This window comes from Pelodiscus sinensis, chromosome 7 (genome assembly GCF_049634645.1).
Source record: "Pelodiscus sinensis isolate JC-2024 chromosome 7, ASM4963464v1, whole genome shotgun sequence".
NCBI classification, from domain to species: domain Eukaryota; kingdom Metazoa; phylum Chordata; order Testudines; family Trionychidae; genus Pelodiscus; species Pelodiscus sinensis.
Window position 1 is genome coordinate 31,476,016 of NC_134717.1, and position 72,089 is coordinate 31,548,104.

At 43.1% G+C, this 72,089-nt stretch overlaps 2 protein-coding genes across 2 annotated transcripts in view; one reads left to right on the top strand and one right to left on the bottom strand.

The window, feature by feature from the left end:
- Positions 1-13,414: 13,414 nt before the first annotated feature.
- On the top strand, positions 13,415-53,006 carry GALNT5 (polypeptide N-acetylgalactosaminyltransferase 5). The gene is made up of 10 exons (XM_006125659.4): positions 13,415-15,368; positions 25,920-26,086; positions 31,199-31,318; positions 32,915-33,050; positions 34,665-34,784; positions 36,820-36,937; positions 38,894-39,217; positions 43,404-43,484; positions 44,822-44,983; positions 49,639-53,006. The coding sequence occupies exons 1-10, from the start codon at positions 13,840-13,842 to the stop codon at positions 49,777-49,779; spliced, it is 2,898 nt and encodes a 965-aa protein (XP_006125721.1). The 5' UTR covers positions 13,415-13,839; the 3' UTR covers positions 49,780-53,006.
- An 8,871-nt stretch (positions 53,007-61,877) lies between these two features.
- ERMN (ermin) overlaps positions 61,878-72,089 on the bottom strand; it is a 15,424-nt gene continuing 5,212 nt past the window's right edge. The window contains exon 3 of the mRNA XM_006125660.4: positions 61,878-64,481. Within this exon, the coding sequence (XP_006125722.2) occupies positions 63,994-64,481 (488 nt within the window). The 3' untranslated portion in view covers positions 61,878-63,993. The remainder of the gene's footprint in view (positions 64,482-72,089) is intronic.

Below are 72,089 nucleotides of genomic sequence, written 5' to 3' on the forward strand. Positions count from 1 at the left end.
TTGCTCTTCAACCAGGTGACCAGATGTCCACCCAAAACTCATACTGAGCTGGAGGCACTCAGTCTGCTCTTGGCCTTGTATGCAGAAGAGAATGCCCTCAACAACCAGCCCACATGTAAGAAAACAACACCATCTGGTTTCCAAGTAAAGCCAACACTTGGATAGATGGCTGGACAGGATGTGATGCAGTAGCTGGCCCATTCTTGTCCTTTGTCACATTAGAACCGAACTGAAACATTAGCTTCATTTCATTATCACCTTTGTTATGTCAATAGTTTTAAATCATACATATATGTATAACGTTTGCTTTAATAACACCATCAAGTACAGTGTTACCTTTCAAATATATTCTTATTTCCTTCTGTAGATGAGGCCACTTTCCTTAAACACATTTGCCTTTTCAGCATAAATTGATTAAACACGTTGGTGAATGTCAACATCAATTCCTTGGCTCATGTCGTTGTACTACGGAATATTGTAATCCTCTGTGAGAGAGAATTCAAACCAACAGATGATCTTGTTTACCCTGGGGAATAATGGGATTAGCCAGTGTATGTCAGTCATTTCTGTGGGCCAGGATGTGACCTCCAGCAGTGGTTGAGAACTGGGGCTTCAGAGGAAAATATAATTCATCAAGCAGTTGTTTTATGTTAGGAAAATTTCCTCCTGACCTATGCAAGCAATCACTTCCCTTACTCTGAATCATGAGACATGATTTTGCCTTACATTACTGAAATGCAATATCTTCAAGACCATGGAAATTACTGTAAGGTCACCTCCTCTCCTAACTGAGAAATCACTGTGTCCTTCATTCCATATTTCCTTGCCTGCATGAGTTTAAATCTGATTCTTAACATTATTTTAATGTGTGAATGAGCTGATTTAATTAATTTGTCTGTACAATGGCATCCACCTGGTGTCAAGGAATGCGGTTCAGATACTTGGGACATTTATATTACTTAGCAGGAAAACCAAAGGATACAGTTCACAATGGGGAATGTTTGATTAAGCCAACACCAGCAATGCGTTTGTCATGACACATAATATGAAGGCAAAATTTTAAAAAATGCAGTGGGTATCCCAACCATTCACATTCATTCATTGCCCAACTGGAATATGCAGGTGAAATGCCTGATTATAGAAAAAACACATTTACTGTCCTAACTTGCAATGGTAAGCATTTTCTCTTGAAATACAGGTAATTAAGGAGCCTAATCTTGTGAGATCCTGAGCACCTCTAAGAGTGATTCTGGGAGCTGAAGGTCTCTAGTACTTTAGACATTTCTGTGCCAAAATAGTAACAAAATAATAACTACGCTCATAGGCGCCAACTGGGCAATCAGATCCACAAGCATGAACTCCTCCAGTTATAGTGGACTTGTCTTGGGTCTGCTGAAGTGGAGCCTATGGCAGAATCAGGGCCTAGATGTGCAGTATGCATTGGAATTCTCAGAAATAATATGTTTTTTATATCTTTACTAGAAGATTTACCCAGTGTTGCTTAGGTTTTCAGGGCAGGGGGGCTGGGAGTGTGGGGGTGTGTGTGGAGGAGTTGGGGTTGGGAGTGACAAAGGACTCTGGGTAGGAGGCTGGTGGTGTGGGGGAGCAGAGCAGTCAGGGCTGTGAGGTGAGGAGGGACTCTGGGCAGAGGGTGGGGGGCTGCTCTCCAGAGCCAGTCTGGAGCAAAAGGGACAATGTGGCCTGGCTGCCAGTTTCTCCCTGGGGCCAACCCATGGCAGTGGAGGCTGGGCTGCCTGGCCATCAGCTGCTTCACTACTCTCCAGGGCTGTCAGGGCAGCTGGGACCTCTTTCCTGGCCCAGCCAGAGTAGTGGGGGGTATGCTGCCTGCCAAGTGGCTACCCCTCAGGAAGGCCGGGGCTGTCGGGCACATTTGCTCGCTGCCTGCCTCCTGTGATCATTCTGGAATGTGTAACTGTCCCTGCTATCACAGCTTTCCCTTTTCATTTGATGAGAAGCAATCATATTCCATGCACATCCCATTGTTCTGGCAGAACCAAACCCTGACCTTGCTTCAAGTTGTATGGGGAAGCTGAGTACCAAATTTGGTGGTCCTAGCTCTTACCATTTAGGAGGAGTTCTTAAACAAACAGACTCACTGGCAGATGAACAGACACGCAGACGGATGCTCAAACTCAAATCAATAGTCGGTGATGTGTATCATTTTCAGAGTTCATGCATTGTCTGATTCAGTAAGGCACTGCCCACCTGCAACTCACATTAATTTGCGTGGGATCATTTAGCATGTCACAAAATAAGTTTCAAAAAGATGGACAGTCCTAAAAAATAAAATCATCTATATTATTTATCCACAAACAAGATTCAAATAGGCCAAAATCACATTTTCCCATCAGTGTTCCTCACATTCCAATGGCCCTCTCTTCACTTGCTGGATTTTTCCATTAATAAAACCACACTGTGAGCGGGGAGGAGGGAGTCCTTTTTGTTTTTATTTCCAAGTTCCTGAGAGAAGGGAAATAAACAGCATTGTACAGCACTGTAGCTGTTCATGCCAGTTTCACTGCTTAAATGTGATTTTTCTTGCCAGTATTTGCTCTCTGATTCACTTCCAAGGAATAACATGCTCGTGTGAGCCTTTTCCCTCTCCAAATTTTACCCTTTGTGAGTTCTAGTGCTGCTGATCACATGGATATGGCACAAAAACGTGACTCTGTAAATAGAATTTATCCCCAGGTTTTTGCAATATCTGCCTCCCCGCTCCCCAGCATTGGCCAACTTCTATAAGTAGGAAGACAGCTTAGTGGAAATGGCAAAATCATGAATTTTCGCAAATTTGATTGAGCGGGTTTTTTTGGGGAGGGGAAAAGAGGGGAAAAACAGGTTTGGAGTGAAATCAAATTTGCATGTGTGCACATGTGGGAAGAGTGGGATATGGAAGTTTATCCATGTGTGAAAAACCTATTTGTTCATCTGTGTCTGTGATACACATTTTTATATTCCAGCTGAGAGCTGTACAAGTATAATGGCTTCTCCAAATTGCACTATGGATTTCTAAAAACATTATTATGAAAAGAAATGTGGAGGAAAGAAAAATAGAAGTGGCAATGTAATCACTCAAAGAGAGCAGTGGATATTCCATATGTAAGATGTGCACAGCCATAATCTATGCACTTCTGAAAGCTCTTGTAGGCCTGTTCCAAAATAATACAAAGTGGGTGCGAAAGAAACAAAAAATGGCAGATGAGAACTAGTGCTACACTAAGGACTGAATTAAGGCTATTTGATTGCTCTTAACTGTGCATTCCACGTGGAAAATAATTGTATATTACTTCCTCTGTTTCTAAAGGTAGTGAAAGGGGTTTGCGAACTACAAGGATCTTTCATTTTTTTAACCATCTTTTAATTACTCTTAGCTTTGCTTCTATTTTAATTAAAGAGTCCAGACCTGAAAAACATTTAAGCATCTGCTTAGCTTTGCTCACATGAGGTCATTCCTATTGAAATCAAGACAGGCCAAGAAGATCTGAGAAGTCTTCCCTTAAAAAAAAAAAGGGTTGGAAAAAAAAAATCTCAGAACTGCAGCATCTTGAAAACTCATTCTAGTCTTCAAGAAGTAAACACAGACATTTGGGATTATTAAGCCTGAAAAACAGATTGATTTAATTCCATCTTTGTTTTTCTGGTTTCTGTTACTTCCCACATGAATTTTTACTGTTTGGCTGGGCCTCCTCTTGCCCTCCATTTTTTTTGAGGTGTTTCTTTTTCACTTCTATCTCTGTTGCTACTCCATCTTGTGTGGTTTCCAGAAATATATTACTTTAAATTATTTGTTAATATCTGTATTTGAGGGATCTACACATATTGGCCAATGCAAGGTTTTCACTTTGATGATTGTAATCTGATTTTCCTGAATTACGAGTAGCTTTTTAATGTTGGCTGGTAAACTTTCATGACAATATTGCAAGGCTGTATGACTAGCTTTCTGCAGAGGAAATTTAGAGGGGACTAGATAGTCATTCAGTTACTCCATTGCTTGTTGCCAACAGGCCACATTCTACATATCCCAGCAAAAGCCTGAGTAAACAAGCTTTATTTAGAATGTCTAATGAAGATTGCACACACCTCTAGTCTACACTAAGGGATGAGTTCAAATTATCCCTTCAACTTCACTTACTCCTTGTAGGAGCAGGGCTACCCAGAGTCGTAGCAAAGAGGGGACGGGGGGGGGGGGCATTTTCCCCGGGAGCCATGCCAAGGGAGTGCCGGGCTGGACTGGGAGCAAAGCTCACTCTGCTCTGGCCCACATAATGCTTTTAAACAGAGACCGGGAGTTGGCTAAATGCTCCCGGCTTTCTACATGCTGTGGCCACTGTAAAGGTTAGAATCCCTTTCCCAGCTGTTCCGTTTCTCCCGTGCCTGGCTCCGGGTTGATGGGGGGGCGCTCCTGGTGCTCGGAGGGAGAGGGGGACTCATTCAGGGGCAGAGGCTCGTTCATTTGGCTGGAGGTTCTGGGGGGTCTGGCTCAGGGGAAGGGGTAAGTGCTTTGGGCCGAGGCACTGGGGGGGCTGGCTCTGTGTGAGTGCATTGGGATGGGGGGATGCTGGTGAGGGGCTTGCTCTGGAGGGAGAGGTGGGTGCATTAGGTTACTTATAATTTTTTAAAATAAAAGATACTTTATACCAAAAGGAAAAACTTAAAAAAATAATAATCTGGTTACATTTTAAAGACTAACAAACATATAGATCAGGCATGTCAAACTTGAAGCCCACTGAGGGCCACAAATGAAAACTGATAGCTTGCAGAGACACCAAAGAAAATGTACTTCCATTGGAAAGTTGTAATTATTTATTATTATAGATTATGTTTTAGGTATATTTTATAATATTTTTATAATTATAATATAATTAATATATTTTATAATCTAATATTATAGATTATGTATTAGGTATATTTTATAATATTTTTCAGGTCTTGTTTTAATATAGTACAATAATTTGATGTGTAAAATTGTTATTTACTCATAAAATAATTTTTAATTTAAATATAAATTTAAGGTACTTTTAAATTTTGTATAGGATACATAACTTGTTTTGTTGAAATAAAAACAAGTATAGACCATGGTCAATCAAATAGAACAGGCTTCTGTAAAAATTTCAGATACTTTGTAAGTTTGAGATTTTGCATAAACATATAATTATTCATGCAATTGCAAAAAGTTAACATATATTTAATATAAAATGTATATACATTTTGTGATTTTATTTGGAAATAAATAAATAAAAACCAAAACATTAACAAAATATCCCTCTCCACTGCCCCAGAGCCAGGCACTCCCATATCCCCGTTCTAACCCAATTCCCCTCTGCTCCCCCAGAGAACCTCCCTCTAACCCAATGCCTCCTCCCTCCCCCAGACTCAGGCACTCCCAGCCCCTCCCCCCCATACCTAATGCCTGGGTCCCAGAGCCAGTGTCACTGTCGCCACACATTTCTTCCTCAGGTGCTGGGGAGGTGTGAGCACAGCAGCCAGCTGTGAGCAGGCACTTGATGCTTATGCAGAGCAGCCCAGCCAGCTGCGATCTGCACTAGGCAATGTGCTCCGAGTGGCCAGTGGGCCACACTTCATTCTTTTATAAAATGTTGTGGCAGGCGACGACACATTTCGATTGGGCCACATGCAGCCCGCCAGAAGCCTGTTTGACATGCCTGATGTAGATGGCATCATGAGCTTTTGTGGGCACAACCCACTTCCACTCACAAAAGCTCATGATACCATCTACATAAAGAGTGGGCAATAATTTTTGCCTGGAGGCCACTTCAAAAAATTTTGAAGTAGCCCTGGGTCACCACGTAAGGGGTGGGGACTAAACAGGAAGGGGTGGGGCTACCCAGACCATGGAGCCCCTTTACCTCCTCCTTCCCACTGGGGCACCCATGTCTCTGGTAGGGCAGGAGGAGGCTTCGTGCGCTCCCCTGCCCCCAGGCCAATTAAGGCTTGAGGGCGGGGGAGCGTGGGAAGCCTCCTCCTGCCTTACGAGGAGTACGTGGTGCTTGGAAGTGCCGTGTGCTGCTCGCTGTGTGGGGGCAGAGCAGAGAAAGCTTCACATGCTCTCCCATCCCAAGCCCTAATTTGCCTGAGGGCGGGGGAGCAACAGGGCCTTCACAGACCAGATCTGACCCATGGAGGCCCTTTTGCCTACCTCTGATCTACATGTTTTGTTAGTCTTTAAAGTACTACTAGACTGTTTTGTTGTTTTTTAAGTTTTTCCTGTTACAGACTAACTCAGCTACCCCTCTGCAGCTTATAAAAATGGTTCTGTACTATTCCATTCCTTTTTGCCTCCCTGTTTCCTTTCTCCTTTGGTAGTTGGGCAGGCAGGAGTTTTGGTAAAAATGTATCAGACAGGCACACAGTGCCCGCTCTACCTCAGCTGGAGCTGGATAATCAGAGCCGCAATTCTAAAGGAGTTGGCATTACTGAAGTGATAGATCATCCCACGTTTTGTTGCCGATTTTCCATCTCCCAGTCATAGCAGAGACTTGGGATTAATGTGGCTTTCTCAACTAAAAGTCTTATACATGTTTGGATGTTGTGATTGTGAACACCTGGAGAGGCAGTCTGCTCAAGGCAAAGTTGGCCTTGAATCTTGATATCTATGGCTTCAGTTGAATGGCTTGTGTGAAATTTGGAAGAGCGGCTTAGAGAGACCTTTCTCCTTTACTTAAGGATAGACTCTCATGGCAGCCTGAAGAAAAAAGTCCTCATGGCAGTCAGAAAGCCACGCTTTCAGGGTATCCTCAGCCTTAGGCTACTTATTGCTTCAAGTGCCTTCAAGAAAGCGAGGATGTGTGTTGTGTGTTAGTTTTATTTAAAAGTTTTTCAGAGTGTTATTTTAACAGGTAAATTAATCTCTTACATTGAAAAACAATTAGATTAACTAGATAAGTAAATGGGCAGTTAGGAAACATTACAGATTGCTTATAATAAATTTAGTAGGTATCTTGTTAGTCTTTAAAGTGCTACATAACTTTTTTTATTTTTATTTTACCAAGATTCGACTAACACGGCTACCTCTCTATTACAATACATTTGATATGCTCAAAATCTTTGTTACTTTTATTCATTAAAGCGATGTGTTACTCATTTGCTATAACAGTGGTTTTAAATGCTTGAATGAAATATAGTGATGAAATTCATATTTAGGTTGTATAACATTAACGTCTCATGTTTTATAAAACTTACATATTTAAGAATTTGACATTTTTTATGTAAAAGACATGAACCTGATGAGAACGGGATATGAACAAATTAAAGAGAAAAAAATGAAACAGAATGTAAACCACAAAACTATATAATTTATATGTCTGTAGTTAGTAAAATAAGTAATTCATTAAACCACAAATATCCTAAGAGGTGGATTATTTACAGAGCTACCTCCTCCCTGACTTTCTGCCCCCAGTCCTACTCCCTCCACCTCTGCCAAAGGATTAGTGCAAAACTGGAGGGGGTAGGGTAAAACTCGGTACAAGCTCCCCGCACTCCTCCCAGGGTCGAGCTCAGCTATGCGCCAGGTTTGGGACCCCACCATTTGGCAGGAGGGGGTACCAATTTTGCCTTCGCCCTGGGTACATAACACCCTCGCTATACCTTTGGGGCTACCAGTGCCAACGGAAGTGCCCTCTCAGTTCAAAATAGCATGCCTTTACTAGACCCGCTAAATCACACCCAAGAAGATTGACTGCGGCTGCTTTGATCTTATCTGTAGTGTGGACATGACCACAAGGATTATACCACTTCAAATCTAGAAGCTACACTACTGCTCTGCTGCCACCAGTATAACAAATGTACTGTAGTAGGTAGCAGCTGAGCCCCCTGTATGTCTTTATTGGGAGCATATGGTTGAGTCTGGACAACCAAGTAGCAGTGAAATAGACTCACTGTTTTTTCTCCTTTTTTAAAAAATTCAATACATTATGGTGGGTCTCCTACCACCTTTTAACAAATGATGGTCTATAGCAACTATTACATAAAAATGCTAGGAGCAAATATTAATGATTTAATTTATTGCAACATTCATTTGCACCTGAATGCAAATGAGGAAAAGAAAATAGTGGGTCTCTTTTTCTACTAATTCCTGGTAAACCTTTCCTTGCATTTCATTTCTGCATATTAATTAATGTAAAAATAGTATCATTTATTTTCTATGGGTGGATAACAGAATATTACCAAAAAAGAAATCTGAGTTATTCCTACAATCAGTGGTTGGGTTAAGGAGATTTCCAGATTGTCACTAAGGCTATGTCTACACTACAGTGTTTAAAAACCCCTGGAGCGTCCACACCTCAAGTGCGTTTTTGCATAAGAAAATTTACAGTAAAATGACAGAACAGAGGGCTTTTTGTGGTGTAGGTATAGCTCCTTCTACGAGGAATAACTCATTTTTGCACGAGAGTTCTTGTGCAAAAAGTTGTGTGTGGATGCCCAACAGGGGTTTCTTGCGCAAAAAGAGCCTATCGGAAAAAGCACAGGTGCTCTGATGGCCATTCTATGAATGGCAATCAGAACTTTCTTGCTCAAGAGTGTCCATGGAGTGTGGACGCTCTCTTGCACAAAAGCACATTGCTTTTGTGATGCGCTTTCTAGGTGTGGAAGTGCTTTTGTGCAAGAACTCTTCCACAAAAAGCTTCTTGTGCAAAAACCCTGCAATGTATAAAAAACAAATGGGTGTGTCTACACTGAATGGCTTAACTCAAAAAAAGCTATGTAAATTGAGCTACGTCAATTGCGGATATTATTTTGAAATAGATTATTTCGAAATAAGGAGCATCTACACAGCACTTATTTCAAAATAGAGCACTCTTCCTCTGACTTCCCTTATTCCTCATACAAGGAGGGTAACAGGAGTCGGAGTAAGAAGTCCTCCAGCTTGACAGTATTTTGACACTATTTTGAAATAACTGCCTGCTGTATAGACACAGACTAAGTTATTTCGAAATAGCGCTAGTTATTTTGAAATAGTGTTGCAGTGCAGATGTACCCTTACAGAACTAATAACAATCTGAAAATAGAAACAAGTGCAGGGAATACAGTGGTACATGATTATCACACAGTAACACCATAATTACAGGATTGCCCTCTCCCTTCTATCAGATTGTTGGTACATGTGCTTGCACTCAGGGGCGGCCCGTGAACCTAGGCAGTTGCTTAGGGCGCTACCAGCCCGGGTGCCCAATGATTACGTCACGGCCATTGATGGCCGTGCAGGCAGGGGCACCGATCGCACCTTCCACCTAGGGCTCCAGCTGCTGCAGCCGGCCTTGGGACACTCTTGCTTACACTTGGCAAAAGTCAGTTTGCAGAGTTTTCTGGGAGTCAGGCCTCCTGTAATTAAGCTTGATTGATTAGAGTCATTAGTAGGGTTACCATGATTGAAATACAATAAATATATATAGCATTCCCCCCAAAGCAAACCTGCCATTAACCCCAAGGCAATTCTGCAATCCTCCCACAACAGCTACTTACAATATCTAGAGAAACAAATGGACAATGTATTTTGCATTATTTAGGGTTCCTTGTTTATGCAAAAATAAATAAAACCCATTTTTAAACCATGTGTTCCCATGTCCACAGTTAGAGAAATTAAATGCTCCTCTACTTCCTTTGGCTTTTCCTCACAGAAATATAAAATACCAGATCACAGCCCCCTATCTATACTGTCATGGCACAGAACTGCAAAGGACAAATTCTGCTCTCAGTCCACTTTATTAAGTCCCATTGGTTTCAGTGCGGCTGCCTGCCTGTAACTGATGTTGAAATTGTAAAATGGGAACAAATAGCCAAATGCTCTCCTCTATTATATGCTACAAAGAGGAGCATCTGCATGCTAAATATGTGAAACTTGGCCAAATATAGCAACAATGAACTGTTGCCCCCTCTGTGTTGTCATTTGTTCCTTTATTCTCTTTTTAATTTAGGTCCTGATTCAGCATGTGCAACAATGTTCTTCCTCACCTAGGATATATCTACACTACAGCGTTATTTCAAAATATCTTATTTCAAAATAGTTATTTTGAAATAGCTTATTTGGAAATAATGCGTCTAGACAAGAAATGCATTTCAAAATAGCGTTTTGCTATTTAAAAATAGCATGTCCACACTGATAGGACACTGAATCACATTTATGGCCAGTTCTGGCAGGGCATCAGTTCAGGAGTTAGCCTCAGGCAGCGGCCACACAAGGTATCTGAGATACACAAGGGACTCTCCCACCCCCCGTACACTCGGTTCTAAGGTTTCCCTGCTTGCTTGCCTACCTCGCTGAGTGACACCAAAGCATTTTTTTCTCTGCGTGCTCTGGTTGCCCTCACTCAGGATACCGCAGGACTCTGCAGCATAGAGCCGGAGCTGGAGCCACCCCTGGGCACTCTGGTATTCTCCTGGATGTGTTGTTGTGAGCCTGGCAGTATGTTCTGCAGGCAGTAACAGTCTTCTTGGTGTGCCCCACTGGGGGATTATGGCTCATGTCCTTCCACTTACCCATCCCTAACCCCCCTTCCTGCTGTACAATAAAAGACACGTGTTCATTACAACAAAGCCTCTTTATTGAAAAAAACTGGGGTGGGAGGGGGAATGAAACTGAGGTGAGACTGGTGAAAGAAGGTGGGAGAGGGAAGGAGAGAGGGTGGGAGAAGGGACGGGGGAAACCTAAGAGGAGGGAGCTGGCAGGGAAAGGCAAGGGGAGGAAGGGGGAGGAGAAGCTCAGGGTTAGGGGTCTCGCCAGCACAACTGTCTCCCTGCACTGCAGGTGCAGGGACTTCAGCATCAGTGAGGGGGTGGGGAGGGTGGGGAGGAAGAAGCAGGATGGGGCGAAGGAGTAGGAGGAGGAGAGGTAGCTGGGGAGGCAGTGACCACCTGGGGGCACAAACCGTCCTGCTCCCCAGCATGCAGTCCATGGCATCAAAATAGTGGCACGGGTCTGGGTCTGCCCCTGGTTGGGAGCTGCCCCCTGTGGCCCTGGCATACGCATGCCGCAGCTCCTTGATTTTCATGCGAACCTGCTCCTGAGTTCACATGTGGCCTTTGGTGGCCAGGCTGGCAGCCATCTGCCTGTAGACGGTTGTGTTCCTCTGTTTAGTGTGGAGATCATGGACATTGGAGGCATCCCCACAAACCTGAATTAGGTCCCTGATCTCTGCACTGCACCAGGCAGGCGCCCGCCTTTTCCGGCTTCTGGCAGGCTCCTGGGAGCTGGGAGGCTGGTCCTGGGGAGCCATGGAAGGCTGGCTGGCACTGTCTGTCTGGCTCATCCTGGGGCCACTGGGTCAGGTGCAGTGACTGGTGGCTCTGGGCTGGCAGGCTTGGAGCTGGCACAGCCACTGTGGCCAGAGTCTACCCCTTTAAGGATTCTGGGGAGGAGGGGAAGGGAGAGGGGTTTTCTTGGTTGTGCTCAGAGTGGCCACCAGGGCACCCTGGAAAGGGCTGGAGGCCCCCTATTTCGAAATAAGCATCTACACAGCGCTTATTTCCATTTACCGTAATTTAGCAAATATACCCTGCACTCGAATATAACCCACAGTTTTTTCTATTTGAGTAAAAAAAATCTTGTATACCCTGCGCACAAATATAACCTGCAGGGTATACAAGACTTTTCTGTGCCGGGGGTATATTTGCTGGGGGTATATTTATGGTGCGGGGGGGGGGGATTAGCCACTCACTGCCCCAGGTTCCAGTGCAGCCGCCAGCCTCCAGCCTCCAGGCGGGGGGAGCACTCATCCCACAGGTTCCTCCGCAGCCGCAGGAAGGGGCAGGGGAGCAGGAACCACCAGCCTCCAGGAGGGGGAACGCTCACCACCCGGTTTCTGAGCAGCTGCAGGAAGGGGCAGGGGGATGGGCACTCCCCCACCCGGAGGCTGGAGGCTGGAGGCTGGCGGCTGTGCAGCCACAGGAAGAGGCAACAGAGAGCTCACCACCTGGTGAGTAAAAAAAATTCTGTATACCCTGCACCCGAGTATACCTTGCGGGGGGCTGCGGGGTTTGTAAAAACGAATATAACCCGCGGGTTATAAATTATGTTAGCTATTTCAAATTTGGCATTATTCCTTCTGGAATGAGGTTTACCAAATTCGAAATAAGAACTCTGCTATTTTGAATTAATTTCGAAATAGCGGTTTGGCTTTGTAGATGCTGGTAAAGTTATTTCGAAATAATGTCTGTTATTTCGAAATAACTTTTCTGTGTAGACATACCCCTACAGGGATGCTGTCCTGAACCAAGTCTTTGATCCTAGGCTCTTTGGGGCAGTGAATCCATCTTTTACACTGTAAAGTGCAATGTACATCTTTGGTGCTATACAGGCATTAATGATCAATGCTGTGAAGTGGAGGGTTCCTGGAATACTATAGGAAAGTCTGCAAGGTGAGCTGATGTACCCAGCAGCTTCTTTGGGAACCTGGCACTGAATTCACTAACATTTATGCAAGTCACAATGGGAAGTTAACGCTGGTGTAAACCACAGCACTACACCTCTGACTTCCCCTCACGCCTGCTGTGGCTACTGGGCCTGAAATAGAACAGTCCTAGGGTGGAAACTAGTGGGAGCCCGGCTTTGGTTTGAGCTATGCTGCTGTCCAGTGATGGCATTGGACAGGGCATGGAAAAGAAGGCACAATGCATATATGTCCTGAAACCTATGGATCATTGACAAGTCTGAAGTTAGTGGGACCCCATGCCCAGTTACTGCAAGTGATCACTAGCTTCCCATACACATACACTGACTCCCAAGAGAAGAATGTGATGAGTTTTCAGAGATATGAAAGTTGTAGCGCTTTTGTCTTTGTTTCCCCTGTCTGCATTTTTATGCAGGGACAGGAGAAAATTGGCTAATTCTACTTAAAGTGCATTTCCATTATTTTTGCCCTTCACTTATTTGGATCTTATATAAAGATGCTCTTTTCACCCTGAAGCTTGCAACACCCCCACACAACTCAAATAAGTTTCCAAGTTTTAAGCTAATCAACTTCAAGTAGATCTGCCATCTGCTGTGTACCAGGAGAAATACAAATACTTACTAAAACACTGCAATTATACTTCTAATTATTATCTGTTTTTTAATCTATTCCTAATTAAGATAGACTGTGGCAGATGCTAAATTTTTGCTACATTATCTAAATCAAAGACCGAGTTTATCCACTGATATAGAGTTACACTTGAGATAAAATTCGCCCTTTTTATTTATTATTTAAGGTGACCCAGTGCCATATTAAAAGTATCTTAGAGAAGAAGAGTTAATGAAGGGTTAACTCTCAATAAAAGAAATTGTTACGAAACAGAAACTAAGGCTTTGCCTCTGAATAGGTTTCTATTTAAATGGTTAATAAACAGAAGAACTTGGAAGGCAAGAGCTGCAGAAAAAGTTTTCTGGGTAATGGACTGAAGTAGTTTCCTTATGTGTGAGGAGGTGTTGAGTTACAGCAGGAGGAATGAGAGCTGGGTGGAGAGAAAAAACGTCTGATCTGCAACCTTTCCCTTCTCTTAGGACAACATGTATAACAGTTAAACAAGAAAAGCAATGGGAATATAACGTGGAACTTGTACTTATTGTTTCTTCAGTGACCTAGCGTCTGTGTTTACTGTAGATGAAATGAAACGCTGCTGGATTAATCATGAAAAGCTGAGGAAACGCAGATGCCCTGCTGTAAAATGCCACGCAGGCAAAGACTGACAGGCAGCAGGATCTGAGGTTTCCCCTGGATCACTAGTCAGACGTGTTCCAGGGAGAAGGGACTGTACACACTGCCGGCTCTCACTAAGGTAAGAGGGCCGGGGGCAAGCACAATAAAGAAGACAAACAAACTTTTAAAGATGAACAAGATCCGGAAGCTTTTCCGAGGTAGTGGAAGAGCTCTCGCGTTTATATTTGTTGCCTCTGTCATTTGGTTGATCTTTGACATGGCAGCTCTCAAGCTTTCATTCAGCGAGATCAACACCAAGGTTTTGAAAGATGAGATGATCAGGAGGGAACGGGAAAGGTTCAAAGTTTGGCAAAACCTAGAGAAGAGCCCTGAAAGCTCTAGAAGGGAACCAAAACTTCCCCTAAGAGGCTTTGAAAAGGGGAGATTTGGAAATAAGAAATATAAAAATATAGAAGAGAAAGTGGTAGAGGTTGAAAATGAAATAGACAAACAACAGAATGAAAAGATAACACTAAAACCAACAGAAAAGAAAAGCACAGCCTCCAAAACAGCCTATAAGAAAATGATTGTGCCACTTGGGACATTTTCAGTGAAACTGCTGAGCCACCAGCCCTCTGTTCCCATGGAAAAGAAAGAGAGAAAAAAGAATGTAAAGACTGTAAACTCAACAGACCTGCTGAGAACAAAGCAAACTGTTCCCAAGGGGCTTCAGCAGACCCCATTAGTTGCAGCACCAGGGAGATCAGTTGTCAAATTAACACACAGCACAGCTACTATACAAAACAAAGTTGCACAGAAAGGGAGCAACCCTGTGACTAAAGCATCAAAGGGAATTGAGGGCAATTTAAAAATTGGGATTACAGATAAAATCCCCTTGGCTGGATTAAAACAGAAATTGCAAACAAAGGGAAACCCCAAGGAACCTCAGAAGAACCCCCCAGTACCAGATTTGCCAATTCCTGGGCAAATCAACCCTGTAAAGCAAAAAAGTACTGTGGGGAAAGCAATAGATGGCATTGAACACAAAGCAAGCAAGAGTTTGGACATACCTGGCAGCAAGCTGGCTGCTGTGACCAGAGTGGAGAAAACAGGATTGCCTACAAATACAACAGGACTGGGAAAGCTGCCAAAGGAAGATGAAACAAAAGCTGCTCATGAAAAGAAATTAATTTTCCCTGAAAATCAGTTTGTCATTATTAGTAAAAAGGGGATAAAAATCAACATCCCAGCAACCCAAAATCTTGTAGCTGATTCCAAAGGAAATTTTACAATGAGATTGGAAAGGAGCAAAGAACAGCAATTCATTAGCAACAAAAGTGAGGATGCCCTTAAGGTGAACTCTGTAACCAAGACTGCCAGTCTTAATGGTTTAACTAAGAAAGTAATTTTGACTGAAGGTCCAGAGCTAACAAAAGTTCACAGTGTCAGGTTAGCTGCTAAGGAGCAATTAAGGAAAATAAATCAAAGCACCTATACAGTCCATTTTACAAGGAACACTGGAATGCATAAAGTCTTAACACTTGATGCAACACTTTCCCCAAGAGATCCCAAAGCTCCGGGTCAGTTTGGCCACCCAGCTGCAGTTCCTGATGATAAGCAAGAAGAGGCAAAAAGCAGATGGAAGGAAGGAAACTTCAATGTCTATCTGAGTGATTTGATTCCTGTAGACCGAGCCATTGATGACACAAGGCCTGCTGGGTAAGATTTGTTTCCCCCTGCGTAAATGATCTCAGAGAAGGTTGAATTATGTATTGAGTACAAGGATTTCATTATGAAATGCTTTCATTTTCTGGGGCTTTTAACATGTATAGAAACAGTCTAATAATATCAAATAGTCGTGCTCTTTCAAAACTGCAGTGCACTGTTATTAGCCTTATGATAAGTGTCAAGGAAATATGTCTATATTTTGAGCTAATGGGCTAATCACACAGTAGTTAAAATTTTCAGAAGCTCCTAAGGGGCTTAGAAGCCTCTATCCTATTTTACAAGAGGCGTAGGAACATAGAAACATAAGTCCTATTGACTTTCAGTATGCCTAAGTCCTTTTAAAAATATGATTTAGGCTCCTAAATCACTTGAGCATATTTGAAAATTTTATACAGTTTAGTGTAATATCCAGCATTTAAATGCACCATAAGCAAAATCAAGAATATTGGCATATGAATATTTGGTTGTGAATTCTGTCACATACTTGTTCTAAGCACAAGGCTGGTAACTGATAGCTCATGAGGTCTCACCCTTGCTCTGATATTGCCTCCGTATCTGATCTTTTCCTTTTCCTCAGTTTCCCAACATTTACAATGGAGGTAAGAATGTATACTCAGCTATCAGAAGCACCTTTTAAGGATTAGTTAGCTGATGTTTCTACCATGCTTAGAAGCTGAAAACTACTATGTATGCGCTAACTAGTAGGATTGTTAAATAGCATTGTGTATACTGTACTTGACATATTGTTTGGAATATTCACTAGGTAATGTGCCTTTACCTAGGATTAATCTAACCAATCACTCGTGGTCTAGTGAAGTGAAGAACTTCTTGGAGTTCACTTTCTTTGTTATAGTCCAGGACAGTTCTGAATGATAGAAGTTTGTGCATTTCAGGTTTATATGCCATCACAGTATACAAGTGTGTAATTTTGTTTGTAGAATTATTTGTGGTGAAATAGAACATTTCCTTGAGGTCTGCAGATGCTCCTGGTGCAAAAATCTGTGGTCCAAATACAGAGGTGACATGTAAGGTGCTGTAAGTTACTTTGCTTGTCAGAAGGTGTGATGGAGACTGAGTTAAAGAATTGTAATGTACATATAGAAAGGACCTGGACAAAGGTGCAAGTTGAAGTTGGGGACCTAATTTAATATGCTGTACACTTTCTTACATCTGTCTATTAATTGCTTTTCTCACTGCAATCTTCTCTCCGAGGCTCTTGGTTATGGGTATGTTACATTTCATACTCCTGGGGCAAGTCTGTGCCACAGTACAAGCACTGAATTAATATCCTTTGCAGATTTTTCCCCCTTACAAAATAGATTCTGACAGCCAAAGGGAAGCTGCAGTTACAGTTTGTGCCCACGAGGGGCTGATGTGGCACCAGAAGAGAGGGCTGCTGTGTACACGAGTACTGGAGGGGGTCACACCAACAAGTGGGATGACAACATTGAATCTGGGGATGAATGGGTGTGGGGATACAGAGCCACATGGGGACAGGGTAGCTATGTTTGACTGAGTAAGAGTGCAGGGACACACAAGGATGGGGCAGATATGCCTGACTAAACGGGCCAGTCTAGGCCGGGTCAGACAGGCTCTATATAGGGAGGCTCTCCACTCTGTAACAATTCCCCCCATCCCAAAGAAACCTATTTTATGCTTCTCTGCCCCATACCCAACAACCCTCCAGGTTTACTCCCAGGGTCCTTCCCAACAATTATTTCTCTTTCCCTCAGATCCTCCATTACCCCTGACTCTCCCAGCCTTTGCACTGCTTCTAAGGGGTGCAGGAAATACGTTTCCGTATTGTAGTCTATGGCTATGTCTAGACTGCAGCGTTAAATTGGAAAAAGATACACAATTTACAGTGTGCAAATTGCGTATCTTTTTCCGATGTTCTTTTGAAAGAGGCTTTTCCAAAATTGGGCGCCAGATTTTGGCAAAACCTGCTCTTTCTACACATCCCTTATGCCTCGTAGAACAAGGTTTATAGGGATGGTGAAAGAGCACGTCTGCTTTTTTGATTTTTTTTTTTTAAAGTGGAGGCATTCCTTGGACACAGCATTGCTTTTCTGGGATACAGCTGGTATCCCGGAAAAGCGCTGCAGTCTACACATAGCCAAAATGAATTATTACTCAAAGTCTCATAGTAATATGCGTAATAAGGAATATTTTAGACAAAAAACATTTCCTGAATCTTTTTTGTTATCTGCATTGTTATAGACTTACTTGCTATCAGGTGTTTTGGAATAAATTACCAAAATAATTTGAACTGGCATGATCATGCTTTATTATTTTGACAAATAAAATATGCATAATTTAAAAATATATACACAAAGGAATTAACTTTTTGGTGCAGCATTTTGGGCACAGAATACCCTCAGGAGTACATTTAGACACCCTGAGCTCTATCTAGCCTGCTGCATCTTCATGTGCTCACTGATTTCAATGACAGCTGCATGTCTTTATACCAGGATTCACCACAATTCCTCTCATTTTACACATCCGTTCTGAAGTTTACTTCATGATCTAAGGCAGGGCTAGGCAAAATATGGCCTACAGACTGAGACCAGCCCATGGGAGCCTCCATCAAGCTCCCTGCCTGCCTCATTCTTGTTCAGTGCTCAGAAAAGTTGGCTGTGGGGCCATATGTTTCTGTGAACACTGTGAGCCTAAGCAGAGGGGGAGAGACTTCTCACACTGTCCCCACTCCCAGCAAAATCTTACAGCTTTACAGCTCCCATTGCCTGGTTTCTGGCCAATAGAAGCCGCCTGTTTGCAGCGTTAAGTTCAGAGTAGCACACATGGCCCCTGCAATTGCTCTGAGCATGTGCAGGGCTATGGCTACGAAACCTGCTGGGTTGCTGGCTGAGAGCCACACAGGTAAGTGCCTCCTGGCCAGAGTCTGCCTCTGCTCTCGAGCTCCTCCCTCTTCTGTCCCCCTCTAATACCCTATCTCAGGTCCTCTTCTCCGGTCACAACTGAAATCCCAGCACTTCCTCCTGAACTCCTGCACCAGCTCACAACCCCCTCTCAGACCCTGCACTCCATCTGCACCCCTTCCTCCAGCACCCCCTCCCCCCACTGTACCCAGGTCCCCGGCCCCAGATTACAAGCCCCTCCTTCACCCAAATGCTCTCCCAGATCCCACACTTCCTCCTGCAAACCAGTCCCTTACCCCAAGTTCCTTTCTGCATCCAACCTCCAGCCCCACACCATTAATATCATGGAATAGTGATATTACCCTTGACCATCTACTAAATCCTTGAAGTGCCCCCCCCCCATCAAAACTTATTGCCCATCCCGACCTAAGGTGAATTGCTCAAGGGAGCTGCACTGGGGTTCTAAGCAAAATGCGGGGGGGGGGGAGGGGAACTGGCTTCAAGCTCCTGGAAAGGGCAAGGTCTCAGGCAGGAGGGGTGGGGCCAAGGGCAGCCAGACCTCAGCATTAGCTGGATTGCACTGCCCTCCCAGCTCTGCCTGGAGCACACTGCACAGTATCCCCACCTCATTAGGCATCCCTAAGAGCTGCCCGGAGTACCGCCAGAGCGCTCCAGCAGTGATTAAAAGGGCTCAGGGCTCTGGACAATGAATGGCTGGGTCCAAGGGTAATTGCCCTTTTTGTCCCCCCCGCCCCAACCAATTGCGGGCTAGGAACTGCTACAATGTTTAGTGTACCATTGAAGCAAGGACACATTGTTTCGCACTGTGTATCATATGAAGCAAGGCAGAGAAACTACATAAAGAGCAAAGAGGCATCTCATGTTTCATAGAACAAAGTTTTGTCTTGAAATACTTTTAAAGTGTCACCTGAAGGAAACAAAAGAACCAGAGAGATCAAAATCAGCATATTCACCAGTATTGTCAGCTAATGTAATCAGGATATTCACCATGAATGTTATAGGTATATTATAGAACTGTAAGATATTAAGGTGATGAGTCATAGTCCTGGGAAGGATAGAAACTGAACATCTACCTTGTTAACACAGAAACGCCATAGCCAAACATGGGAGTGCTATAGGCAACATAGCACCTAGGCAAACTGCCCATCTGATATTACAGCTTAGTATAGTATCTGAAAAGATAAAAACCCCGTACTTAGCAACATGGAAAGTTGGCTGGAATATTTTCATTGTGCTGGTAGTTTTTTGCATTTCTACAGGGCAACGATTTCTTCTTTGTTTAACTAATGGAGTATGCAGTTTCCAAGTTAAAATTTCTCATCAACAGACCTTGTACTCTAGAGCTACATCTACGCTTCAGGAATTTGTCGGCAGAGGCAATGCAAATGAAGCACTCATTAGCATTTCTCGCACTCTCATTTGCATAGACTCTTCTGATCCATTTTGCAGAAGAGGTCTTTCCACAAAAAAATGCAGTGTTGTTGAGGCAAAAGCCCCTTTTACCCAAGATCCTGTATACCTGCTTGTTTGAGGAATAAGGGTTCTTGTGCAAAATGGCCCCATATACACTGTGGTTTTTTGAGCAAAAACCTCTTCCGCAAAACAGATTGGCAGAGACTATGCAAATGAGAGAGTGAGAAATGCTAATGAGCACTTCATTTGTATTGCTTCTGCTGACAATTTCCTGCAGTGTAGATGTTGCCTAGGACTTTCTAACCAGTGCAGAGCATCATTTCCTATATACCACTTTGCATCTTGACAACCAGGTACACATGCTAGCAAAGTCATGCATTGCAGACACCTTTTTGCAGCAAGAGAGACATTTTAGGGAACCAGCAGTCCTTAATCATCTGGAGGCCATCCTAGACTGTGCTGTGTGCTCTGACTCCATCATACACATGCTCACGAATCAAGAGAACAGGGGTAACATTTTCATAGGTGCCCAAACTTAGGCTGTTAGAGCCTATATGAAGAGAGGTTAAAGCAACTAGGACTTTTCAGTTTAGAAAAGAGGAGACTAAGGGGGGATATGATGGAGGGCTATAAAATCATGAGTGATGTGGAGAGGGTGAATAAAGAAAAGTTATTTATTAGTTCCCATAATAGAAAAACTAGAGGACATCAAATGAAGTTAATGGGTAGCAGGTTTAAAACTAATAAAAGAAAGTTCTTCTTCACACAGAGCGTAGTCAACCTGTGGAACTCCTTGCCAAAGGAGGCTGTGAAGGCTAGGAGTATAAGGGTATGTCTACACTAGCCCCCTAGTTCGAATTAGGGAGGCTAATGTAGGCATTCAAAGTTGCAAATGAAGCCTGGGATTTAAATATCCCGGGCTTTATAGTTCGAACTAGAGGTTTAAAGAGAAGCTAGATAATTTCATGGAGGTGAGGTCCATAAAAGGCTATTAGCCAGGGGATAAAAATGGTGTCCTTGGCCTCTGTTTGTCAGAGACTGGAGAAGGATGGCAGGAGAAAAATTGCTTGATCATTGTCATTGGTCCACCCCCTCTGGAGCACCTGGTGCTGGCCACTGTCAGCAGACAGGCTACTGGGCTAGATGGACCTTTGGTCTGACCCAGTACGGCCATTCTTATGTTCTTATTGATTTTCAATATGTCTTAGACTTTAACTCACTTAGACACATTAGAAAATGTTACCCTGAGCTTGGAAGCAGAGGCACGTCACTCTTAGAGAAATGCAGAGACTTATCCCCAGGATGTTCAAATCTTGGGGGCATCTTGATTAAAAATGGCATTTAAGGTGAATTGTTCAAAAGTGTTCACTGTTGGCTTTTCTCTCTTACTATCTAATTCAAGGGTGAGCTGACTTCAAGGAAAGCAGAGTCAGGCCAACACTGAGCATTTTTGAAAGTCCCACCTTTAAGCAACATTGTTTGGCTCCTTTCATTTAGTCTCCAGGTAAACATACGCTGCTGAGGGGAATTTTGAAATTAAGCTTCTTTAACGGTGTGTCAATAGAAGGAGAATGGACTCTCTGATCCCTGCACAGGGAACATATTCTTTTTCCTGGAGTAAGAAAAGATAACTGGTGTTATTCCTTAATTTAACCATTTACCTAAGGGTAGCTTTAAGTCATGAGTGGGGAACCTCTGGCCCGGGTGCCAAATCTGACCCCTGGCTTGCCTGGATCCAGCCCCTGAGGCTCAGGACTCCCCCCAACATCAGCAAGCCAGCGCTGGTGGTCCAGCTTTGCGGTCTCACCATCCCCATCCCACTGCTGCACCCGTAGCTTGCTCCTGCACCCTATTTCCCACCCAGCCCTCCTATCCCCACAGCCTGCTCCTGCACTCCCACCCACACACTGAACCCCTTATTTTTGGCCCCACTCCAGAGCCTAGAAGGGCCCACAAAAATCTACTGGCCTAGCCCCTCCCCCCTCACCCCCCGGCTCCGGTGTGTGAGGGGAAAATGGGGAGTGACTTTCTCCTTCTCAGTTGGGGGCCACGTCAATGAGGCTTTTTTGTTCTTGGGGCTGCTGCATCAGCCTAAGATTCATCTTTGGCTAGACGACTATGCACATGCTAAATAAATAAATAGGAAGCACAACATCTAGAAAGCAGTGGGGGATTTCTACAGCAAACGATGGCATCTTCAGAGGTGTGATGCAATTCTCCTAGACCACAGTGGCTTGTTTCCTAAGCAGCTAGAAGAATCCCTAGGATCTGGACTAGTGATAATAAAATTAAGTAGTTAAAATTTGTTTTGATATGGTACTCTCCTGTTACCACCACCCTTAGTCCATTGAGTCTTGCTTGTGTCTTTATGGTAGTGCTACTTTTGCACCCCCAAAGTTCCAGTCTTTATATAGTGAAAACCATCACTCTCAGCATCTGCCTTCTGCCTCTGCTGAGGCCACCGACAAAGTCATCCACATCAAAATGTTTTTTAAGAGCAGGGAAGGATTGCAAATTCTCTCTGCCCCCAGTGATGAACGCTTCTCCAGTAGTACATTTAGTGTGTGTTTTCCAGTGACTTTGAGAGTCCTGAACTCACTTCCCAATCCAAAATCTCCTGCACTGCAACAAGCTGTGTCATTGCCATGAGCTAATGTGTTGATGGTTTCCAACTAAAATATATCAAATATCAACATTTCCTTCTAGCTGATCCAGTGTCCTAAGATGAACCCACAGTAAGCCGATTATCAAATCATTTTCATGCTATAAAAGGGGGAGGAAAGATACACTAAAAGGAATACTATAAAGGCTGATTATGGATTTTTTTTATAGCCAGTGCTAGAAAGGAAAAGAAAACAGTTTGCATTTGCAATGAGGGAGATGCTGATAGGCTCTGAGAGCACTTCTTTATTATGATATGTGTGTCACATTCTTTCTGGGATATGCAGGTATATGGCTGTATCTGAGGGTACGTCTACACTGTAACACTATTTGAAAATAACCAGCACTATTCCAAAATAACTTAATATGCATCTACACAGCAGGCAGTTATTTTATAATAGTGTCAAAATACTATCAAGCTGCAGGGCTTCTTACTCCTACTCCTATAACCCTCATTGTACAAGGAATAAGGGAAGTCAGAGGAAGAGTGCTCTATTAGAAATTAGTGCTGTGTAGACAGCACCAAAACTCAATAAGCTAGGTCGAAATAAGATATGCAATTGACGTAGCTCAATTTGCGTAGCTTATTTCGAGTTAAGCTCTGAAGTGTAGACACACTCTGTGCCAATAAAACTATAATTTGATTATTTATATTTTCAAAGATAAGAAAATATGATTTTTTTTAATTGTTCTGGCATGTAGTGCTCTGGTGCCTGCTTGTTTTTAAAGGGAAAGTATAAAAGCAAATGGTGCTTTATGTTTTATTCTCACTAAGAACATCATTATTCCTGTAATACTCTCAATTAGTAGATGAGTTGATTGCTATTCCTGAAAAAGAGGCATACCCAGGGAGGAAACAGATTGAACCTTTGTTAGACTCCACTTTATCAATAATAGAGAGCAAGCAGGCCCCAATAATTCTAAGGTATTCTAGAAGAAAAATAATATAATTCAGAGAAGAAGAGTTTGTCAGTAAAATGCTCTGTATTCCTCAAGATCCACTTGATGATACCAAAGCTTAGGGAGTGAATGTCCCCTTAAGGCCCATATCAAAACAGTAGTTGAATTGCAAATAGAAGATGAGAAAAGCTGCTCATCGACCTTTTGTTCAAGCACTGAAGACCCGGACTTGACCCATCACATTTTGACTGCCATGGAATAAAATGACAAATTCATAGAAATCGGAAAAATTTTATCACTCCCTCAAATCTGCTGATTTTCATCTTTCCCTGTTTGCTAGGCTAGTAGGCTACATTCAAACCCTCTGGATGGCAGATTCTTGATGCGCATTCAGCATTCACAGGCTGCGATGGTGGGGAAGAAGGTATTTCATATGAAAAAGATCTTGACCCAGGACAGCAAATGTTTGATGCTTTTAGATTCTGGCATTGTTTGAGAAATGGAACCTCAAAGATAGTTATGTGTGTTATGCATATACCTCATGTCAGCATAACATGTGTATAAATGTGTATGTTGTAATGTCATTCCACCATGTTGTGCTCTCAAGATTAATCAGTTTTGGTCCACTCAAAACAGTTAGACTGGGTAAGATTGTCTCTGCACATTTTGTGCATTGTTACTATGAACAGTCCTTTTTGGAAGTGATGATTTCCCTGGTTCATTACATGTATCAGGGTTCCCCCCCCCCCCCCCCCATACATCTGATTTATATGCACTTTAGAATGTCAGGGAATTCAGATGCTCTGTGAATCCTCAGCATCTTTCACAGTCTTTCTCTGCTTTCAGTTAAGTACAGCATTGTGCAAGTGCCAAGAAACTGATGCTCTGAAGAAACAGCGAGGTTACTGTGCTTGTTTTGCCAAAGCAGCACTTTCTTAAACAGAAAAGTGGTGATACCTGTTCAGGCTGTAGATTGCATTTCTTTGAGCAACTGAGGACTGTGTTCTGGGGAGAGACACAGCAAGAGATAAATGAAGGCATGTTGGTAATAAGGCAGTGGAGCTATAGGATGAAGGCATGCCAGAAACAGGACAGCATTAGCTATACAATACCATCAGCAACAGCAGAAACATTAGGAACTACGGCTACCAGATGGTTTCAAAAAAATACTAGACACACTTGATCTCAGATGGTGTGGGGGACCGGCCAGGAGGGGAGCGGGTCTGGCTGGGAGGAGGTTGGGAGGAGTGAGGCTGGCCTGTGGAGATCGGGGAGAGAGGAACCAGCCGGCAGGAAGCAGACCTGGCCGGGAGGTGGCCAGGGGGAGCAGGGCTGGCCAGCAGGGAGCAGGGATGACCTGAGCACACGCAGATCCCGGGGTGCTGCCCGTCCCGTGCACAGTCCCGGCAGGGTGCACAGGCAAGTCCGTCCCCAAGGAGTCCATCCTGCCCCGCCCCACACCCGTCCTCTCTATTGTGTAGCTGAGTACTGCCTGGCTGGCAGACACACTCACGCAACTACATACTGATACTCATGATATGAATACAGCTTACTTAATTAGAAAATACCCAACATTTATATGTCCGGTATTTTCTCAATTTGTTTCCCGGACAGAAAGCTCAAATACCGGACTGTCTGGTTCAAAACCAGACACCTGGCAACCCTATTAGGAACGAATACTGTAATAATGCAGAGGTGCTGGAACAAGGGGTGATGCAGCATGCTCTGGCTTGAAATGGCTTCTGTTATATACAGGGTTTCTTGTTGATTCAATGGCTGTCAGTGCCTGTACTATAAAAGTTATTCCAGCACCCCTGTAATAGTGGGTACATTCTTCTTCTTCTTAAGCCTGGATCCTTTAAAAACTATAAGTACATATGAAACTTTGCTCACATGAGAAGGTACATTGCAATCAACAAGAACACTTCCATGAACAAAAATACGTATCTGATTATTGGAGGATCAGAGTCTTAGAAGATGTTTGCTTAATGAAAATGAGATAATTTAGCACTGACTACTTTGTAGTAGCTGCAGCCGCTGTGAGATGTTACCATGGGAGCCAACAGAATTGCTGGGCCCATAGGCAAAGTGTGGGAGGGCTGGCTCTGTGAAGGGGCAGGACGAGGGAAGCAAGCCCTCAGCAGCACCTGGACCACACCACCTCTCCCCCACAGCCAGCCAGCCCAGGGATTCTGGTGGCAATTTAAAGGGTGTGAGGCCCTTTTGAATTGCCAAGGTCTAGGGCAGTTGCCCTTTTTGCTATCCCCCGTCAGTAGGCCTGGGTGTTACTATAGGTATGTCATTCAGTGAGTGGATAAGAAGTAGGGTTGTGCGTATGAGTGCGTGTGCATGCATATGAGAGAGAGAGGATATTCTTGGCCTCTGCTGAGACTGCTCACACTACAAATAGTATGTGTTATAATAAACATCTAATGCACCTGAACACTCAACTTCGTAGCACTGGAACTTCCTTATTGACATTTTATCTTTATTATTCTGAATACTTCTATTCCTTCCCTGCCAACACCTTATAAATGTCCAAGCTAAGCACAAACTATCAGCCTTTTAAAGTTTTACTGAAACTTACAGAGGTTTAAATCATCTGGCTACACATATATTAAAATCATTATCTGCTGGATGCTACGTATTTGTATTGTTGACCTTTCAGATGTTCAGAACAACTGGTTCACAATGACCTTCCAACTACCACGATCATCATGTGTTTTGTGGATGAAGTGTGGTCCACTCTCCTACGCTCCGTTCACAGTGTTCTCAATCGATCTCCTCTTCACCTGATTAAAGAGATTATTCTGGTGGATGATTTCAGCACAAAAGGTAAGTGAAAGCTTTCTTTCAAATTCAGGAAAGGAATATGCCCTGGGGCTAAAAAGCAATTTGCCTCTCCTTACTTAAATTCTGTATAAGAAAAGAAATATAATTTTCTTCATTAATTTCAATTGATTCCATGTTTTAATCACAAAGCTATGCAACCTTGTGCTGTGATCACAGCCTGAATTGATTTCCCCACCAGCTCTCTCAAGCCAGCCAAGATGAGGCCAATGTAATGCTTGGGTAGGAGATTTCCAAGAACACTTGCATAAGTAGTAGAGTGAAGATAGACTCCTTCCTTCCGAATCAATACAAAACCATTGCCCCTTATAGTGTTGTGGGTACAGTAATTCCTCATTTAACACTATAGATATGTTTCAGAAAATGATTGTGTTAGTGGAAACGTGTTATGCGGGGTCAATTTTCCCATTGAAAATAATGGAAGAGGTGGGGGTTGCGTTTCAAGCAATAGTGTCTGTTGACATAAGGTTGGGGGAGAAAGAGGACTGTGTTACAGCATGGAGGGGAGGTGTTTGGCTCTGGGGAAGGGAAAGGAAGGGAAGGGGAGGAGAGGGGAGGGAGATTGGGTTGGGAGTATGCCCCTGTGACGGGTCTGCTGGGACCCGCACTGCGTTAGGCGAGGGGGGATTGCCGGGGAACGGCACAGTGAGCGGCAAACCCTCCACCACTTTTCCAGGGAGGCGGGGGAAGCCCCACGCAGCCACTGACGATGGGCTGACTGGGGAAACCCAGCCGCCAGCCTGCAGGCGGAGGCGGAGGAGAGGGGGCAAGGCATCTGGCAAGAGGAAGTCAGCGGGGAATGGAATAGTGAGCAGCGAATCCTCCGCCGCTTTGCAGGGAGGTGGGGGAAGCCCCGCGCAGCCGCCGGCAACGGGCCAGCTGGGGAAATAGTGCTATTCTGGGAACGGTCGTGTAATTCAAAAAACGTTCCCTAAAAAAAAATCGTGCTATTGCAAAAACATGTTAAGCGGGCATGTGTTAAATGAGGAATTACTGTACTATGTTGCGTGAAGCTCCGCTTTTCACATGAGATTTAAAATAGGTGGCTCTGACCCAAGATAACTAGAACATACTCGAATAGTGATAGAAATGTAGCCGTGTTAGTCTGGGGTAGCTGAAGCAAAATGCAGGACAATGTAGCACTTTAAAGATTAACAAGATGGTTTATTAGATGATGAGCTTTCGTGGGCCAGACCCACTTCCTCAGATCAAATAGTGGAAGAAAGTAGTCACAACCATATATACCAAAGGATACAATTAAAAATGAACAAATATGAAAAGGACAAATCACATTGCAGAACAGGAGGGAGATGTGGGGGGAGGGGGGAGGAAGGAAGGTAAGTGTCTGTGAATTGATGATATTAGAGGTAGGGAGAGTGGGATGTTTGTGAGTTAATGGTATTAGAGGTGATAATTGGGGAAACTATCTTGGTAATGGGTGAGATAGTTCAAGTGTTTGTTGAGTCCTTTTTGGAAAGTGTCGAATTTTAACATGAATGACAGTTCAGAGGATTCCCTTTCAAGTGCAGATGTAAAAGGTCTTTGTAGCAGAATGCAGGTGGTTAAGTCATTGAGAGAGTGTCCTTTCTGGTTAAAATGGCAGGAAACTGCTTTTTCTTTGTGATCTTGTCTGATATCTGTTTTGTGGGCATTAATCCTTTGGCGAAGTGTCTGAGATGTTTGTCCAATGTACATAGCAGACGGACACTTTCGGCACATGATAGCATAGATTATATTTCTGGATGCGCAGGAATATGTGTTCTTGATCTTATAACTCACTTGGTTAGGTCCAATAATGATATCAGCAGAATGAATATGTGGACAAAGCTGGCAACGGGGTTTGTTGCAAGGGAAGGTACCAGGGTTGGTATTAGTGTGGTATGTCCTGTGGTGGTTGGTAAGAATCATCTTGAGGTTAGGTGGTTGTCTATAGGAGACTATGGGTCTGTCTCCCAGAGCCTCTTTGAGTATGGTATCCTGTTCCAGTATAGGCTGTAGTTTATTGATAATGTGTTGGACAGGTTTAAGTTGGGGGTTGTAGGTGATGACAAGTGGTGTTCTATTGTTGGTTTTCTTGGGTCTGTCTTGAAGTAGATGGTTTCTAGGTATTCGTCTGGCTCTTTCAATTTGCTTTTTTATTTCTCTGGGTGGGTAGTTGAGGTTTATAAATTCTTGGTAGAGATCCTGAAGCTTCTGGTTTCTGTCAGTGGGATTAGAGCATATGCGGTTGTATCGAAGGGCTTGGCTATAGACGATGGATCGTGTGGTGTGTTCTGGATGGGAGCTGGAAGCATGTAGGTAACTGTATGAGTCGGTGGGTTTTCTGTAGAGAGTGGTGTCTAATTTTCCATTGTTGATTTGTACTGTGGTGTCCATACTCTTGACAGTTAAAATTATAATCACAGAATCCTGGCCAAATTCAATTGCATTTGGCCTACTGCAGTGGCCTTGAAATCTCAACTAAACCCAGTCTTGTTCATCTCTTAAGCTATTGGGTAGCGTGAAAGCATCTAAGATGGTCACTTATATACAGTTACTTTACATGCACAGTCATAGTAACTGCCTATGCCACTGAGTCTCTGCTTTTTAATACTTTGGTTCTCAATGCTCTACAACAATGCTCTTGAATAATTAAAAAAAGGGAGAATTTTTAGATTGATACATCCTCCTGGCAAGCCCTGGGCCAAATCAAAATCAAAAGCAATTGTTCTAATTGTTGTACAAACACAGACAGGACCCCTGACCTAAAAAGAGAAGTGGCATAAGAAAGATGAGAGGAAAATGACTTAATTCAGTATCTAAATGTTACAGAGATTTGCATTTTTAGGTAAATAAATAGATTTTCACATCGTTTTTTAGCAAACTTTCCTTAACTTTTTCACTTTCTTTTGTATGGTCTAACCAGCCCATGGCATAATAAAAGTATTGGGCCTCTTCCAATATAAATGTTATGGGTGGTGAAAAAGTCACGAGAGAACTGAGTTTTATGTGGTTCTATATTTCTAGTAGTGGTAAAAAAGGCAGAACTTCTAGTGTGTCCAAAGTTTAAAAAAGTCAATCCAAGATTTTGAGTTGGATTTTGAAATGCAAACATTTCTTTCCTTTAGAAAGCAAAAAAGGACATATAAAATTCAGGAGACAAACCCTAAGGTTTTTTCTCAGACAAACTTATATAAATAGGAATTGTTACAGTCAGTTAGTTGAATAGTCAATCTACTGCAATACCTGGTTTCTGACAGAGGTCAGCTCTAGATGCTTCAGAAGAAGGTGTCAAAAACTCCACTGTAGAAATGCTCACTGAGGCCTTCTCTCACATTTCATTCTGTCTTTACTCAGGCAAGAATCTGGCCCAATATATTGAACCCTCACATGCTTAGGATTGCTACTAAGCCATACAGCTTCATTTCTCACATTTTATTCTGTCTGAGAATTTTGTACGATAAAACCCACTCCCATAAAAAAGTCAAACAAATCTAAGTGCCATGTGAGAAATAATTGCTTGCAAGTCTGCATTCTTCACTCAGTTTAAGAACAGATGGATTTAAATGTAGCCATTAATATTAGCTGTTGGAATTCAATAGAAAATTTGCAGAGCACAGAAAAAAAGGCACTCACTCTATGGAAACCAAGTTGAGAACAAGTTTTTAATGGGATTTATGGTGGTCTAAAGGCAAAAATTCTGATTTTAAAAATTATAAAAGAAATGTTAAGTATAAGCCTCAGTGGGAAATGCTATAGATTGATATAGGACCAGTGTCACATAGACTGGAATTTTCAAACTGAGCAGTGATAGAATCAGACTCATAGAACTGGAAGGGATCTGGAGAGGTCATTGAGTCCAGTCCTCTACCCTCATGGCAGGACCAACCACTGTGTAGATCATCCCTGATAGGTGTCTGTCTAACCTGCTCTTAAATATCTCCAGTGATGGAGATTCCACAACCACCCTAGTCAATTTATTCCAGTGTTTAACCACTCTGACAGAAAATTTCTCCTAATCTCCAACCTAAACCACCCTTGCCGCAATTTAAGCCCATTGCTTCTTGTCCTATCATCAAAGGCAAGGAGATCAATTTTTCTCCCTCCTCCTTTTAACACCCATGTAGGTACTTGAAAATCGCTATCATGTCCCCTCTCAGTCTTCTCTTTTCTAAACTAATCAAGCCCCATAGTTTGAACTAGGGGGCTAGTGTAGACATACCCTAAGGTGCTACAGGACTATAAGTTGTTTCTGAAGTTTTCTTATTAAAATTAATGAGAATTTTACCATTTACTGCATGGGAGCAGAGTTTGGATATTGCTGGGTGCTTTTGAAAATCATGCCTACAAATAGCATACATATTTTTGCCTTATCCCTTTCAATTTCCTGTTTTTCAAACGTCCATAGAGCTCAAATGCATGATTCATACAAAGAGGCTTCCAAATAGTTTGGGGAGGGAGGAAATAGTGCTGCTGAAGTGCCTAATCTAATACTCTCCGATGTCAAAGTCTATGTCTACACCTCAGGCTTCTTGTGCAAGAAGCTTTTTGCGGAAGAGATCTTCTGCAAAAACTTCTTGCACAAGAGTGTGTCCACATTTCAAAAGCACATCAAAAAAGCGATGCGCTTTTGCACAGAGAGCTTACAGTTTGCCTGGATGCTCTCTCAAAAGGAAACTCTGATTGCTATTTACAGAATGGCCACCAGGTCACCCGTATTTTTTCCGATTGCTTTTTCTATTGGCTCTTTTTGCACAAAAAAACCCCTGCTCCCCATCCACACATACCTTTTTCCACAAGAACTCTGGCACAAAAAGGAGCTTTTCTTCATAGGAGGAGGAATATCGACACCGGAAAAACTCCTCTGTTCTTTCATTTTACTTGCACAAAAACACGCTTGAGGTGTGGACGCTCTGTGAGTTTTTGTGCAAAAGCAGACTTTTTCCACAAAAACTATGTAGTATAGACTTAGCAAAAGAGACTATCTCCAGGTGGAAAAAGTGTGTTTCATAGATGATTTAAAAATTAATGAGATAAAACTTTTTTCACTGCTGTGTTATGGCTTGAAAAAGACAACCCAGTCATTTGTAAGAATTTGCTACTTTCTCTCCTGTTTAGAATACCTCAAGGATAACTTGGACAGATATATGTCAAGGTTTCCAAAAGTACATATCCTTCACCTCAAAGAAAGACATGGCTTAATACGAGCTAGATTGGCAGGGGCCGAGATTGCTAAAGGTAAGAGGAAAGTTCTTATGTGCCATTTTGGGTTTGTATGAATAGGGGAGTTATACTACCAAAATCTTACCTTTTACTGTGCTGTATATCATAGCATCTTAAACCAATATAGAGATAGCTGAATATTGTTTGACAAGTTTTGTCATTGCTTGGCAAAGAATTTTGCATGCATCTGACAAACTCACTATGTTGTTCAATACTACTCGGCCCATCATATATTTGGAAAAGTGAGGCAAAACTGACTGATTTGACATTAGGTAGATGATTTAAAATACAACAATTTTACTGAGCAGCTGAGAAGCTGGCTACTTTGAGGGAGGTACAGTGAGGCACTGTATTTCAGTTCTGAAAGAAGGATGTTAGAATTTCTAGCTCTCTTTCCTTGCTTCACTTCTTGACACTCACAAACCCATAGCATTTGGTCATTAAAATGTCTGTATTGTTTTATGCCAATGATACAATGTGTTGGATTCCCTCCTAACAGCCAGTTAGCAGCTTTCTACTAACAGCTACCATGGAGCAGTGGCTAAGGTACCTTCTGCTAGAAACACAGGTTGAGGGTGTGAGACCCCAACCCACCCTTGGAGGACAGCCAACCCTGACACCCTTGGGAGGGAGGATGCAGAATGTAGGGAGGTTGGGGGCTCCTCCAGTGGCACAGAGGGTAAGGTAACCAGAGGTGGAGGGATTCAAGCCCTACCCCACCCCCCTCTGGGGACAGCCACCAGCTTGGTGATGGCTAGCATGTGTCTTAAGATTGTTTTGTTTGTTGGAAACTTGTTTGGGTGGTAAGCAGATAAAGGGATATCTTTTTATGTAGTCATTTAAAGGGAAACTGTATTTGGGTTCATGGATCCTATATTTTCTTCTTCTTTGCCCAGGAAGCAATTCTCCACTTATTTAATGCATTGAGTTAGGGAAGATTGCCCCTTTCCAGACTTATATTCTAGTTTTACATTGTGCACTAGGACAGCACTTTTGAGTCCAAAATTCTGTCCCAGTGCCCACATCCAGTCTGCAGGAAGCGTGGATGGAACATGTTGCAGTTGGAACTTACAGGGGACATTATACCTCACTTAGCAAGAATTCCTCCTAGTAGCTACTGGGAAGCACTCAAAGCATCAGGGGGAAGTGTGGTCCATATTCTGCACCTGCCAAGCTCTTGCCTGCCAGTTGGAGAATGTACCACCTCTTTGTCCCTTTCTGCTTATCTCAGATGATTAGCATCTACAGGGGTTTTAGGTAGGAGTATGGACCACATTCTTTGCTGGGCTTCTGGCTTACACCCCCACAAGGCACACGTGGGTGACTGGAGTAGAGTATCTTCCACCTTTCTCTCCCATGTATGCACGTCCTCCAGAGCTCGCTATAACATGGCATTTTGAGAGCAGGCAAACACTCTTTACAAAAAAGTTGCTGGTAAATCATAGTTGAAGTCAAAATGTGTTCAGAATGAGACACACACTTAGCCTCTTCCTATGTGGGTTTATAGAATCAGTGTATTATTGTTAGGGGCAGGAATTGCTTGACTTGGACTTTACTGAATAAATTTCAGTCTCAAAAATTAAATAACCTCACCTTAGTTCTCCTTTCTAGGTGATGTACTGACGTTCTTAGATTCCCATGTGGAATGTAATGTAGGATGGTTGGAACCACTTCTGGAAAGAGTCCGTTTAAACAGAAAGAAAGTAGCATGCCCAGTTATTGAAGTAGTCAGTGACAAGGACATGAGGTAATTTCATTCAATGGCATATTGTACTTCTAGGAAATACAAGCAACTTTCACAAAAAAAACCTTACAAATTAAAAGTATCAAAAATATTAATTCTGGGAAGACAAGTTACTTAACTTGCTAATTATTATTCACAAATTATTTCACTCAAGGAATAAAGAAAAAATTAAATGAACAAATATTTAAATATACACAGCTACCTCAGTTATCCCAAGTACCAAACAGCAAATGAAATTTGTGGTATGTCATGAATGCTGAGTTACTCAAAGAAGATCAGGGACGGTCTGTGCCTATAGGTAAACTCGGCAGCCACCAACGGCGCCACGTTAAATGGGGCGCCAAATTCCCTGCCACTTCCCCTTCATGGCGTCGGCCCCAGAGGAAGGCTTCCCTGCACCACAGGAGGGATGTCAGCCCCGGAGGAGGAGCGTAGGGAGTTGGCCCCGGGGGAGGCACTCAGCGGCTTCCGCTGTGCCGCAGGAAGGGGGGTGTCGGCCCCAGGGGAGGCACTCGCTGGCTTCCCCTGAGCCACGGGAGGGGGAGGGTCAGTCCCGGGAGAGGCGGCGTGCGGGGGTTTCCCCGTGCCGCGGGGGGGGGGGGGTTGGCCACGGGAGAGGCACGTGCCGGCTTCCCTCGGGTGGGGGGAATCCTGGGAGGGGGTGGGTGCAGGGGACTCTCTCCCCTGACTGGTACCCTGTTCCCTGTCCCCAGCCACAGAACTCCATCCCCAGCCCCCCTCTCCCCAGCGATGTGATGGTAATGGCAGTTAAAGCAGGATAGCGTAATGGACTAGTTTGGATTTGTAATAATAAAAATTATAATTAACATTTGTAATGCATTTTTAGTGGAAATCGTGCTGAAATATCGTCTATCGTGTACAAAGTTATTCTGAAAATGTCGTGTCTCTATTTTAATCTGATCTCAGAAATGTTGGTTGGATGAACAACCCGAATAATTATGCCTGTTTAAATAAATATGCTTAAAAACATTAAATGGAAAATAGGGGCAAAATGTTTCCTAGTTTACCAAAAACTTCAGCATATATCTGCCCTTGGGGTTGGAGGGATGGGGGGGAGGGTGCTGATTGCATGGTTTTCCTAGGGCACCAGTTGCTGGCAGCTAGTCTAGGGCCACCCCATTCACAAATTATTTCACTCAAGGAATAAAGAAAAAATTTAATGAACTAATATTTAAATACAGCCGCTCCCCGAGTTACAAACAAGTTACGGACCAACACTTGGTCTGTAACTCGAAGTGTTTGTAACTCTGATTACATAGAGTTACATGGCAACCGCGCTGTTCTTAAGCACAGATCGCCGTTCGTAACTTGGATCCGCATTTACGACCTCTTTGGTTGTAAGTGCGGATGGTCGTAAGTGGAGGTGGTCGTAACTCGGGGAACGGCTGTATACACAGCTATCTCAGTTATCCCAAATGCCAAACAGCAAATGAAATTTGTGGTATGTCATGAATGCTGAGCTACTCAAAGAAGATACATGAATAAATCTTTAAGATTTGGCTTTAATTATGCAGACACATTCATTTTCACTTATTCCTTTTGATTATGAGTCTGCTTCAAAATTCGATATTATAGTTTTCTTTTTTCCATGTGTAGTTACATGACGGTGGATAACTTTCAACGTGGGATTTTTACCTGGCCAATGAATTTTGGATGGAGACAGATTCCTCCAGAGGTCATTGAGAAAAATAAAATCAAGGAAACAGATATAATAAGGTAAGAGTTTAAAATTAAGCATTTTTTTTAGTAGCAATACCCCATCAGAGCTTCAACAACTACTCTCTGCTAGGCCAAAAATGTCCCTTTTACATAAATGGGCACAGAAGGGCCAACATCCAGAAAATCTGTGCAGTTCAGTTGTGTAGGAAGTTGTGCCATCTGATGTGTGCTGCCAAAGTCACAGAGAGCACAGCAAGCATTGCTCAACTGCTCATGAGCTGCAATATTCTGTTGGATCATGCATAGCCTCAGGGGCTCTAGCATACAAGTGGAGGGATTCCAGCACTGGCATAGCCAGAGATAAAGGTCTCGTACTAGAACAATCACACAGCAGCAGCAAATGGGCCCTTTTATGTCGTAAGCCACACAAGCTTTTGCAATTAGATGCACTTAGGTACAAAGTCAGCCCAGTTCTTTTGATCTCATCAGCCATACATTTTGTTGGTTTTGTCACAAGCACTTGAAGTTAGGGGGTTGGATTCCTCATCCTGCAAAGTCCACATTGTGTCCCCCATCTTTTCCCATTGGTATGAGAAGAGGGAGGTAATGAATCACGGTTACAGCAGAGTAGATTAAGAGGTGACAAGGGGCATGGTAGAGTGGACTTTCACTCTCCTCAATCTCCCACTAGTGTAAGGACGCTGAGGGTACATCTACACTGTGCACTTATTTCGAAATAAGCTTGTTTGGAAGAAATACTTTGAAATAGCTCATTTCAAAATAGCAGGTCTACACTACAGGGAAGCCTCAAAATTAGTCCGAGGCAGGCTCCCCTAATGTGGGCATGCTAGCTAGATTTAGAGTCCCAGGAGGCACTGGTGAGTAATTAGTTTGAATGGCCCTGGGGAAGAGCTATTTTGAAATAGCAGCAGTGGAGTGTCCACACTACCGCTATTCTGAAATAGCTGTTTCAGAATAGGTGTTATTCTTCAAGTAATGAGGTTTACAGAAGATGGAATAAGTTGCCCATTATTCTGAATTTGTTGCTATGTAGATGCTGTGTAGACACTCGCATTGTTATTTCGAAATAATGTCATTTATTTCAAAATAACTGTGCTGTGTAGATGTAGCCTGAGGGAACTCAACCAGCAAATAGATTTGATCAGTTCCCAGCAGCTCTAACTTGTACCAGGGCTGAACAGTGCAGGATCAGGGGTCCAGAACTGGTTCCTACAACTCACCTCCCTTGCCCCCTCCCCTTCACTGTGTTCAAAACTAGCTTGGGTGATGTGGAGAATCCAGCCCAGGCTGTTTTTGGAGGTACCTTTGATTCCTTCTCTCTGGCTCGTGACTGGATCTCCTACCCAATGTTGTTTGAGCAAGATAAGAATCGTCTGTATGGTGGCCTTTCATGGTTAGCTCAGTTCTTTTTGTATTACTTTGATATCTATCTCATTATTCCACTTTGTACCACTGATTAAAGTATTTGGCCTCTAGGTGCCAACAGAAAAAGTTCTTTTCTGTAGAACTTTAACCTAAACTGTGAGCCCAAGATAATGTTTCTGTTCCTCCAGCACCAACAGGAAAGTCTGGGTAGACAGATAAACCAGAGATCAGAAAAAGACCTTAGAGGCTCAGCTTCACTAATTTTCAGCTTCTGTTCAGCCACTTTGACCAGGCATACTGTGCTGTCTTTGAACCAGTCTTTGACTCATGTTTACCCTTCCATCGCATGCTTTGTAAAGATTAGTATCCATTTTGATAGTGTGCTTGCTTGTCTGCGGTAAAGTAAAACACACACATTACTCTCACTGCCACGTAGTTACCTTCAGATTTTAAATAGCCTGGTTTTGCTTAATTTCATTGCCAATGGGTCTCTCTGTTTTTTCAAACTTATCTGTTTGCTCTGTCTAGTAACTCTCTCAGGTCTGTTTAGTTTCCATTTTTGAAAGTGCAAATTAACATAGTGTTGCACTTAGAGCCTGTTGCAGGACTGCTTGATTCCATGATTTCCTGGCTATTCCTATGTCGGCGTATTGTGGTAAGTGCATTTTTAATTGTCCCAAAAGTAAGGTCTGTGGTTCATTCCTAGGTGTCCTGTAATGGCAGGTGGATTATTTTCAATTGATAAGAAGTATTTTTTTGAACTTGGAACATATGATCCTGGCTTGGATGTTTGGGGAGGTGAAAATATGGAGATTTCGTTTAAGGTATGTTGCAGGAATAATGATACTGAATGTGTTTTTCTGATGGTTTGAATACTTAAAGCCTTTAAATGCTATTATCTCCGTGTGGCGGGGTACCACCCGCCTCTGTCCCCTTTCCTCTGGGGAACAAAGCGTTAACCCCCAGCCTGGGGGCCTAGTCCGCACTCACAGCAGGCCCAGCGGCCTAGTCCAACACTCTCAGCAGGCCCAGCGGCCTAGTCCAGCACTCGCAGCAGGCCCAGCGGCCTAGTCCAGCACTGCGGGGTGGGGTAGGGGGGTCCGGGCCCGCCCTCTCCACCGGACCCCAACCCAGGGCCCTAATGGTGGTGGGTGGTTCCCACCACCGGCTCAGCTGGGGGTCCTTCCCCAAAACATGCTAAGCCCACTGGGGGGGGGGGGATTTCCCGGCCCCTTGCCCTGGGTTGCTTCCTACCCCCAATCTGGCGGCCGACGGAGGTCCCACCTGGTGATGCTGGGTTGCCGGCAGCGGCCTCGTCCGACGGTCTTGTCCCTGGGGCAGCTGCACAGGGGCGTCTTCTGCAGCGGGGCGGGCGGCCACTGGGCGTCGGTGTTGGGGGCGTGCTCGCCCCGGGGCTGGTGGTCGCAGCAGCGGCGCCTCCTCCGGCTCTGGATCTGGCGGCAGGTCCGGCGGCGGGCCTGCAGCTTGGGCCGGAGCTCCTGCCTCCCCAGCGGTCTCCCTCAACTGAGCAGCCCAGCAGTCTTTTATAGCGAGGCTGCACTTCGAGCATGCCCAGTAGGGCTGTGGAGGAGGGGCGTGTTCTGCCCAATAAATGGGCTCCCCTTCCTCCTGCTCAGTGCGGGGCAGGTTCGCCCCGTCACACTCCGAATCTCATTAAGGCCCCAAATTCATATTCTTCAGTGCTTTGCTGAATCAGATCCTCTCTTGGGGTATGTCTACACTACAGCGCTAATTCAAACTTCATTTTAGTTGCCCTCCCCTCTCCCAGCCTCTCTCTTCCCCTCTCCCACCTCCTTTTCCCAGTCTTCCCGAGTTTTGTTAAATAAAGAGTGTTTCTATTTTTGACCACACATGTCCTTTATTTTGTACATCAGGAAGGGGGGGCTAGGGACGGGTAAGTGGAAGGAGGTGAGGGAGGAATGGGGTACGAGCCCCCGGTGAGGAGGACTGAGGTGGCTCTGCGAGCTCCTCGGGATGGAAACTCTCCTGCAGCCCCCCGATTGACCCCCCCCCCCCGATGGCAGTCTGCGGCAAGTGCAGCCGGTCTGATAGCCGAGTGCTGTGATGTGCCAAGTGTGGGCACTCAGGGCACTCCAAGACAGGACTGCTTTGCACGCAGGAAACCCTGAGAACTGTCCGTCCGGGGTGGGGGTCGGGTCCCTTTAAGCACAGCCCTCGGCTAGCCTGAGGCAGCAGCTCCACGCTCAAAGTCCTAATCTGATGCCCTGCCGGCACTGCTTCCGGCCAACCTTAACCTCGGTTCAGGGTCCACTCAATGTGGACATGCTAGTACGAATTAGCAAAATGCTAATTCAAACTAGTTTTTAGGTCTAGATACACTAATTCAAATTAGCTTAGTTCAAATTAGTGCTGTAGTGTAGACATACCCTAAGTGAGGCAGAAAGAGGCAGGACCTTACTTGGTGCCTCCTCCACTTCTAACAGCCTAGAAGTTAGTGAGATTGGCCTATGCTTCTACTCCCTAATGGATGGTGGAGTGGTGTGGCCTTCCTGTATCTTGGCGAGCTCCGAATGGATTATGCCTGAGTAAGAAGATTTCTCTAGGGCAATACTGTCTTCTCCACAGGTTACCCTACATAGACGATTTCCCACTTGTCTCTCTTCATTTGTACTTATAAATATCAACTACAAAGTTATAACCACAAAATTGTGCCTACAAAAATTTTCAAAATCAGATCTATGGTATATTCGAAGTTTCTATGTATCAATATTTATATCAAACCAAACTCTGTTTACCAGGTCTGGATGTGTGGAGGAGAAATTGAGATCATCCCATGCTCCAGAGTTGGACATATTTTCAGGAATGACAACCCATACTCCTTCCCTAAAGACCGGATAAAAACAGTGGAGAGGAATTTGGCACGTGTTGCAGAAGTCTGGTTAGATGAATACAAAGAATTGTTCTATGGACATGGTTACCATTTAATCCAGAAAAATCTGGATGTTGGAGACTTGACTCAACAAATAGAACTGCGGAAGAAGCTTAAGTGCAAAAACTTTAAGTGGTATCTGGAGAACATCTACCCCGACCTGGAAGCTCCTCTTGTTAAGGCTGGTGGGCTGGTATGTGAACTTTATAAGGGCAAATACACTACAAATTCATGTTTGCATTTCTTTGTTAACTAGACACTTTATTTAAACTTACTTCCTATGGTTGGGCTGTGACACACAAGCTCAATAACTCCTAGTATGAGACCCTCCACACAAGTGTTTCTCAACCTTTTTTTATGAAGTATCCCTTTTAAAAAAATTATAAGCACCCCAAGTACATATGGTTTTCAGACACAAATTTGTTTCTATCATTGCAACACATTTGTTTAAACAACTTAATCGTAGCCGGGTGGGCAATTAAATTTTTGGGTGTAAAAAGTACAAAAAATAAAGCGCTGTAAAACTTAAAACAAAAATTCAGTTTTCTCCAAATTTCAGTCGTGTTGACGTACCCTCCCCCCCCCCCCCCCCGGACTTCTCTCAAGCACCCCTGAGGGTACTCATACCAGTGGTTGAGAAACACTGCTCCAGATCACTGTCTCCCTCAACCATGGGTGAATTTCACCTTACTGCATACTATTGTTTAGGATACAATGGTTTAATTATGTTATAGTGGTTCTCTTTGCTCTGTGACAGGTGACAAATCTGAAGATATGGCCCTTTGATTGGTAATCCTGTGCTTCCCCAGATTCCATATTTTTGCACTTCCTACCTCCCCCCAAAAAATATTTTTGCACTTCCCTCTTTTTTTCCCCCCAAAGAGAAAATTTTACATTAATAAGTCTCTTCAGTGATAATTTATGCATGGAATAGATAGATATAGTACATGAACAATAATTATAGTTTTGTACTAAGAGCATAACACCACTAGAGGGCACTAGAAATCTATTTTTCTCTTCCACAATAAAAACAGCCTCATTTCTATTTTCAAATAAATAGCTTAAAACTCGGTCTCCAGGCAACAAAGATATAGTGGACAAAATATTTTTTTCAGAGATATTTTGGGTTCAATCCTGCTTTCCATATCTACCTCAAATTCCAATTGATTTTAGTAGAAGTGTTGATTATGTAAGGAATATAGCAAGATCAGGTTATATGTAGTCTCTAATTTACTTCTTTTTAATTTCCACTGATGTTATAGTCAGACCATTCTGTGATCTTGATGTCAGATGAGTCTCATATTCACAGTGTACTAATTATTCACGTATTCAGCATGGCTACGTCTAGACTGGCATGATTTTCCGCAAATGCTTTTAACGGAAAGTTTTTGAGAGAAGTGATTCTGAAGATTCTGATCTTAGTCCATATTTGGACTTCACCACAATTCAGGGCTATTGGAAACATTTCTAAAAATACCAGAGCAGAAAATAGTCCCTTCTGAGGCATCATGGACATGCTACTTCATTTATAATTATAGCATAAATTTAACCCAAAACATCTGAATGTTAAGAACAAAGGACAATGATTCCAGGTCACAAAAGAAAGGCACTTTGTTATCAGATGTAGTTCCATCAGCTTCTGAGAGTCCTTCTGGTTTTAACAGCAAGAGTAGCACTCTTCAGAGTTATTGGTCAGATCCTTGATTGTGCTTGCGTTTTGCTTGCCAAGGACAGGAACATAAATAGCTTGCATTGAGACTGGCTGTGGGTCAGTCCAGCCCTCCAATACATCTTAGATTTACCTCATGCTCTGTACCTTGCTGCTGGAATAGCCTATGGCCATACTGTGCCATACCTCAGATATGCCTCCTTGGCTAACAGCAGTGTCAGGGGTGGTAAAGAGCTGTTCTGCTGGCTCTAAACTTAGGGATATTTTTCTACTCCAGAAGGAATTCCCAGAGAGTCAGTGAAGCCGGGTTAAGGTTGCTTTATTTTAGCTGTGATTTGGACCATTACTTTGCAGTATAGCTGATGCAACAGTAAAGATATTTGGGAATAATTTTGTGAATAAAAGGGACCACATTCGTATTGCCGTGATTAATGAATGATCCTTGGCCACTGTGTTCATAAGTCCCAAAAGTCTCATGTGTTTTAAGACAACTAACTATTCATCTGAAAAAAAAGTCACAAAAGTTGGCTATTTGTTATTCTCTTGTTTAAAAACATCCATCTAAGCATTTTGCCCAGTGACTGACCAGCTGCACAACACAAACAATCACTCATTACTGAAATAACCATTCAAAAGCTACCTGTAGGATAAATAATTTTCAAAGCTGCTTGGGAAATATTTTGACAGCACATTTTACACACAGAAATCAGAATTGTTTCATCAAAAGTTCAGTAATCTAAAAAAGGGAGGAAATTTCTTTTTAAGAATAGTTCGGCCATAATTCTCAAATATTGCCACAATTATTGTAAAATACAGTGAATATACCTCAGTTAGGCCAAATCCTCATCTGTTATAAGTCAATATTGTTTCACTGACTTCCATCTGTGTGATCTGAGAGCATTTGGTAGCTGGTAGCATTCAGCCCAGGGTAAGCAGAGTTCAGATATAAACTGCTTTTTTCATAAATTCCCTTAAAATGCATTTTCTGGTCAGTCAAATGGCAGTAAGTGAAAGCTTAGTGCAAGCCATGACTTCTCCAGACGGTCATGCTAACAAGATGCCATGATGATGACTCCCTGAATTAACAACAGTTGTAGGTAAAACAGAGCAAAAGAAAAGCAGAAGAGATACAAGACAGCTGAGAGACCTGCACAGCAACAACAGCAAAGGAACATCTGGAATGAGAAAATATTTTGACACTTTAAAAAAAAAAATCCTTTGCACCTGCACTTTCTAACTTGCTATTTCCTAACTGGGAATGTTCTGTCACACACATTTTTTTTCTTTTCTCTTTTCACTAAAATGATGCAAAAGTTTAAAAAGATCTCCACAAACCTTCTGGATAAGTTACAACTGAAATTCCTTCTTTCCATAGTTTCAGAGCAGTAGCCAAGTTAGTCTGTAATTGGAAAAACATTAAAAACAATCGTCTAGCAGCTCCTTACAGATTAACAAAACATGTAGATGGTATCATGAGCTTTTGTGGGCACAAACCACTTCTTCAGACTTGCCATAGTGTCTGTATGTACACAATCGCTGCTAAATCCTGTATTACCCTAAGTACAGGAGGCCCCCAAGATGTGACCACCTGAGTTCTGACCCCTCCCCCCAAATTACAACCATTTTTGTAAGTGTAGAAGGGGCCGGAAACCCCCAACTTATGTCCTTGGCCCACATTTATGACAGCGCACGGCACCTACCGTAAATGCGGGTTCAAGTTATGACACCCCCAACTTGCAACGCTTCCACCGGAACTAATCATGTCGCAAGTTGGGGGCCTCCTTTCACTGGATCAAGGGTAGCCAACCCTATCTGTGAAGGGTTACCTTAGCAACATGGCACACAGAACACATTATATATAATACAATGAAACATATAAAAATCCACAAACAGTTGATAGTGCTGAACTTGTAAACTCCTAATCTATTTCTCTTTGGGTTGGCTAGACTGTGCTGCAGGAATATGGTGGCATTTATAAATCACTTTTCAATAACAGTTTACATAATATGATGCAGCAATTGGAAAATTAGCTATGCCAAAAAAAATAAAACCTTACTCCTTGCCTCCTATGTTCCAGGAAAAAGGCTAATGTAAAGCTTCTCTCTGCAGACGAAACAGTTAAAACAGATATTAAGGGCACTGCTGACATAAGCAGAGATATAGTCCATTTTCTTTAATATGCCCAGTTCACACTATTTTTGTCTTGTAGAGAGTGGTAAAAGAAATAATGTTAAGCAATTAACTCAGGAATTTTGTAGTGCTTGTAGTGGAGTTATAAATTTAACCAGGAATAGCTATTCAGGAATATGTGGACATTGGGTGCTCTTATTCTCTTATGTTCTTATCCACATGTGGAGTTAATCAGGAATAATTTATTTGCTTTAAATTCCCACCCTATCTGATTCCAGATTAACTTTCATGTAAAGACGAACTATTATGCTAATGAGAATGTAATATTCTTAAATATTACTATATTGGGTAAACTTGGAAAATTCAATTTCCTGTTTTACCTCAATTTTCCCAACTGTAAAATGGAAAGAATAATACTGATCTCTTTTGTAAAGCACTTTGAGATCTGATAATGAGATGCACTATACGAGGTATAGATATTATTATTGTTCTGTTTGTGGCATTCTGTCTCTTGTGGTTTTGGATTTCACTTTGTTGTTATTCTCATTTCTGATTTTTCCATTTTTAATTTTGTTCCCAGATCGTTAACATAGCCATGGCGAGATGCATTACTGTGGAAAACTCCACTCTGGCCTTTGAGACATGTAACATGAGCAACACGGTGAGATGTATTTGGGTTTGCACAATGGATGTCAAATAATGTCAGTTTTCTTACTTATGCTAAAGAATTTCCCTAACCTCTACCTCATTGACTCAGACTATCTTGGGACTCATCTAGACAATGCTAAAGTGTCAAAAGAGGATACGCTTTTCCTCAAAAAGTGAGGTTTACGTAGCTTTTCGAAAAAGGGAGGGGGGGTTGCCGGAAAAACCCGCGTCCAGACAATTTTCACTTTCGAAAGCTCTGCTTTCCTGTGGAATTTGCATATCCTCTTTCAACACTTTAGCATAGTCTAGATGAGCTCCGCATAGAGACTGACGTGATCCTTTCTGCTGGGAAACACTGCCAAAAGATGCCATCCTGTAAATCAAAAAATAATTTGGCTGTGTTTGTAGCAATCATAGCTCAGCAGCAGAGCCTGCAACATTTCATGAAAGCAATGAGACGCCTCACACATTCACCTAAAAAAAAAAAAAACCCCACAGAAATCTGCAATTGACTGAAATGCAAAATTCCATACATGCCCATAGTGGAGACAAAACTTTAAATGCAGTAAGCTCGAGTGAACACTACCACAATAACAAAGCCAGCACTGGGAGTGGGGGAGGGGGTTGGAGGGCATGGACGCTGGTGCAGGAATGGGGCTATTTCTGATGGGCAGTACCCCTCTAATTACTAACCAATAGAGACCATTAGGCTAACTGCTAGGCCCGATCAGCAACAGTCCTAATGGAGGAGGGTTGGCTTTTGTCACTGGGCACTGTTATGCCCTTCGGGGGAGGCCAGTCTTGAAGCCCCATCATTGCAATCTGGTGCCAGCTGAAGTAGACAAATTTCCTTTTCCAAATTTGATCTGATGCTGTCTCCAACTCTTCATTTTTACATCTCAATTTATAAGAAAGAAATCTTCACTTCTCTCACCCTCACAGCTCCCCTTCGCTGAGTTCTCCTGGCGGTGGGCCACCAGGAAAGGCTTCATCAAGAACAGTTTAAGAATCTCTGTCCTAGTACACTGATAATACAGACATTAGAAATCTGAGTTCCTAAGCTACATTCCCATCTCTGCTACAGTCGTTAGAGAGTGAGATTGTGTTCTAATCAAAGTCAGAAGGAGTCTGGTCACAGAGGTCACTGAGAGCACGGTCAGGCCTTAACCCTGAACTTTTTCTGTGGATTTGCTCCACACTAACAGAACTGAAACTGACATATCTGAAACAATTATACGAAGCCTAGAGTTATGTGGCTGGATTTTTTTAGAAGCATAAGACTGAGAAATAAAGGGAAATAGCTCATAAAGTCCAAACTGAAATTAGTCTGCTACTGTTTCTTCTCCACAGAACCAGAAGTTCAACTACACTTGGCTGAGACTAATAAAGCATGGGGACTTCTGCGTAGCGCCTGTCGATGCAAAGGGAACACTGGGCCTGTACCCTTGCGATAACAGAAACAATAGCCTGAAATGGTTGCATAAATCACTGGTGGCCTTTCAACCAGAACTTGTAAGTAGAGCATTTGTAATCATTTCCCCTCTACCCCCACCATAGTTACACCTGAAATAAAACTAAACAAAAGAAAACCAATTCTTATTGCCATTATTGTATGATTTACATGTGTTTGGCGGTGAAAGAGACTATAGCAAATTCATAAAGGAAAGAGAGAGAGAGAGAGAAACACAAACACACACATGTAGTTTTTGTCTTTGTGAATTTCTGAATAGCTATGAGTGGGAAAAAAGATTGACAAAAATTGCCTTCTTTGTAATTATTTCAGGCACTCTGATTATTACTTTAACACAGTCTTAATAACCATCAAGATTATTTTCCTACAAGTTACATTGAAAGCTTACCGTCTTCCAGTGTGGTTTCTCTCCCATGGTTCCATTTACAAGTTACATTGAAAGCTTACCATCTTCCAGCGTGGTTTCTCTCCCATGGCTCCATTTACATTTCAGGGTGGTGTGTATTAGTGTGCTACCTTACCAGTGCATCACACAAAATGTAATATAATGTAACTATCCTGGCACACACACACCACCACCACCAAATCAATCAAATGACATTTTATTCTCTCCCGCCCCCCCCCCCCAGCACCCAACACAATCAAAGATTTGGATATATAGATAACTCTAAGCATTTCAGAGTTCCAGGAATAATTAGAAATGATTTCCCCCCTCTGAAATGATGTGCTTTTAGAGGAGCCTTCAATTTAGGAAACAAAAATGTAGCTATTGTGTTACCAGATCAATACACAATAAGACATTTCATTATTGATTCTCCTCCTTCTCCCCCCCCCCCCCCTTTTTGGACAACCTAAAGCAATAACAAAAAACCCTCCTCAAACAAAACAAAACAAAACAAAAATCACTTCTTACAAAAGCCAGGATGTTTTGTAAACATAAAAGAAAATTGTCAGCCGTTTAAGAGACCAGATTGCACAGTAGGTATAGTGACCATTTTTGATGGTCTGAAACAGTTCCAGGCTGAACTTCAGGCTATACGCTAGATACATTTGATGGTTCCTGCTAGGATACAGAAAGTCATGTTTCATTTTACAAAGCCACAATACCTAAATAAGCATTGATTGGATAAAGTACCTGCAAGGGACTGAACTAATGTTTACCAAAGTAGGATGGATTAGTTTTTTAAGAAAGCAAAGCCCTAGACAGTGAAAGAAGAAAGTACCTGCACTGTGCAGAGAAAGACAGTCAAAACTAATAAATCAGTCCCTCTCCTTTGAAAACAGCCACAAAAACTCACAAGCCAAAAAGATTTGAATGCCTTTTTCCCCCTCAATTTGAGTGAGACAAGCTGTGTGAGTCTTATTTTGTGGATTATGGTATGTGCTTTATTGTTAAGGTTGTAGTGGAGTTTTCATTTCAATCTAAATTTGGCCACTAGCTAAACTCTATAAAAAGTCAGTCTCAGAATTGATAAGTTAGTTCTGAGCCAAGGTAAAATTTTTCCACAAAAATTGAAGTTAATTGAGCTGCTGTCTCAGTTGAAAATATCTAATTCTTCTACCACTTTACAGCAAAAGCGCAATACAAAACATACTCAAAAAACCCAGAAAGATGGAGAGAAATAAAGCTTATTTTATGACACCAAAACTAATTTCAATTAAAATGCAATTTCAGAAGGGATCACTTTTTAAATCAGGAACATCACTGGGGACCTTCTGCCTTACTGAGCATAATACAGCAAGTGAAAGGACTTTAGAGATATTTAAATTAAAAAATAACTCACTAGCACATTATGGAAACAGAACTCAGGGTATGTCTACACTACCCCGCTAGTTCGAACTAGCGGGGTAATGTATGCATACCGCACTTGCTAATGAAGCCCGGGATTTGAATTTCCCGGGCTTCATTAGCATAAGCGGGGAGCCGCCATTTTTAAATCCCCGCTGCTTCGAACCCCGTGTAGCGCGGCTACACGGGGCTCGAACTAGGTAGTTCGGACTAGGGTCCTATTCCGAACTACCGGTACTCCTCGTGAAACGAGGTGTACCGGTAGTTCGGAATAGGCACCCTAGTCCGAACTACCTAGTTCGAGCCCCGTGTAGCCGCGCTACACGGGGTTCGAAGCAGCGGGGATTTAAAAATGGCGGCTCCCCGCTTATGCTAATGAAGCCCGGGAAATTCAAATCCCGGGCTTCATTAGCAAGTGCGGTATGCATACATTACCCTCCTAGTTCGAACTAGGAGGGTAGTGTAGACATACCCCCAGAGTGTAAATTTCTCACTGGGAATATCGGGTAATGGAGAGAAAACATCTTCCATCAAAAAGCTTCTACCTGGAAACATTGAGCACCCTGAGCTCTCCCCTCATGCAAGTCTGTAGAAGCTCATAAGGAACAATCTTCTCTTGGGCCCAGTGTTCAGCGTAGGGGCTAGAATTAGGGTCTATCTCTAGCTAAAAATAAACATGGGGTGCACACAGTTGTGTTAGCACTGCTCTGGGGATCGAGGGATGTCATGGGCTTGACTCACGTTGGTGGCATCTCCTCCAGGCTACCCTGGGGATTAGTTCCCGCTAGGCATTAGGCACTCTTCTGAAAGGGTCTCTCTCATTTTGCAGCTCCCCTCTCATTCTAGAAATCACAACTCCCTCTTTGTGACTTACCTCTCCAACCATCTCACTCCATGGGTCTCTTTTCAGGGTACATGTAACCAGATCTTTCCAGGACTCTCACATAGTTGCTGCCCTCTGCTTGGTCTGTGCCATATCCCCAATGAGTGGTAGGAAAAAAACAGGCCTACATACTACTCCAGGTTCCAGTCCAAAGTCACTGTAACTGCAACTACAACCTGATATCCTGCAACCCTTGTGCCTACTTCCTACTCCTCCTAGTAGGAGTTCCAAATCTTCCTCATCTTCTCAGGAAGTAGCTGCAGCTTTTCCCAGCAGCCCTTGTCATTGTCAGCTTCCTGGGTCTATAGGCCCTATCTGTTCCTGACCAACTGAGTCTACTTTCAATAAATTCACTGCACTCTGGCTTCCACTCCAGGTGCAGCCTGTAGAGTTAATTCACTGGCCTGGCCATTTTAATCCCTTTCAGTCTTGAGTGAGGTAGACATCCTATCACAAGGGCTACTTATCTCTTACCACTGAGTTAGCCAGCAGAACACACATCACTCTAGTCCAACTCCTACAAAGGCAATGGCTATTGTTCATTTCATTTTGAATTGTTTAGGGATGATAGAGTGCAATGTCAGAATTCAGAGATATAGGGTCAAGGGTGACATGCTCCAAAAGTGTGGACCATCCTACAGGTGATTACATTTGGAGCCTGATAGAATGGAAGAATTTTGTGGGGTTCTGGAAAACGCTGTCTCTGAAAAAAAAATCATTCTAAAAAAGGACACAATTTGGAGAGGATACCTAACAGAATCTAATACCTGACTTTCTAATGTGCTTGTCACCATGCTGTCTACAACAGGTGGGATCCAGTCTGCAAGTTTAGCCACTATCTTGACCTGCACAGCCACAGATACCAGCAATCACATGTCCTGTTGGCTGCAGTATCCCAGTTCTTGCCGCTTCCCACCACTCCCATTGGCTGGGAATGATGATCTGCAGCCAACGGGCACTGTGAGGGCTGTGCAGGTAAATACAGGGGCTAACCCTGGGGAACCATCACCATGTTATTCCCTACCCTTGGACTAATTGAATACAGTGCATTATAATCCAGTTAGGATCACATTCACTGGCTTTCTATATAGTACTAGAACTAGATGCTGTTTTTTTGAAAGATCATTTGAAAGTTGATTACAGACTGGTTTGAATTATTACATAACAAGGGTTACAAATTAGTCATTCCAACAACTGAATATTGCAAACCAGAAAACAAGGGAGAGGAGGGAAATGGGTTAATGCTGGTCACACAGGAATAGTGAAGTCTTTACCCCTCATCTAGTGTCATAATTTTTGTCAACTCGCTCAGTGAATTTGTCATTTACATACAAAGCCCCCTTACTTGTTCAAATAAAATGGTCTATTGGCAGTTTCACTAATATTTCACCAAGATACATGATTCAAATTATGCTATCAAATGTTACACAGAGCAAAGCAATAATATATCACTGAGGACACTTGTAGTATTGCCATACTGGAAGTCTGTATGAGCAGGTTTAAAAAATGCACAGATAAGTGCAAAAGGATCAGAATAAGATCCCTAATCATTCAAATGCCATATTGCATCCCTTGGACTTAATTAACAAATTAACTAATGCACTTTTCATTGTGGTAAGTATGCTTTTACTTCACTAGTTGAGAAATACTACAGTATGAAAACCAATGTCTCCTGCCATACATTATCCTACATTGCAAATGCCATCTGGAGTCATTTCCTTTGCATGCTAATTACCATTCAGACAGCAAGCGAACTAATCCATTAATTTCCAAAGAATTAAAATCCAACAAAACACAGAAGGTAAAATATAGTTCTAGTGCAACAACAGGTGTAAACTTTGGATGCCACCCAAATTGCCTTTAAGCCTAGGAATGAATCATTCCATAATGAAGAAGTGCAAAGGAATAAAAAATCTCCACGAGGGAAAACTGAGAATAATTTTGAAGCTTTATTTTCCAGTTACAAGTGATAACAATTGTTGTATGTGTCCTGTAACCTATTGTCATGTGCTGTTTCTCTTTAGATGGATCACTTGGTTTTAGAACACCTTCAGCCGCCAACATGTCTGGAAGTGGATCAGTCTCACAAAACCCTGAGGGTTAATGCCTGTGATGCCTCAAATCCTTATCAGAAATGGCAGTTTGGAAATTATTATGCTGACTGAAGAGAACATGATCAAAACAGAAACAGATAATTCTAATCTTGTGAATTCAAGAATGACATCTGTGAGACTTGTGACAGCAATTACAAAATTGGAGGTTCATTTTCTAATGGTAATTGAAATCCATCATTTTAAATTAACATATTGAGAGATCAAAATATCAAACAACAGCACATCTGTTTGATAAAGTGTAAAACTCTCAGATATGTTTTCCAATCACTGTGGAGCACTTAGGGAAGGTTGAATGAAAGTTTTTTCAGTACATGGAAATACTTTCTAAAGTTTCTTAGTCCCACCTTAAGAAGACCTTTACTAACAGGCTTCAGGCAAATTAATGCATGCTACCAGAAATAATTCCAGGGTTACACCCTATGAGTACATGTAGCATCTTGTGCTGCTGTTTGGAAGATTCACATTTGGTCATTTATTCCTCCATAAGCCAAGAAAATGAGACTATCCCAGATCTGGTACCTAAAACTCCTTCCAGTATCACAGGAACTTGCTCCCACCAAATTGGATATACGGATTCTGACAGGTATGTGCCTGGAGCCACATTTGATGCTTCATTTCCCATGACAAAAGCCCGTCTTTAATCACAACAAATAAATCTTTAGGAACTTGTCAAGTGGCAACAGGCAAGGCCCTGTAAATGGTATATTTGCACACAGGGACCTTGAATTTGCTACCTTGGTTTGATCTCCTGGTTTCTGAATGGGCCAGGAGTGATTAGGCTGCAAAGGAATGTTCAGTGGGTAAGTGGGATGAGCCTCATCTAGCTCTATAGCTAACCCTCTGGGCCAACCCAAGAACAGGATGAATGCAGTAGACTCAAAAGAGATTCTCCATTCAGTTCTTTTCAGCCAGAAAGAAGTGCCTCAGCCCAGCATAGAGCCATAAAAAGAGAAAATAAACCAAAGGATGTGGAAACAATGAAGTGATGGGATGAAGATCCTCAGAAGGGGCCTGTTTTACCTGAAAAAAAACTGGCATGCAGGGACTTGCTTCTCACTATGAGTGAATGCAAGATGACAGCCACATACTGCTGGCCATGAATTCATGGCTCCCACCTTACAGGTTCCTGGGTAGACCACCTTTTATGTAATAGTACTGTACATGCATTCAATGCAAAGCAAACAAGAAAAACTTAAATTATGTTAAACTTTGAAAAAGGGGGATAAAAGCTGAAAGTCTACATTAATTGTCAGTTCCTTTCTCGTACCACTATGGGGGGGGGAGGGGAGAGGAAATGGAGTCTTCATTTTTCATAGAATAGAAAATGCTCTGTAATAAAAGCCATCAATGTATTTGTACCAAATTATCTCATTCTGTTCTCCCAGATGAATGAGAATGTAGACAGTTGTTAAAAGGATGTAATAGCAGATTAGGCTTTGATGAATATTCCTGTCTGTTGAGTGCAAACATCCATATATTTTTAAAATCCATTTAATTGACTGAGCTGTAGCCAGCCTGTGATGCAGACACATGGACAGGGCAAGTCCCGTGCTTTGCTGAAGGAGCTGTGCATTGTCGGTGACAGCTCTGTGCCAGGTAAAAGTCCAGGAAGAGGATGTTTCAGGGTGGGTAGAATGCAGCATGTGCACTAGATGACTACAGAGGTGTAATGTCTCCTAAATGACTTTGCCCATTTGAAGGTCCAGCATTGCAGATGGCATAATAGCTGGTGCTATCTCCTTCTGATCCCCTAAGTACTAACTAGTTCCTACCTTGCTGCTAGTAGGGAGAAGGGATGGAAGTGGCTCCCTACATCTGCTTGTGCCCTAGCGCAGTCATACAGTGGTGGGCAGGAGCTAGTCTTGGCACTGTATGGATTAATGGCACATTGATGGACAAAGAAGTTGTATTAAGAATTGGCTAAACCACGCACAAACCTTTAGATATTGCAGGATTGGTGTGCTAAAAAAGCACCCTGAGCAAGGCTCTGGAGCCCCTCTCATAGCCCTCCCATCCCATCCAACGCCTCCCTACTGGACCTATCTGCCTGGCCTATGCTATCCTACCCAGAGTCCTTCAACTCCCCTCTTACCTTGTAGTGATGACTCATTGCCTTCTTCAGATAACCACTGGCTATGCTGACCAGTTCAGTAGGAATGACAGGGTCTTGAGCAGATACCTCGCTAATACTAGTAGCAGTGATAGCCCCAGTACTCCTCTTATGCCCTGGGTAGGAGGGTAATGCAGGAGCCAGTTCTGCTAGCTTTATTGCAACAGAGTTCCTTCCACCAGGGGAATTCTTTCCTGGGTGTTTGCAGCCAGAATCTAGTCCATACCATTAAAAAGCCCACTAAAGTAAAAAAGCATCATGCTTGAAAAAAAGACTGCAGAATTTAGTGCTCCCTGTTCTTGATAAAAAGCTTATTCATGTACCTTACAAAGAAGATAAGATTTTGGAGTGCAGGGAAAATGAGAACTCACCTTTATTCTTACAGCTATACTCTCAATTGACAAAACTTAACAACTGAATGTCCCTATGAATTAATCCTCATGCACATTTTTCATACTGTGAAACTTTAAAAAAGATCTTTTATGTCCATAGTATGTGAAGGGAGAAATTATACTGAAACAACTGTCATCAGTTAGTGAAACAACATTTAGTTACAATTGATAGGGTCAAATTCAGCTGTGACACGATATCTGCATCCAAGGTATCATAATCTTTTGCACATGAGACTTTCTTTGACCTTTTTATTATACCTTTTCATGTTTTTGTTATAGTAAACTGGAGACTCATAAGTGTGAATGGTCCATAAAAGAAATGTAGTTCTTATGTTCCTTGGCCATTGCCTTGTACATCAAAAAATTGGCTTAGTCAAATATGAGCATGTTGACTTATTTCTCTACATACATAGGACTGGACTTTCAACTCAGTTTGTATATTGTTGTTGTTGTTCATGACAGCCAAACTTTCGCCATTTCTAACATTTACAGACGGTTACAAAATAACTGATCTTTGCTCTTTACATTTTCAAAAAGATCTCTGTATAATTTTACCTTTCACATCAAGTATTTGACAGACTGATCCTGCCAAAATATTGATTTGCTTAACAGACTTGCACAGTTGGCTTGTATCCTAACTGTCTTCCTGATTTTTCTCCTCTATCGTAATATGACTAGCCTGCAGTCGCTATCAGAACAATTACACAGATGTTGTTTGGGCAGTCATGTTTTATCAGGAGCATGAATTTCATTAAATCTTGCTTGCTGACATTCAATCATTTGTCATTTAACAGGCACCAAATGGGCATGTGTCATGGTCACATCACATTTCTAGTCTTGTCATTTGTGCTGTTATTTCTGATTTGTGTAAATGTTCACTTCAGTGTTGGTATCTCTTATTCAACATCTCTAGCATGTCCCTAGGGATTACTGGTAATAATACTGTTGCTGTTACACAACATAAAAAAACCCACTCAGATTATACCAATCAGCCTTGTCTGAGAGCATTTTTCTGGCATACACAGTAAATATTCAAAGAGGAAGCCTGCATATGTTTTTCTAGGTTTCAGGGAACAACTCACAGTTGCATTTGTCCAAGAGGACCTCCTAGAGTCCAGTGAAGAATACCTGCTCACCCATTGACATACCCATGCAAGAAACCAGATTACTATTACCAAATCCAGGATCCTTATTTCACATATGTAAATGAAAATCACTTCAAATTAGAAAAATGAGAGGTCATTTACTAGAATGGGCCTTACTCCCTTCAGCAATTCTTCTACAACTGTGCATATGTTACCAGCTCTTCTGTAGCCATGAGTGGCTTTGACTTGCTTGGCTAGGATACAGAAAGATGATGATCATGGTCAGCTTTTCAAAAACAAAGAACAATTTTAACACTTTGCAGGGATGTCATTTACAGCCTATGTTCCAAACACTGCCCTCTCATAAATGGTGTCTTTGAATCATAGAAGTGAGAAATGCATAGGACTTCTTAACTCACATACCATCCCCCATGCCAATGTGGGATTATCATCTGTTATAGTATATTATATGAGAGAGCACACATGCGAGCACACATATTCTGTTCCATTCTATAGTCGGAAAGGCTTGTGCAATTAAGGGTACAAAATAGCATCTCTCCATTCCTATGAGAATGATTTTAAAAGGTATAACAGTGAAATGCATAGCAATCTTTTCCAGAGATTTTTTGGCCAAAGATAGCAAAAAATAGAATAATTCTAATATAACAGCAATATTTACCTCTAAAGATATCACCTAACTTTTCTAAAGAATCATTAAAGATGCTACACTTGGAACCTGGGAACAGAGCTTTGGGGACCAAGAATTGGGCCCTCGGGAGGGTAGGTGTTGGTTGTTGGCAAACTTGGAGAATCCTTTATCCTGTGGTTGTTAGTCCAGAAAGCAGGGGCAACTTACTTCAGCAATGGGCCACTCCAGTAGTCAGGGAACCCCAGATCACATTACTGCTCATCATGCCTCCTTTACCCCCACCCCCCCACCCCACCAAGAGTCCTAGACAGGAACCCCCAGCAATGTTCCCTTTAATCTTTTCCACACGTGCAAATTTTTTTCCGTCCATGTGCAGAATAAATGGTTTTATGTGTACAATGGTATGTGAACCATCACTAGAAACAAAATACTTAGCTGTTTGGCACTTTGCTAATCAGCTGGGCAGCATCTGAATCACTCCTCAGCTGCCCCACAAGCGCTCAGCTTATAGGAAACGTGGATCCTCACTTAAGGTATGTCTACACTGCAATCTGAGATATGATTGCAGCACATTTAGGCATACCCAAACTGGCTTTAATCGTGCCAATTCACTAAATATGGAACTGAAGCCGTGGCAACACAAGTGGCAATGGCACGGAAGAGGGATCCATGCAGGACTGGACTTGAGCTGGTAGGCTGTAGTGACACCATGTTGACAGTACTATTTTTAACAAGGTTGTTTGAGCAAAGCTGGTTTGGGGGGGGGGGTGCCTGTATGTGCTGCAATTGCATTTCCCAATCGCAGTGCAGTGATACCCTTAAATCAATTTTAGGACTGCTTTGGGCATGTGAGCTGTACAAATCAGCCATCCACCACCGGCCAGAATCTGACTCTTGTTCATTGTCCACATGCAACTCAACTGTTCAATTTGTATTACAAATGGTGCTGGGTACTGTTTATTTTTTAGGTGATGAATTGTCGATGTAGGTATCATTCCACATATAACAGAACTTCCTGAACTGTACCCTTTTATTTTGGTTTCAGTTTGTACCAATTCAAAACATTATGAGACTATTTCTGACTAAAAGCATTCTTTGTACACAATGACACTATGCAATGTAAATATCTCAAATGTAAAAAATTGTAAGAGTGCTAGCTTCATTCATTTCTATGTTGATGAGAAAGGTGTACATGTTTTTAAAATGTGAACAAAGGTCTTTATAAAATGTGATTTATAGTGGATTTTAAAAGTCCATATATGCTGCAAGGAAACAGGCCTTCACCATGTCAATTTATCCAAGTGGTCAGGATCCAAAAGGCTGAAGCTGAAAACCTTGTTTGAATTGTACAAAAAAAAAGGAGTTAGAAAATATGGAAATAAAAGACTACATTAATATTCTGCCTGGAATGTCTCTATGGTTCCTGGTCACTAGCTTTCCTGAATACCATGGAATGTTTCTTTTCCTGGGTTATTGTTGAGTAACACTCTAGATTATTAAAATGTAAAGAACTTTAAAATCACCAGTTCACTTTGTTCCAATTATGCTGCTTATTTACATATTGCATTTCACTTATCTTAGCTAATGAAAATAGACCTTCCTCTACTGAATCGGGTTGTTGTTCATATTGGTTGTAGCAGACACTGTGGGAGGATGCTGAAATCCAAATTAAAAATTTGTAATTGAAATAGTTAAAAAAGAAATATCCATCAACATCAGCTTTTCTAAAACACTCAGGACTCCTCAGGTGTGTACCAACATCACATGACAGATCATATTATCCAATGTGGAAAGCAGCCAAATCCTTGAAATGTGTGTGACATGTGCCAGTTAGTCATCTATCATGGGGTCTGATCCAGAACCATTTAACTGAATGGGAGTTTTGTCATTGACCTCAATGGAAATAGAATCAAGTCCATAGACCCTTTCACCCTAAAAAGAATTTTCATCCCTTTGTTCTATTCCTGAGATGGGGGATTTCACATAGAATCATAGGACTGGAAGGGACCTCGAGAGGTCATCGAGTCCAGCCCCCCGCCCTCAAGGCAGGACCAAGCTCCGTCTACACCATCCCTGACAGATGTCTATCTAACCTGTTCTTAAATATCTCCCGAGAGGGAGATTCCACCACCTCCCTTAGCAATTTATTCCAATATTTGACCACCCTGACAGTTAGGAATTTTTTCCTAATGTCCAATCTAAACCTCCCTTGCTGCACTTTAAGCCCATTACTCCTTGTCCTGTCCTCAGAAACCAAGAGGAACAAATTTTCTCCTTCCTCCGTGTGACACCCTTTTAGATATTTGAAAACCACTATCATGTCCCCCCTTAATCTTCTTTTTTCCAAACTAAACAAGCCCAGTTCATGACACCTGGCTTCATAGGTCATGTTCTCTAGACCTTTAATCATTCTTGTCGCTCTTCTCTGTACCCTTTCCAATTTCTCCACATCTTTCTTGAAATGTGGCGCCCAGAACTGGACACAGTACTCCAGCTGAGGCCTAACTAGTGCAGAGTAGAGCGGCAGAATGACTTCACGAGTTTTGCTTACAACATACCTGTTGATACAACCGAGAATCATATTTGCTTTTTTTGCAACAACAACATCACACTGTTGACTCATATTCAACTTGTGGTCCACTATGACCCCTAGATCCCTTTCCGCCATGCTCCTTCCTAGACAGTCGCTTCCCATCTTGTATGTATGGAACTGATTGTTCCTTCCTAAGTGGAGTACTTTGCATTTCTCTTTATTAAACTTCATCCTGTTTACCTCTGACCATTTCTCTAACTTGGTAAGGTCATTTTGAATTATGTCCCTATCCTCCAAAGAAGTTGCAACCCCACCCAGTTTGGTATCATCTGCAAACTTAATAAGCATACTCTCTATCCCAATATCTACATCATTGATGAAGATATTGAACAGTACGGGTCCCAAAACAGACCCTTGAGGAACTCCACTTGTTATCCCTTTCCAGCAGGATTTAGAACCGTTAACAACAACTCTCTGACTACGGTTATCCAGCCAATTATGCACTCACCTTATCGTGGCCCTAAGTTATATTTGCCTAGTTTATCAATAAGAATATCATGCGAGACCGTATCAAATGCCTTACTAAAGTCTAGGTATATGACATCCACCGCTTCTCCCTTATCCACAAGGCTCATTATCCTATCAAAGAAAGCTATCAGATTAGTTTGGCATGACTTGTTCTTCACAAACCCATGCTGGCTATTCCCTATCACTTTATTACCTTCCAAGTGTTTGCATATGATTTCCTTAATTACCTGCTCCATTATCTTCCCTGGGACAAACGTTAAACTGACCGGTCTTTAGTTTCCGGGGCTGTTCTTATTCCCCTTTTTATAGATAGGCACAATATTTGCCCTTTTCCAGTCTTCTGGTATCTCCCCTGTCTTCCATGATTTTTCAGAGATCATAGCTAAAGGCTCAGATACCTCCTCTATCAGCTCCTTGAGTATCCTGGGATGCATTTCATCAGGACCTGGTGACTTGCTGACATATGATCATTTGCTGAAGACTGCATCTAGCTAGGCTTGTTTCTCTCAAGACTTAGCTTTTATTACTAGTATGTCAAATAGGTTAACTCCATCCCATTCTGCCCCACTCCACTCTGGGTATGTCTACACTACAGCGTTATTTGAAATATCTAATTTCGAAATAGTTATTTCAAAATATGTTATATCGAAATAACGCGTCTAGACACAAAATGCATTTTGAAATGGCGCGTCCTCACTGATTGGATGCTGAATCACATTTAAGGCCTGCCGGAACCAGTTCTGGCAGGGCATTAGGTCAGGAGTTACTTTCTGTGGCTGCTGCCTGAGGCTATCTAAGGCCTGTGCTTAAAGGGGCCCTTCCCTCCCTCCCCGGACAGCTTCTCAGGTTTCCCTGCTTGCTTGCCTACCTCGCTGATGGACAGCAAAGCATTTTTTCCTCTGTGCGCTCTGGTTACCCTCACTCAGGACACCACAGCACTATGCAGCATGGATCTGGAGCCACTCCTGGGCACTCTGGTGCTTCTCTTGGACTTGTTGCTGCGAGCCTGGCAGCACTTTCTTCAGGCTGCCTCACAGGATCTACAGCAACCCAATCCCCAGTCTGACCACCGGGGCCACTTTGTGGACATCAATGTGGGCTGGTCCGACAGAGCACACGACGTGCAGGTCTACTGCAACTCCTCCGTGTGCCAGAGGCTTCACACCAGGACCTTCTACCCCAACCACCACAACAGGGTCGGGGATGTGGACATGCCTGTGTGCCTGGTGGGGGATGCGGCCTATCCCCTACAACCTTATCTCATGAAGCCCTACACAGGACACCTCAACCCTTCCCAACAGGCATTTAATGCCAGGCTGAGCAGGGCCTGCATCATAGTGGAGGGTGCCTTCAGCCGGCTGAAGGCCCGTTTTAGATGCCTCCTCACCCGCCTGGACCTCTCAAAACAGAATATTCCGCATGTGGTGGCAGCGTGCTGTGTTCTGCACAATTTCTGTGAACGGAAGGGGAAGGCTTTTCTGACAGGCTGGATGGCAGAGGCCAACCACTTGGACGGCCTGTACACGCAGCCCCGCATGGCTGTCCATATCCGGGAGGCCCTGTGGGAGAGCTCCCATCCGGAGTAGCAGTAACAGTCTCCCTGGTGTGCCCCACTGGGTGCTTTTGCCTCATTCCTCCCTCACGTCCTTCCACTTACCTCTCCCTAACCCCCCTTCCTGATGTAAAATAAAAGACATGTGTTTATAAAAACAAAGTCTCTTTATTGAACAAAATGGGGGGGAATGAAACTCAGGTGAGACTAGGGAAAGAAGGCGGGAGAGGGAAGGAAAGAGGGTGAGAGTGGGAGGTGGAAACCTGGGAGGAGGGAGCTGGAAGGGGGAGGCATGGGGAGGAAAGGGGAGGAGAAGCTCAGGGCTCAGGGTTGGGGATCTCGCCAGCCCAACTATCTCCCAGCATCACGGGTGGGGTGCCTCGGCATCTCCGGGAGGGTTGGAGGGTGTGGAGGCAGTAGTGGGAAGTGGAGAAGGAGTGAGAGGAGGAACGGTAGCTGGGGAGACAGCAGGGGTAGGAGCGGCAGGAGGCAGCAATCTCTACACCAGGGTCTCACAGATGGCACGGCCCTGGGCAAGCAGCTCCTACCAGCTCTCTCACCGGAGCTGCAGGTCTTCTTGCACCCAGTGCTCCAAGGTGCAGTGAAAGACTTGCAGTGCCCCCATGTGCTGCCGCTGATAGTCCTCTTGTGCACAGGTCAGCCTGCAGAATGCTCGGGTGTAGGAGGATGTCCTGGGTAGTGTGGTGGGCCCTGCACTCGCAGCTGGTGCAGCTGTGGAGAAACAAGCGAAGTGGTCAGTTATCCATGGGGACACAGTGGGTGAATCCCAGCCTGCCTCTGCAAGCCAGAACGACAGTTCTCCGCACCATCAAAGCTGATGTGCTTGCACACAGGCCATGTTCGGGACGTCCTGCTACCCCGGGAGTGGGAGTTGCCCTGAGACTGCACCCATGCCCCTGTGCTGCATCAGTGTGGGTTTGAGGGGTGGGGAGATGTCCCCTGCCTCTGTGTAGAGGGGGCTTGTGAAAGGATGGCATCCTGCTGTGTCCCATTCTGGGTTCAGGAGCATGTCATGTCTCTTCACACGCATGTGGCTAACAGGCCATGGCCACTGTGTGGCAGCCAGCTGGGGCCACGTGCCCAGGGGTGACATGGCACATGCTCGCATGTGCACAGGTTGCTGCATGATCCGTGGTCAGCAAGGTCCATGCGCGCAGTCCCTGTTCTCCCTCCCTTATGCGGGGGCGGGAGGGGGTCTCACATGTTGTTGCCTCATCAGCCTTGGTTGACACCAGCAACAGGTCCACTGGGACGGCTCGGGGGTACTGGCTGCACGGCACGCTCCATCAGGGCTCCTGCGGTTCCTGATCCTCCTCCTCCTCCTCCTCCTCCATGCCTTGGTCAGGGCCCTCTGCCCCAGGGTCGATGACCACCTGGGGGACACGGACCATCCCGCCCCCCAGGATGCGGTCCAGGGTGTCCAAATAGGGGCAGCTCTCTAGGTCTGCTCCTGGTTGGGAGCTGCCCCGTGTGGCCCTGGCATAGACCTGTCACAGCTCCTTCATTTTCATCCGAACCTGCTCCTGGGTTTGGATGTGGCCTTTGGTGGCCAGGCTGGCAGCCATCTGGCTGTAAACAACTGCATTCCTCCATCTAGTGCGGAGATCATGTATGTTGACGGCATCCCCCCAACCCTCAATCAGGTCCATGATCTCTGCACTGGACCAGGAAGGCGTCCTCCTTCTCCGGCCCCTGGCAGGCTCCTGGGAGCTGGCAGACAGGTCCTGGGGAGCGGTGGAGCGCTGGCTGCCCTTGGCTTGCTGGCTCAGCTGCAGCCTGGCTCAGGGGCGGTAGCAGAGTGGCTCTGGGCTGGCAAGCCTGGCGCTAGCCACAAAAGACTGTGGCCAGACTCTACCCCTTTAAGGGCTCCGGGAGAGGGAGAGAAGAGAGGAGTTTTCCTGTTTGTGCCCAGAGTGGCCCCTAAGGCACCCTGGGAAGGGCTGGAGGCCCCCTATTTCAAAATAGCCCCTATTTCCTGTGTACGCAGAGCCTATTTCAAAATAGTTATTTTGAAATAAGCGCTATTCCTCGTAGTTTGGGGTTTACCAATTTTGAAATAAGCCCTCTGAAATAGCGGTTGGCTTGTGTAGATGCTAGGAAAGTTATTTTGAAATAACGCCTGTTATTTCTAAATAACTTTGCTTTGTAGACTTACCCCCAGAAACATGTGTGTATACACGCATGCACTCACGTAGAAACACACACACACACTTGCAAAGAACTGCCTACTTCTTTAAGCATTTTTTTTTCTTAGCATCTCTACAGTTTTTGCTGTACAAAATATTTTGGCCATATTGGCCTTTGACAGAAAGTGAATTAAATGTCATACCTTTTATTCATTCTAAGGCAAGTGTCAAGAAAATTCAATGGCATGGTAGGGAACTCTTAAGTTCTAGAGGCCAGATTTCAAAAGCATTTAGGCTTCTAAAATTGTAGGTCATTGCCTTGATTTTCAAAAGCATCTCACCAGGAAAATTATTGACCCCATTGACTTCAGTGGGACCCACTTACCTAGCATCATCAGGTGTTTTTGAAAAATCCTACTATGTGCCTAGCTGCATCATTAGCCTACTAGATATCTTTGAAAATCTTGCCCTTAACTGGCTGGTTTTAGTCAAATCTCCAGTAATTAGAGTACTGATTATCAAAATCACATGACAGCCAGAGTTTCCCACCCTCCACACCCAGCCTCATCTGAAGAAGATCCCACCTTTCACTTTTAGGCTATTCATTCTAATGCAGACCCAAAATGGCAATCATTGAAATTCATGACTATTTTGAATGATTAGTGACCACATGAAATAATTGGTGATCTTTCTCCAGCCTTTGCTCAAGAGGTACCTATGTCATAAAAACCACCAACATAATTGCCTCTAATTGTCACCTTTATAATTGTTTCAGTAGCAATTTCAAGTTTTATCAGTCATGAAGATAAAATTATCTTCCCAGCAGTGGAAACAGTCCCACCAGGACAGAATTGAGATCCTTGGGTCAGGCACTGTGGGGAAATTTGCATTGCTTATGCCCATGCTGAACCTGTTTGGTGGATAATCAGCTTCATTCTCCAGGGCTTTTTATCTAGCATCTTGCATGAGCCAATTAATTAACTCTCAAATAGTGAACTTGATGGGGTATGATTTTTCAAAAATCACTTTTCAACCACTTCAGTAGAAGCCAATGGACATTGCTCAGTACCGCTGAAAGTCAAGCAGCAATGAAGTACTTTTTAAAGAAAATAAGTGATTCTCACTTGAATGTCCAGGAATGGAGTCTGGTTTATTTTATTTTTTTTAATAAAACAGCCATACAACTTCATAAGAGCTAACCACTGGGTTTTCACAATCCAAAGAGCAAATAAACAAGTCTGAATAATACAATGAGGACTGTGTTTTGTTTATACAATGAAGAATTGTTTTTGTGGGGTTGGGTTTTTGGGGGTTTTTTGTTTGTTTATTTTTGTTTTTTTGTATATAGCCAATATATAATTGCCTTTTATATAGGACAACAAAATTCAAACAATATTTGGTGATGCTGGAAATGTAAAACTAATTATTTTAAAAGTAATTATTTTAGAAGGTGCGGTAGTTTCCCCTGTCTAACATTTGAGTTCTGACTTCTTTTCTAACCTCTCTCATTCCTGTTCTTTTGCTAACCGCTTTCCCAAATATATTCCTCGGGGGTTAAATTTTCCAAGCTTGTCTCAGGCCAAGAGTTAAAGTTAGTCATTTCATGCATATTGTAGTTATTCTAGACTCTCGAATTCTAGATCTAAAATCTAGATCTTACAATTATAGTGAAATGTACTCAAGCAAATTAAAACAGCTGTTGCTTCAAATGTGCCTGGTTCCGAAAAAAATCTCATTAAGATGTAAGTTTTTAAGATGAGTTTAAAGAATATTGATTATTTTTAAAATCAACAAGAAAAGTTTAGAGAAAAACTTGGATCCCAAATGAAGAGTACTGATTTTCACTGTGTGGATTTTGTTCAGGTCGACAGACACAAACACATGATATGTATCATATATACATATGTGTATAAAATGATGACTTTCAATTTGTATGGTACAGTATCTATGCAACTATTTAATTTACCAGTAACTGATGGAAGATACACAAAAATTACATGTGAGTAATAAGGATATTAGTTGTCACAGCTCCTAATGGATAAATTAACCATTCACATCATTTTTAACCATCATGGTTTCTTTTCTCTCTCTCTCTCTCTCTTTTTACATAAGCTCTGAATTAAAAACAATTACATCTATTTCCACAGTAGCTGATGACACTGTGGCTATAGCTGACACAGGCTAGTAGAGATTATTATTGCAAATTAATGTTTTGGAAAAGGAGAAAGGATACTTATCACAAGAGGGCTGCTTTTTAGTTCTCATATAATTTAAAAGTTATATTAACTTTTTTGCAATCATTTAACATTTAACTTAAGCATGTTAGCTAAAATATATGGAATGAAATAAAAATATCTATTACTGTAATGAAGCCACGTAGCATAGATCTGAAGGAATAGATTATTCTTGATTTCCTAAAGATTCAGAATATATCAACCCAAGAATGAGCTTAATTGAAACATGAACATTTTAACAGCAAATGCCAACATTTACACAATGAATTATATATGGTGCCAGCCATTCAGATCCAAAAATTAATAGGTACCATCAGATAATACAAATGGTATTAGATAATGAATGCAACTGTTTATAATGACACCAGTGCATATCAGATTAAAGATATATGTTAAGGGGCACTACAAAGGTAAGAGAGGAAGGGAGAATCTTTGTGGATTTATTGCTTTGTCAAATGAAACATTATGTGCTTATTTTCTGTTAATCTATATTTACATGTTTATGCAATTAGCCCTCTATCAAATCAGCACAAAGTGGAAACAGACTGGTGATAGCACATGCCGGCTTCAGTGCACTGTAAGACACCGGTATAAACAGATTTCAAAACAAAGCACTGCTGTTGCAAACAGTTGTCTCTTATTTAGTGTACTCTCTAGTTTTACTGGAACTGTTCTGCTGCCAACTAATTACCAGAATAGCAAATGGCATGGATCATTTTCTGCATGCAGTTACAGAATTTCCAATTAGTCAAAAATTTCTAGTGCCTGAACCTTGTTACCAAAAAAGAATGGGGGGAGATGAGCAAGGATAAATTTTAAATCAGGTTTTACTATATTTTTCCAACTGTTGATTTTATTTTTCTCCTGTGGATCCTTCTGTGTGATTTCAAAATGAAATACAGAGGTTAAATTTTCACAGTGCGTTATAAAATTACATACAAAAGGATATAACGATGACTTGATATGACATGAAGCGTTTCATCTTGGAAAAGCAAAATGGACTCTCAGCTTATTAGGCAAATTCCCCACCTCAGTTTATAGATGCATCATGGACTCAAATTCATCAATTCTTTGTTTAGTGTTTCCTTTTCTGATCTTGCGATAGGAGATTGTATTGTATCTAGAATAACTGTGTCTGGAGATATCATTTTTTTTCCCTGAGCCTGGCTGCTCCTCGGGTTTCTCAGCCTGGAGGTTAAAAATGGGGCTGGTAGAAGGGCATTCTGCCCTGTCATTATCTTGCTTCTTTAAAGGAAACTCCCCACAATTTTCTTTCTTGCTTTCTCTCAACTGCACATCCTTCTCTTCTTCCACATTCTCTCTTTCTTCTAATTGTGTATCAGATTTAATTGGTTCCTTGGGTTCAAGCAGCAGCACTTCTTCTTGGGCTCCTGCCGTTTGGAACTCCGCAGCCTCATTAGCAAGAGTAGCTATTTCTTCCTGAGGTTGTTCTGTGTTCCTTTCTTCATGTCTTGTTATTTCACATTCTGTGGTGTTTACGGGAATAATCTCCTCACAGGGCCCTGTAGCAAAAACCAATTAGTTTTGGATAAAGTATGGGATGGGTGATTTCTTACGCTGCAATGTGTTGAAATTGCATTTGAATTTTAGCCTGGGTTTCCATGGCTCACATATGTAGATCACAATGTGCAGAATAAACTGAACAACCATTTTCTGGAACAGAACTATGGGTCAGGAGCTTGCGGCTGCATTTTCTATCCTTATGAACACTTAAATTTACTGCCACAACTTTGTTTACACCAAGGTGCTTGTTGGTATTTTTTGTATCTAGAATAACTATTTGTACTAATGTATGGTTTTTACCAATAACATCCTCTGTACCATCTATCACACATTCATCTGTCCTTGATAAGGATATGTAGTGTGATACCACGTGGGCCTTGGGAGTCAGTCAAACCTATGATATATTCCTGGACCCACTTTTTCATGTTAGTGACTGGCTGTGCCACTGCTTCCCTCCTATCCTGTATCTGTTTATCCTGGAAACTTTTTAGGGCAGGAACTGTCTCTCATCAGGTCTGTCTTTCATCATGTGTTTATATCCAAGGGCATGTCTACATTAGGAAATTATTTTGAAATAATAGCTGTCGAAATAATAATTTCAAAATAGTGTGTCCACACTACAGGGAAGCCTTGAAATTAGTCTGAGGCAGGCTGCATTAATGTGGATGCGCTACATCGACTTAGAGCTCCAGGAAGCACTGGGGAGTAATTAGTCTGAATGACTCTGAGGAGTAGTTATTTTGAAATAATGGACCAGAGCATCCACATTAGTGCTATTTAAAAATAACTATTTCAAAATTAGTGTTATTCCTCGTGGAAAGCAGGAGTTATTATTTCAAGATAACCAGCCCCTTATTTTGAAATAACAGGCTTGGTGGTGTGGATGTTCCACTTGTTATCTTGAAATAAAGGGAGAATAGACCAGGGTCTAGTGTGCTAGATTTTGTTTTAAAACTATTCCCTACTCATTGCAGGCTAGACTATGATATTCTTATTTGTACTGAATATACCACATGGCCAGTATCCCCAAGAAACTCACTGAAGGAAAATGTATTGCAACATGAATAAGAGATAACAACCGCTAGTACCATAGGGATCTGATAATATTTGGGGCATCAGGACTGTAATGCAAATCATAACTTCCTATTTCAAGGAGTTGTGTTTGTGTGTACAAACCTGCATATTATTATTTTGTTAAAAGAAATAAACCACCTGTGTCAACCCCTCAACTGCATGCAGTGCTCTCCCAAGTAACCTTTTGTTGGTATTGTCTCACCCCTTCTCACTCCAGCCCTTCCCTGTCATATTGTCTCCTCCTAGTCTCAGTCTACAGTCAGAATCAGGTCCTTCAGTTGTAAATTCTTTAGGGCACAGATCACAACCTTACTTGTTTTGTAGAGAGCCAGGCACATCTATAGCACTGGAGATGTGATAAATAAATGTGCATGTCTTCATGATGCTGGAAAGTGATGGCTTGTGACATGATGGGATTTGCCAAGGTTTGTTATGACAAATGTAAATAATCAGTCTTAATACAATGGAAAGGTTTCTGAAATCAAGCTCTCAAAAGGCATGACATTGAAAAGGGAGTCATGAACCATGGTTCCTCTCTCAGTGCCAACACAGTCACAATCTTAGGGTCAAATGATGGCTGTGCACCTGCATGGGGTGCATCGGGCATTCAGCTAGCAGATGAGAGTCCTGGTGTCCGGTCCCCTCACTCCAAATAATTTAGCCAGAGAGAAATAGCTTCACTATATGGCTAGTCCCTGCTTGCTATGTTCCCATCTTTCAACAAACCCCCCCGGAGTCTCTTCCACTGGAGATTATATTCAGCAAACCAGACAGGGTTTCCAAGATAGCTGAACATGGAACCAGTGTAATATTGCTTCCTTGCACAATTGTTTGCCTCCATTTTTTACCAGCTTCCCCTGTAAAGCATGTCACTCCATTCCTCGATCAAGAGTTACAATGCACTATAAATTCCCTCACCTACAACAAAGGGGCTAGTTCTACTTACAAGCTCAACCACATCTTGCTCAAACACTATTAAGCCTATTGAGTTTGCAATCTCTTCCTGCTTCTGCAAATGTGCTTGTAAATTCCTGTAACCAAACAACTTTTCTGTGACTGTTTTTTTTTAAATCACAATATTTTTATAAGTGAATAGCTAATAGTCCTGGCCACATTTTCCAAATCCCTTGGCCCCACCCCCAGCCTGGAATTTTCTGCTGCATATGCTGACTCCTGTATATTCAAACCTTTAAGATTTTGTTTTAAAATCATTTCCCACTCATTACAGGCCAGACTGTGATATTCTTACTCAGGCTGAGTGTTCACTGGCAAGTATCCCCAATGACACTTACAGAAGAGAAAGATGTTGCAATGTGAGAAAGCGAACAATCTGGATTTAAGGGCTAGATTCTCTTCTGCATTCCTGTTCTTCTCAGTTTAGGAAAGTGAAAGAAAGGTGACCAGGTTGTCAGGTTTTCCACCAGAACACCTGATAGAAAAGGAACCCTGGTGATGCCATCCAGGCCATTAAAAATCCATTTGGTGGTGTTGCAGGGCTAAGGCAAGATAATCCTTAGCTGTTTTGGCATCATGCTGCACCCCAGAAGGTGCCAGCAGGTGCAGCTCACGGTAGTACACTGCCCCCACCCTGAGAACCCTGCCCCCATCCTGTCCAATGGAAGCTGGGGGCAGTGCCTGTGTGATGAGAACTGTGTGCAGAGCCACCATGCCCCCTCCAGGTACTAGACCGGTTAGCTGCTTCCAGGGTGCAGCGTAGTGCCAGGGCAGGAAGGAAGCCTGCCTTAGCCTTTCTGCACTGCTGACTGAAAGCCTCCAGAGGTTAGCCCACACGCCAACTCTCTGCCCCAACCTCCCTAAACCTGGAGCCCCCTCCCACACTCTGAACCCCTCACCTCAGTCCAATCCCAGAGCCCTCGTACCTCCCTGTATTCCAATCCCATTCCTCAATGTGCAACCCCATCCCACACTCCAAATCCCTTGGCCCCACCCCCACCCCCAAATATCTCATCCCCAGTTCTCACCCCCTCCCACAACTCAACTCCCTTTTCCAGCCCAGAGCCTCTTCTGCACTCTGAACCCCTCATTTCTAGCCCCACCCCAGAGCCTGAACCTCCTGTTAGAGCCTTCACTTCTTTCCACACCTCATCGCCCTGCCCCAGCCAAGTGAAAGTGAATGAGGGTGCGAGGCCCTCCAGCTGTCCAAAGAGGAGGAATATAGGGAGCAGGTGCGGGGCCTCAGAGAAGAGACAGGGCTAGGGCATCTGGTTTTTACGATTCGAAAGTTGGCAACCCTAAATTAAAGAGAAGAAAGTTTCAGGGAAAGAGTTATGGCTCCCTAATCCTGTGAGTTGGTCTATAGTGACATAGTCATGAGTTAGAATCATCTCAGGATTTATATCATTTATATCTTTGGTACAGGACCGTAAGCCAAAAGAGAATCAGAAAACTATGTTCTTAATCATTCTCTCCATACTCAAAGAGGCACCACACAGATTTTATGCCATGAGTTATAGTAGCTCATTGTTCAGAACATCCAGGATACTTTCTTTCTTCAGTTATGGATATGTCACTGACAGACCAGCCAGCATGGCATTCTAATTCTTGAATCTGTCAGACAATGCATCTCAAAAAGAGTGAACACTGTTTCCTTTGTGGCCAGCTGTGGTGGTTTAAGGATGGATGTGGGATCCCAGTTTGAAAGGAGCCTTTGCTAATGGAAGACAGCATTCTACATCTATCCATTGCAGATCCCTGGGGTTTATTTCATTCCCTCATCTAAAGGCAAACACAGTAAGCTTCATACCAGTCACCATGCTCCGCACAGACACTTAGCAGCATTATGCATCTCCTGCCCTGTGAGAGGCTGTAGGAAAGCACAGAGGCCCCAGAGGTATGGAATCTAGCAAGACTCCATCCTAGGGTTCTACTAGCGGAGCTGAAATGTTGGTAGCTTTGGGCCCCATTAACTAATGCTCTACTCCTGGTTATCAGCCCAGTAGCCTTCATCCATTCATAAGAGCAAGACCCCTCCATGATAATGAGATCTAGCTAAAAACTTTTCAACAAAATTGCAACATTGTAGAGAATTTTTTCATCACGATATCAGTGACATGCATTTTTCCAAAAGTAATTTGCTTTAAAAAAGAAGTTTAAAAAACAAAAGACATGAAAAGTGGGAGTTCTGGGAACAGTTTGCTGTCTGAGGTTTTGGAATTAAAATGAGTTTTAAATTAACTGGATTTTAAAGTGATTATATAATTTGCTGATATTTCTTTAGGAAATGAGAATCAGCAGAATTCAGAAAATGGAGACACATTAGGTCATTAAGACCAGTGTTTCTCAACCAGTGGTATGAGGACCCTCGGGGGGTACTCGAGAGAAGTCTGGGAGGTACGTCAACACAACTGAAATTTGGAGAAAACTGAATTTTTGTTTTTAAGTTTTACAGCGCTTTATTATTTTTGTACTTTTTACACCCAATAATTTCATCGCCTGCCCGGCTACAATTAAGTTGTTTAAATAATTTTTTTAAATGGGTACTTTATAAAAAAAAAAAAGAGAAACGCCGATCTAAACATACAAATTTTCCAGAGAAGGATTAGTCCCTAGAACAGGGGTGGGCAATAATTTTTGACAGGGAGGCTACTCAAAGATTTAGGTAAATGGTCACTTTTCTTAGGAGGGGTCCGGGATCTGGGATGAAGGTTGGGTGCAGAAGGGAGCTCAAGGTAGGGCACTGGGGTGGGTCTGAGAGGGAGTTTGGGTGAAAAAAAGGGTTGTGACCTGGGGCAGGGGATTGGGGTGCGGGTCTGAGATCGTGTATGGGTTCATGAGAGGATTCTGGCCTGAGAGAAGGCTGTAAAAGGGATGCAGGGCCTGGGAGGGAGTTGTGACCTGGGGCAGGAGGAGGTGGTGACCTCAGGCAGTGAGTTGGGGTGCATTAGAGGCTCTGGCCGGGAGGTGCTTACCTAGGTGGCTCCTGTCCAGCAGGAACTTCAGGCAGGCCTCCTACCTTCCAGAAACCCCAGGCTCAGAGCAACTGGCTGTTTCACATGGCTCTCTGCACCATGGAGGGCGGGAGGCTTCATATGTTGCCCCCAGCACAATTTCTCAGCTTCCAGTCAATAGGAACTGAGAGATTGTGCTGGGGGTGGGGTAGAACATGAAGCCTCCCCCCGTCCAGCACAGAGAGCCACATGGAGCAGCCAGTCATTTTAAGTGGCATGGAGCTGCTCTGTACATGAAGTTCCCAGTGAAGCAGGCCACAAGCTAGATTCAAAAGCTTAGCAAACCAGATTTGGCCTATTGGCCATATCTTGCCAGCCCCTGACCTAGAGCTAAGATAATGGAGCTTTCTGTGGGACAATAATCTGCAGTTTAAGGGTGCATCTACACTGCACTATAAGTCAAAATAAGATACACAATTTGTTTATCTTATTTTGATGTAATTTTGAAATAACTTATTTTGAAATTTGGCGCTGTCTACACAGCACTTACTTTGAAAGAAATTGCTATTCCAAAACATCCCTTACTCCTTGTGGAATGAGGTTTACAGGGATGTCGGAATAGTCCATTATATTTAGAAATAACGGGTGTGCTCAAAAGACACAAAATAGCTCCATATGTGTGGTACAGGCAGTCCCCGAGTTACGCGGATCCGACTTATGTCGGATCCGCAGTTACAAACGGGGCCCTCCCTCTCCCTGATCTCCAGCAGACCAGGGAGAGGAAGCAAAGCGGCGGAACACGCGGGCAGCGGACAGCCCAGACGAGTCTGGGCTGTCAGCTGGCCGCGTGCTCCGCGGCTTTGCTCTGCTCTGCTCCCCGTCCCCCTGGTCTGCAGTCTGGGCTGTCAGCTGGCCGCGTGTTCCGTCGCTTTGCTCTGCTCTGCTCTGCTCCCCGTCCCCCTGGTCTGCAGACCAGGGGGACGGGGAGCAGAGCAGAGCAAAGCCGCGGAGCATGTGGCCAGCTGACAGCCCAGACGCATCTGGGCTGTCCACTGCCCGCGTGTTCTGCCGCTTTGCTTCCTCCCCCTGGTCTGCTGGAGACCAGGGGGATGGGGAGCAAAGCAGAGCAAAGCCACGGAGCACGCGGCCAGCTGACAGCCCAGACGCAGCTGGGCTGTCCGCTGCCCGCATGTTCCGCCGCTTTGCTCCCCGTCCCCCTGGTCTACAGACCAGGGGGACGGGGAGCAAAGCAGAGCAAAGCCACGGAGCCCGAGGGCAGCAGGATAGCCAGGGCGCGTCTGGGCTGTCCCGCTGCCCCCGTGCTCCGCGGCTTTGCTCCGGACGCCTGTGGTACAGCAGCTGGGGCGCTGCCGGTTGGTCCCATAGCGCCGCTCAGGGCACCACTGGACCAACCCAGCAGCACCCCAGCTGCTCTGCCCCAGGACTTCCTGGAATCAGCTGCTAAGCAGTTTCAGCAGCAGCTGACTTGGGGATGCCTGGGGTTCTTAAGTTGAATCTGTATGTAAGTCAGAACTGGCCTCCAGATTCAGCCGCTGTTGAAACTGATCAGTTTCAGCAGCGGCTGAATCTGGACGCCAGTTCCGACTTACATACAGATTCAACTTAAGAACAAACCTACAGTCCCTATCTTGTACGTAACCCGGGGACTGCCTGTATTTTTAAATTTGGAGGGGAGGTTTTCCATGCAAAACAGATATTACTAAAATCTGTGATACTTACACCCATAAGAGGGAAATAAGAGATTTCAAAAGAGAAAGGAAAAAGAATCCCAAGTTGTAGTGAGCTGTTCACTTAAGATTCAGACTATCTTTCATTCATTCATTAAATGTGAGACAAAACTAAAATTAAGCCTCAAGTAAAGCATTGGTTTCTGTGTGCTGAATGCTTCCAATAAACCGGTTTTGAAAAGCATTCAGTAAAGAAATAGGGTTTAATTAACATTACCTTTTTTCCCCTTCTGTGAAATCTTTTTGCTCCAGTGGCCACAATTAAAAAGTGAGCAACAATTGCTAACAATTACCACATGGTGGTATCTGAGGTACAGTATCACATTTTCCCTCTATAATTAGAATAGGAAATTATGTGGTAATTGTATCAATCTATTACTAAATGTTGATATTTTCATGCTACCCACTGTTTTTCCTCTTTATGGTTCAAAGAAGATGTAACAATATCTGGCATCACAAATACCAGGAATCTCATTAAAAGGTGTGCAAGTCATAGTATTACGAGGTTCCAGACTGTTAAATTCTGAGGTATTATCAGTGAACCAGGAATCTCTGAAAGAATTTCAGAGACAGGGAAGGTAAAATAAAGAAGAGGTTAGTCTGAGTTATTTTTCTATTGAATGCCCTCACAGTCTAGTGAAGGGGAATAATTTTCACAGAAAGGATCTATGGGGACTGATGATTTCCCCACTGTCATTGCCCTTTAAATGTTGGGAGTACTGGAAAATATATCATTTCTGAATTGCCTTTGCTAGGCTGACTTTGAGTGGGACACTAGTAGATGAGCCTAGTGGGTTTGAAACTGAAATAAAGCGGAACTGTACAGTGAATACCATCATTGTGTTTATGCCATTCAGTGTTGAAAGATGGCCTCACC

What these genes read in the sequence shown, in the direction of transcription:
- GALNT5 (XM_006125659.4), top strand. Translation starts at nt 13,840, where the DNA reads ATGAACAAGATCCGGAAGCTTTTCCGAGGTAGTGGAAGAGCTCTCGCG. An exon ending in GTCAGTGACAAGGACATGAG is followed by an intron (nt 33,051 to 34,664) that starts GTAATTTCATTC and finishes TTCCATGTGTAG; the next exon opens with TTACATGACGGTGGATAACT. An exon ending in AAGGAAACAGATATAATAAG is followed by an intron (nt 34,785 to 36,819) that starts GTAAGAGTTTAA and finishes GTTCATTCCTAG; the next exon opens with GTGTCCTGTAATGGCAGGTG.